This window comes from Capsicum annuum, chromosome 11 (assembly GCF_002878395.1).
Source record: "Capsicum annuum cultivar UCD-10X-F1 chromosome 11, UCD10Xv1.1, whole genome shotgun sequence".
NCBI lineage: Eukaryota > Viridiplantae > Streptophyta > Magnoliopsida > Solanales > Solanaceae > Capsicum > Capsicum annuum.
Window position 1 is genome coordinate 196,681,420 of NC_061121.1, and position 72,089 is coordinate 196,753,508.

General features: G+C 33.6%; 1 protein-coding gene across 4 annotated transcripts; it reads left to right on the top strand.

Annotated features, from left to right (window-relative positions):
• Positions 1-22,460: 22,460 nt before the first annotated feature.
• LOC107853580 (xanthine dehydrogenase 1) lies at positions 22,461-58,680 on the top strand. Of its 4 annotated transcripts, XM_047399184.1 has the most exons (15): positions 22,719-22,784; positions 45,458-45,557; positions 45,686-45,785; positions 46,817-46,925; positions 47,067-48,575; positions 49,396-49,638; positions 49,841-50,155; positions 51,130-51,369; positions 52,617-52,901; positions 53,024-53,245; positions 53,774-53,935; positions 54,580-54,714; positions 57,169-57,405; positions 57,936-58,109; positions 58,251-58,680. In XM_047399184.1, exons 4-15 carry the CDS (start codon positions 46,866-46,868, stop codon positions 58,491-58,493), a joined length of 3,825 nt encoding a protein of 1,274 aa, XP_047255140.1. In that variant the 5' UTR covers positions 22,719-22,784; positions 45,458-45,557; positions 45,686-45,785; positions 46,817-46,865; the 3' UTR covers positions 58,494-58,680. The 4 variants fall into 4 exon arrangements, with proteins under 4 accessions (XP_047255138.1, XP_047255141.1, XP_047255139.1 ...); XM_047399182.1 differs by lacking the exon at positions 45,686-45,785 and having other exon boundaries at positions 22,461-22,784; XM_047399183.1 differs by lacking the exons at positions 45,686-45,785; positions 57,169-57,405 and having other exon boundaries at positions 22,535-22,784.
• Positions 58,681-72,089: the final 13,409 nt, after the last annotated feature.

The following is a 72,089-nucleotide window of genomic DNA, read 5'->3' on the forward strand; positions in this document are numbered from 1 at the left end:
GGTTTAGATATCACCAAACCATTTTGTATCACAATCTTTTTAAACATATCAAGATATTTAAAATGTAATTCTAATGTTTTTGAAAACACCAGAATATTATCAATATAAACAATAATGAAATCCATATATGGATTAAAAATGTCATTCATTATTTTTTGGAATTCAGAAAGAGCATTTTTTAATCCAAAAGGCATCACATTCCATTCAAATTGAACGAAGAAGTGTGCTCTCTAAATATTTGAATTTGCCAATAATCAGATTTTAAATCAAATTTAGAAAATATATTGGCATCAAATAATCTGTACACTAAATCTTTTTTATTTGGAATAGGGTATCTAATCCATTTCAAACATTTATTAAGAAGTTTATAATTAATTACTAACCTCGGCATACCACATTCTTTTCCAGCCGCATTATTCACATAAAATGCAGTAAAAGACCATGGTGATTTAGAATATTTTATTAGACCCTTTTCTAAGAGATTATCAATCTCTTTTTTGCAGAATTTGACTAACTCTACATTCATTTGGTAGGGTCTTGATTTCGTTGGGATCTTGTCCTCGCAGAAATCGTCTTCATATGAAAGAGTTACAATATGTTATTTACGATTCCAAAAAGCATTGGGGTGATCAACACATATATCAACAATCAATTGTTCGGAGATTATTTTTATTTTCTCCTGTACCTTAGCGATTTCATAGTATCACCAATATTCATACTAAACATTTCAAGCTGTAAAAAGCTCACATGTTTTTGTTTCATATCAATTAAAGCATTTATATCACTAGTTATAGGATCCATAACAAAAGGGTAAGATATTTTTTTATTTTTATAAGTAGCAGTAAATCCTTTAGCATTAATATAAGTATAAGGATAGATTGCATTTATAAAAAGGGTACCAATTATAATTGGGGGATATAGTTAAATTTTTACCAAAAAGAAGAAATGCGGAATGCAAATTGCTCATAGAAATCTCCTAATTGGTATTTTTCCTTAAGCTTATCAAGCTTAATTTTTCTAGCCAATTTTAACTCATTGGACAAATGTAATACCCCGATTGTTCCTTAAGCCTAAATCTGTCTTTTGAGTGGATAGAGGTGGATTCCAAAGTGATTGATGTTTATGTTGTGTTGTAATTCTCTAATTTCTACTTTTTTTCATGTAGAGAATTGAATAATCTTTCCATCTATACCAATTTCATCAAAATCCGACATCGAACGGGGAAGTTATGGCCATTTTACTAAGCGATGTCGGAATCGCGCAGGCCTGACGGTAGACCTGAAGGACTGCCAAGTCCTTGGTGGACCGTCAGTTGTCCCATCAAGCCAAGGCAGTAACCCCTTTTTCTGGCCATCTTACAACGGCCAAAATGGTGAGACGCTAAAAATTTGACGAACCATTAAGGGGACCGTCAAGTCGAGGCAGAATGTCCCATTTCTGGCCCCCGAGTAATGGACGATCTGGTGGACTGTCAGTTTCCTGACGGATCATCACTTCGACCATTACGTTGAGGAAGAATGTCCCAGTTTTGGCACTCGAGTGACGGATGATCTGATGGACCGTCAGTTGCTCTGACGGACTGTTAGTTCGACTGTCACAGACCCCGATCTCGACAGTTTTTACCTTATTTTTAAAAGGGCATTTTGGTCATTTCTACCCCTTTTTGGTCTTATATATATATATCCAAGTAGAGAAGATCTTCTAAGAAATATCTAGAGAACTAGGGTTTCTCTTTTCCAAATCCAAATCATCTACAAGAAATTCAAGAATCTTCCATAGATTTCTCCAAGTTGTTCAAGAATTAAGTTCCCCAAGTCAAAGGCATCAAGAATCTTAGCCTAAAAGTGCGAGAAATAAGTTACAATCAAGTCTCTTATTCTCAAATTTATAATCCAAGGTATGTGGGGCTTGAACAAGAATATCCTTCCATTCTTGTGCCCAAAGAATTGATTTTTACTATAGGAATTTCATGATCTTTGCAAGTGGGATTACGCCCAAATTACTTTATTGATGAATTACGAGATTTTAGTTGATTAAGTTTGTTATATGATTTATTTACCATCATATTTCTTAAATTGAGGATTTATGTCATGAGATACATATTGTTATTACGTATTGATGATTTCTAAATGATTTGAGATAAATTTCATGATTCAAGCTTTTTTATGAAATGTTGATTATTGAATATATATATATTGACATTTGGGACTGAAAGTCAAGAATGAGTCTTTTGATGTCTTTCTAAAGTTTTGACATTTGACATAATTTGATGAGCAATACACTTGATGTTAAGAAAGATTGTTTTGATTTTGAGTCGAGTTAGGAATCCACAGTTGTATCTAATTTATAGATGAGATATATTTATGTTTTGGTCTCTATGATAGACCCATGAGTTGATATTGGTTAAGGTGGATTTCCTAACGTGTTCTGAGCTGAGTCTGGGAGGAGTGTTTAGCACCGAGTGGGAAATGTGGTATTTCCCTGAAACTACGTGTCATCGTAGGATTGATAATGATAATTGTGGGCCAGAGGCCGAGTATGAGATTGTAATAACAAAATTGAGGTTGTACTCCCTGGTAAGAGTACGACGCTCCCGCTAATGTGGGGTTATTTCCTTAGGAGGGCAAAACGTTGGACTCCATGCGGCTCACATGGTTTAGTTTATGTCGGTTATAAGAAATTCCCAAGTCCATAATGATCTAAGTTCCTTGAGTTACCGAGTCAGTCTAAGTCATGAGTCAAAGAGTTTGAGTTGAGTCCAATGATTTATGAGATTTATGAAGCATGTGTTATTATTGATGATTTATGGAAATTATGTTTCAGGAAATTCAAGTGAAGAGACTCATTATTGTCAGCGTGCATGATTTTATTTTATATTTATGATATTATTTAAAAATGTTGCATACACCCCCACATACTCAGTACATTCCCAATTACTGATTCTCATACTCTTCTGTGTTCTATATTTTCTCGTGATGTAGATTCAGGTGCTCAGTCTCAGCAGCGACAGTGATCTTCGAGTACCTTCGTATACATTTCTATAGTTGGTGAGTCCTCATGGTTCGAGTACCTATGTCTCTAATTTTGTCTTATTAATAGATAGTTGTTTCCTTTCAGTTCAGTACGAGTCAGTTGGAGAATCTGTCCCAATGGCTCCTCAGTCTTATGTAGTAGAGGCTTTGTCAGACTAGAGTACCAGTATGTACAAAATTTTAGTATTTTGTTTGTACAGAACAGTATTTCTTTGTATTCCAGTATGTTCATGATATGATTATTCTTCCTTATTACAGCGTTATTATTGTCATAGTGAGTTATAGAAGTGAAAACAGGCTTAGAGGGTTAGCTTGAGGCCGCGTGTGGCCTTAAGCACTGTGTGACGTCTCAAGATGGGATCTTGGGGTATTACAACAAAGCTAAACCTTGCTGAGTACAGGCTGTTATTAGCTGACCATAAGTAAAATTTTCATAGGATATTTCACCATGGGAACCTGAGCCCCTAAGCTCTTTTCTAGCCCTTTCAGCAAATAGAGGAGGAAGACCATCTATAAACTTCGCCTTCTAATGTTCATACTTACTTTAGAGTAAATCCATAACCCTGCTAAAAAAGGTGTCTTTATACCATCTAAATTCTCCTAAGGTCCTACATCTAAGACCATTTAAGAGTGTTTGAATATTTTCATATTGATTGGTAAATCTACCTCCAAAATGTTCAGTGATAGTAAGCATAAGAGTATAAACAACATTTTCTCTACCCACAAGTAATGCTCTTCTTAGGTTACCAACACCAGGGATGTAATATGTAGCTTCGAATATAACATTTCTTTTATCATTATCTAAGAAATTGTCCCACAAGCCACGAAGTTGGCCAGTAAAATCAGCAACAATCATTTTATAAATAGATGCATCTATATGTCTTTGACGATTCTCGGCAGATGTTGTAACTTTTTCTATAGTAGAATACATTAACATTCGATGAACAAAGATAGATAATTGTCTTTCAGATAATCCATCCAAGTTTCATTCATAAATTGCATCTCCGCTATACGATGTATTAGTCTGATTCCAATCTCTTTCCTCTATTAGAACATCTTGAAGAGTTGGATTCGGATAATAGTTAGAAGTCATGCGGGGTATATCAGCATATTTTTCCCCGGTTGCTTTCTAACCATACCTCTAAGCCTATTGAGTTCAAAGTTGATTTCATTTCCCATATCTGGAGTAGATTCTATGCTATCAGCAAAAGCATTAGACAAATCAATGGGTTTGATATTTAAACCGAAAAACTTTTTATCAAGTAATTTTTCCAATTCTTTTATGGGAGACAATTTTTCAAATCCCTCAATATCTAGAGGTCTCTGAATACAAGGCCTAGTTATCAAGTCTTCCTTCTTACTTTCCGAAGTAGAAGCAATATCAGATGACTTTGGACTAACACCAAGCTTTTTTACCATCTCAATCAATTCATCAAGTTTTTTTATCAAGAGAAGAAATATGTTCTCCCAAAACTTTCACATAAAAACTCAAATAATTGTTCTGACCAATCAGATTATTTATTTCTGCAACAGTTACTTTACCAATTTCATTATCAATGAATTTTTGGAATACAGAAAAAGTAATACTCGTACTATTAGGCAATACAAAAGGTGATTGGGGAGGGTAAATAGTTTGAAGAATATTACCACTCGCATCTTGACAAAATCTTTCCAATACCTTAACATATAATGGCAAAAATGTGGTTATAAACCACGACACAAAGCACACAATCTGATTATACAATGCACATATCTCATAAAATTATTTAGAAATATTATTTAGTTCGTCTGGACTATAAGTCTCAAAGAACCAAATTCTAAATCGATTTCATTTTTTATTGAAAAATTCTTTTTTAATATAACTCCTTGCCTGGGAACCAGGACTAAAATCAATTTGGTATGGAATCATATTAAACACTGTTAACATCAAACTCTATTTTAAAAGGAGTAGGGTTATCCCTGTCAGAGATATTATCACTATCTTGAACAATATTTGTTTTAGGATAGATTTTAATCTTTTCTACAAAGCGTGTAGATGCATGTATAGATGCAGAATCAATAGTATGTAAAGATGTTGCACGATTCCTAGCTGGACCATAAACTAGTTTAATAGGAGATATATGATACATAGCAGGCAATAATTTGGGCATAGAAAAGTAATGTCGGTTATAAACCGTGGATTTGTTGTCAAATTGAAGACAAATCCTTCTATCTGGATTTTGAGTTACATGCGATAACTCAGAGTTTGTCACATCATCCATGACTTGATTAGGAGAAATAACCAAATTTAAGATCCATGTTTCGGGAAATTCAATTTCACCCATCTTATAGGTCTCTTTGTGGTGACCTTGGATCTTGTGAAGTTTGTTTCGACCAATAAGGTCTGATTTGATGCATCAGCTATTAGTTTGCATCTGGGGTTCAGAGTAGACAATAATTTGTAATAAATTCTCTAAGAAAGACAAATTAACTCAGAACCAGGGGCATAATTATAACCATGAGTTTTTATATTTAAAGACAAAGCATCAAGAATATTCACATCAGTCAAAGATAATTGCAAATTTAGCTGTGTTAAAATATACTGGACCATAGGTTACAGTGGATTCAATTGAACCCATAAGAAACTGTCTAAAATTTAAATTTCTAGCATCCCGAAGTGCAGCTAGAAATGTCTTTGGTAACTCTTTAAGAGTTAAAGGTTTAAATGCAATTTGCACCATTCCTATATGCATAAAATTATAATGACGTTTATACATCTCAATATCACGTTAATTTAACAGTCTAATAGTCTGCTCATCTGAATTTAATGCTAAAGACTATTCAGTAGTTTTTATGATTTACTTATAAAGCACCTTATCAAAGAAACCATATTCATAAATGGTTTTTATATCCACCTTGGGGATAGTCTATTTATTTAATAAATCAAGATTTAGAGGTATATCTACCTATTCAAGTTTAGTACTTTTCGTACTAACTTCACCCATATCCATCGTATTTTAAAAACTTCATATCTATGCCAAAGACTTCAGATCTATTACATAATTACTATGAAAGTTCCTAGGTTCTAATACCATTTAACAAGATTGGACAGATGGGCGGTAATCCGCCAGATCAACCAGACCTATTAACTAATATCGAAAAGCCTAGTTGGAAAATCAACCGAGGTACCAACCGAAATATAAAAGAATTTCAAATATCTTAATGACTGCATGAAAAAATTTTGTTACCCGAACAAGGGGCCTGTAAAAAGATTAATACATACTTAGGATGAGCTCATGTGTCTAGCGATTCTAACTGTGAAGAGAGATGCCCTTTTCTTCATTATCACGGGCTTAAAAGTCACAGCTTGCTAGACGTAGTCACTAAGATAAAGCCAACATAAGGAGTACTAATTTCGACTGTACCAAATATTTCAGAACCAAGTCAAGAAACTATAGAAAAATTCCTTCATATTTTGATAGAGTCTAGATCTTTCATAGTTACTAAGTAAGAGAAGTTAGATCTCTGGCATAAATATGAAAATATTTTTAGCCGGACATAGTCACAACTGGAGAGGGGAAAAAGTATTAAAGTATGTAAAAGTTAAAGAAGTAAATACCTTAAAACTGGCCAGATGCAAGCCCAGAATAGTAAACAATGGCAACTATTACCCCTTTTATTCAAACCTTGAACTATGTTACACAAGAGAGAGGAGGAGAAAACTTTGTTAGAGAGAGAGAGATAAAAAATGAAAATTTTCTTCTAACCTTTTCCCTGAGAAGAAGAAGCTGGTTTATCCATACCAGATTGCTCACAGAAATCTCCTAATTGGGATTTTTCTTTAAGCTTATCAAGCTTAATTTGTCTAGCCAATTTCAACTTATTGCACAAAGCTAAACCTTGCTGAGTACACACTGCTATAAGCTGACCATAAGTAAAATTTTCATATGATATTTCACTATAGGAACTCGATCCCCTAAGCTTTTTTCTAACCCTTTCAGCAAATAGAGGAGGAAGGCCATCTATGAACTTCGCCTTCCAATGTTCATACTTACTTTCGGGTAAATCCATGACCCTGCTTAGAAAGGTATCTTTATACCATCTAAATTCTCCTAAGGTCCTACATCTAAGACCATTTAAGAGTGTTCGAGTATTTTTATATTGATTGGTAAATCTACCTCCAAAATATGCAATGATAGTAAGCATAAGAGTATAAACAATATCTTCTCTACCCGCGGGTAATGCTCTTCCTAGGTTATCAACACTAGGGGTTGAATTCGTAGCTTCGAATATAGCATTTTTTTAATCATTATCTAAGAAATTGTCCCACCAGCCACAAAGTTGGCCTGTAAAACCAACAATAATCATTTTACAAATAGTTGCATCTGTACGTTTTTGACAATTCTCGGCAGATGTTGTAGCTTTTGGTATAGTAAAATACATTAACATTCGATGAACAAGGACAGATAATTGTCATTCAATAAGGCATCAAAGTTCTATTCATAAATTGCATCTCCGCTATACGACGTATTAGTCTGATTCCAATCTCTTTCCTCTATCAGAACATCTTGAGGAGTTGGATGCAGATAATAGTTAGAAGTCATGCGGGGTATATCAGCATATTTTTTACCCAGTTGCTTTACAACCATACCTCTAAACCTATTGAGTTCAGAGTTGATTTCATTTCCCATATCTAGAGTAGATTCTATGCTATCAACAAAAGCATTAGACAAATCAATGGGTTTGATATTTAAACCGAAAAACTTTTTATCAAATAATTCTTCCAATTCTTCTATGGGAGAAAATTTTCAAATCACTCAATATCTAGAGGTCTCTGAATACAAGGCCTAGTTGTCAAGTATTCCTTCTTACTTGCAGAAGTAGAAGCAATATCAGATGACTTTGGACTAACACCAAGCTTTTTTACCATCTCAATCAATTCATCAAGTTTTTTATTAAGAGAAGAAATATGTTCTCCCACAACTTTCACATAAAGACTCAAATAATTATTCTGAGCAATCAGATTATTTATTTCTGCAACAGTTAATTTACCAAATTCATTATCAATGAATTTTTGGAATGCAGAAAAAGTAATACCCATATTATTAGGCAATACAAAAGGTGATTGGGGAGGGTAAATAGTTTGAAGAATATTACCACTCACATCTTGATAAGATCTTTCCAATACCTAACAAATAATGGCAAAAATGTGGTTATAAACCGCGGCACAAAGCACAAAATCTGATTATGCAACGCACACATCTTATAAAATTCTTGAGAAATATTATTTAGTTCGTTTGGACTATAAGTCACAAAGAACCAAATTCTAAATCGATTTTATTTTTTATTAAAAAATTCTTTTTTAATATAACTCCTTTCCTGGGAACCAGGACTAAAATCAATTTGGTGTGGAATCATATTAAACACTATTAACATCAAACTCCATTTCAGAAAGAGCAGGGTTATCCCTATCAGAGTATTATCACTATTTTGAGCAATATTTGTTTTAGGATTGATTTTAATATTTTCTACAAAGCGTGTAGATGAAGGTATAGATGTAGAATCAATAGTATGTAAAGATATTGCACGATTTCTAGCTGGACCATAAACTGGTTCAATAAGAGTTATGATGCATAGCAGGCAATAATTTGGTCATAGAAAAGGAATGTCGGTTATGAATCGTGGATTTGTTGTCAAATTGAAGACAAAACCTTCTATCTGGATTTTGAGTTACATGGGATAACTCAGAGTTTGTCACATCATCCGTGACTTGATTCGGAGAAATAATCGAATTTAAGATCCATGTTTTTTCGGGGAATTCAATTTCATCCCATCTTATAGGTCTCCTTGTGGTGACCTTGGATCTTACGAAGTTTGTTTCGGCCAATAAAGTCTGATTTGATGCATCATCTATCAGTTTGCATCTGAGGTTCAGAGTAGATAATAATTTGTAATAAATTCTCTAAGAAAGACAATTAACTCAGAATTAGGGACATAATTATAACCATGAGTTTTTATATTTAAAGTCAAAGCATCAAGAATATTCATATTAGTCAAAGATAATTGCAAATTTAGCTGCGTTAAAATATATTGGACCATAGGCTACAATGGATTCAATTGAACCCATAAGAAACTGTCTAAAATTAAAATTTCTAGCATACCGAAGTGCAGCTAGAAATGTCTCTGGTAACTCTTTAAGAGTTAAAGTTTAAATGCAATTTGCACCATTGTTCAATTCAGACTTCTATGCCTAGTGAAACATTTTCCCAAGATGTCAAAAAGAATTTATTTATATATACATTTGCTAGACTATTTCTATCATCTATATTAAGATATTATTTATCTTTTCAATCTTGATATATTTAAATAAATTTTTTTAATAAAAGGATTGCATATGTTTTCTAGGATTCATCCGGAATCTAACATGAGTTCAACATATATTATTTTAATATGTATTTAGATAATTTAAGTTTTTAGCTATTGTAATTTATAATATTTTTTTTGTAATTTTCAAATTAATATACGTTACTTTTCTTGTCCAAATTTTTGTGGCATTGATAGTCAATTATATTTTAAAAATTATTTAAGTTTTTAAGTATTGTGATTGATAATACTTTTCTTCTATTCCAATTTTAATGACACTAATATAATTTTAAAATTCGACCAAATATTTTATATCTTTTAAATTTTCAAGTTGTTAATTATTGTGATTTCTAGTATTTTTCATGTAATTTTTTTGAAATATATAACATATTAAATTGTTTTTGAATATTTTAAGTTGTTAAATATTGTAATTTATAATACATTTTCTATAATTTTTTAATAATATATGTTGCTCTCTTTGTCCAGAGTTTTGTGTTGACATAGCCAATTATATTTTTAAAATAATTTAAATTTTTTATCACTATGATTTATAATATTTTTTCTATTTCAACTTATATGGCACAATGCTTAAATGAGCATAATAATTAATTAGGGGTGATATAGCAAAATGTAATTATTATTATTTATTATTTTTGTTGACACCTAATTTTTGCCCTCCATGACTAAATTTAATCTTGAGTTTCTTCAATTTTTAATAAACTAAAATAATTATTTCATCCAAATAAAAAAAAAAACTTAAAATATTTTTCGTACGTGATTTTGTCATTTTAAGTAGCGATTATATACTATCGTGTTCAGTTATACTAGATTATATAATTTGTTACTTAAATATTTATTTTACAAAATATCGGATTTAATTAAGGCTTATCTTGAAAAAAAATTCAAATGATTAAAATCTTAATTTAAATATAATTTATTCTCAAAAATAATTTATTTGGATAAATATGCATTCATTTTATTAAATCAAGAAGCTCGGGATAAAAAAAAGGTATTAATTCGTATTGAATTTTAATTTAATTTAGCTAATCTATTAGATTTGACCATAATTGAAAATTGGTCATAATTGCAATGCAATTCATCAATTAATTTTTAATTTGGTCAAAATAAATAAATATGGCTAAATTTTAAATTCCAATTGGGGTTGTATTTTAAATAACTCTAAAATTCTCAAGAACTCTCATAACTTTTACCCAATTCCTACCAAAAATAAATTCAAATTGTACTATTCCCCCCAACTTTGTCCTTTTCCAATTTTAAAATTCAAAGATTGTACTACATTGTACTATTTCCCCCCACATTATCTTCCACCTTACCTTATCTTTAATTTTTACATTCCAAAAACCCCCCAAAATGTTTTTTCTCCCACATTGGTGGATGACAAGAAATAAATCTCTATCCTTTCCTATAAATAATTTTCTCTCACATTGATGGAAAAGGGAAAAAAATACCTCATTCTCTCCTATAAATACTACCACTACTTTGGTAGAGAGAGGAGGGGAGAAGGAAGAAAAAAAAGGTTAGAAAGGTAAAAAAATCCTTTTGAACAAAAATAGTTATTTTTATTTAGTAAAAATTTTTGTTTCATAAAGTTGATCAGCTAATCAAAATTTTTGAGTTGCCGACGACATTTTTCGGTGGTGGTTGATTCCAACGAAGCTCGTAGTCTTGTTTTGCTACCCCCCAAAAGGTAAACACACCTTCTTTTTTCTTTTTTTATTATTTTAGTTTTTATTATCGTTTTTCTCTTCATCTTTTTTTCTTCTTCGTAGTTCGTAGATATAATTTTATTTGTTGGGATTGTATGTTATAGATGGCCTTGAAGGCCCTAGGACGTTGTAGTAGAAGGCCCTAGGACGTTGTGGTATTGATATTCTAATTATTTTCATGTTCATGATATAAAAATGAGCTAGCAATAGTTGTATGTGCCTTTTTGACTTTATTCTTTAATTATTTTGGATAAAGTTTCAATCCTTACTTAAAAGATGTATTTATGCTTTTTTTAAACTCATTGTTGTTGGATACATTTGTTTTTAGTATGTAAAGTTATTTTCTTTATGTTTAGAAGAATAGTTAATGTTGAATGTTTTGCCTTTTCACCTTATTCTTTGATTATTTGAATAAAGTTTAGATCTTTACTTGAAAAACGATACCCATGTCTTGTTTAAACTTATTGTTGGTAGATATATTTGTTTTTAGCATATAAAGTTATTTCCTTTATGTCGAAAAGAATAGATAATATTGATTGTTTCTTTTTTTTTTACTTTATTTTTTGATTATTTTGGATAAAGTTTAGATATTTACTTGAAAACAATACTCATGTCTTGTTTAAACTTATTGTTGGTAGATATGTTTTTTTAGCATGTAAAGTTGTTTATTTTATGTTGGAAGAATAGTTATTATTATTTGTTGCGCCTTAATAAAAATAGTAATTAGTTAAGTCAAGAATTTGTCATTTGCTTACTAATTATTTTAATGGATTTCAAAACCCTCATATAAGATATCAAGTGCTAGCTTTATTTTTCATCCAAGATGTTTATTCTTCTTTGTTTGCATGTTGTCTTTTCAAAATGATAAGAAAGTTCGAACTTTTGCGGCTAAATAAAATTATTTGGATATTTTTGACTCATGCATAGTATGATTGTGAAACTTTTGCTTTGCATTTTTTATTTGTTGACTCTCATTCTTGTGCAAGTGTGCTTATTCTTGTAATTCAAAAATTGGTTCTTGATAGTTTCTTTTACTTTGAAATATGTCACTTTTATGCCTTGAACATATATTAATTTCTTTATTTTTTCTTTGCATGCAAAAAAATATCTCGAGTCCAAATAAACTCCTCTCCTCCTGCATTTCCTAATGGGTAAATGAGGCTCACCCCTTCGAGTCAAGTTCGAAGTTTAAACCCAAGGTCCACTACATGACGTGCGGGTGCTAGAAGATAGACGAAGAAGGAAAATGGGTCAAAACCCATTGATGAGGTCACTAAAAGACTTGAAAAATCTCAATTTTTATTATTGTCTTCTTTTTATTTATTTATTTAGTCATTTATTTATTCATTCATTTTGGCCTCGAAGTCAAAGTTGTATTTAATACAGGTGGAGCAAGACTCGAGCCAAAGGCTCGAAAAATAGTTTAGGACAAGTGAAATGGGTTGGAAGCCCAACTAGGCTAGGACAGGTCTCGTTGATTTGGGCTTAGTGTCCTAAATCCTTTACTTTCTCCTCCCTTCCCCTTTTATGTGTTTATTTGTTTATTAGTTTTGTTTAGACTTAGTTAAAATCCCTACTAAATCGCCTAAATCTATTTTACACAAGTCTTCTTTTTTTTTTTACAAAAATCAAATCCCTATTTCAACAAATTAATCTTTTCGAAGTTAATCAAAAGACGATTTTCAAACAGTCCGGATAATCGCAAGTTATCGGACGTTTTAGGTGCCTAACACCTTCCTAAAATATTAATAGGAACCGCTTATCTAGAATCTCTAACTTAAAACGATTTTCCTATTTTGAATCGTTTGAAGTAACTTTTATAAAGGTTTCTTAATTCCTTTTCAAAATTAAGTGACGACTCTCTTTCAAAAGTCATATGTGTTGATTCAAGAAGAATTTGGAAACATTTAGAAATGTGTTGAATGTTACAAATGTTAATAATCCATTTGGTGCTTCTTGATTTCTCTACATTTATCTCTTGTGTATTTTTACTCTTTTGCCCTTTGAGTATATGTAGTAATTTTTTATTTTTAAAAAATTATATATATATATATATATAAAATCATGAATTCAATATTATTAATTTTTCAATACATAAGTGACATAATAATTAATTGCGGGTGATACATTAAAATTACGATTGAAGCAACAGAAATCAATCAATTTTAAAAATTTTTTTTTGTTAATTATTGTTATTTACGGTACTTTTTATTTCATTTTCAAATAATATATGTTTCTTTATATCTTCTTCTGTCCCGTCCCAATTTATGTGGCACTAATTTAATTTTGATAGTTAATCAAATGTTTTATTTTGACATATCATTTTATTATTCTTATTTTTCTAAGACATAAATGATTTATAATAAGGATGATATAGTAAAATCATCGTTCGAAAGACGAAAATTTGATTTAAAACATTAAGAGTTAATTTCGCATTTTATGTCTATTTTATTTTCATTAAATATTATTTATTTTCTTAATACCTAGATGACTCATAATAATTAATTAAGTGCGATTGATTATGTTATTACTATAAAAATTAATATAATTTTATCACATCTAATAGTAACCATCAATAATTCACCGAGATAGTATATTAATTAAATACGGGATGCTATATTTGCATATGCAAAATATGATATTGTTAAATATTATTGCATAGTGCATTATATTTATCTTTCAAAATACTAAAATTTTACTATATATTTTTCTTTATTTCTTTTTAACTTGATACATATTGTCTCAACACATATCCTAAGAAAATATTCATTAGAAATTTATTTTATTAAATTAAATTTATTAATTTTGTACTTTAAAAATTTTAAGTTAAGCTTAAATATTGGTATTTCTATATAAGAAAAAAATAATTTTAAAATTTAAATTTACTAAAATAAATAAATAAAAATATTAATTTTCTATATAAAAGTCAGTTAAAATAATAAAATTGGTTTACTTTAAATATTTAGTTGTAATTAATTAAGATAATTTTTTATTTTGTTATGATTTATGGTGCACCGATAAAATTTTGAGAGTTGAATAGAAATTTTATCTATTTTTTTAAAAGTATTTTAACTTGTTAATTATTGTGATTTATAATAATTTTTACGTAATTATCAAATAATATACTTACTCCTTGTGTCCCAAATTATGTGGCTTCGCTACAATTTTGAGAATCAACTAAAAATTTTATATATCTTTGAAATATTTTAAGTTGTTAATTATTATGATTTGCAGAACTATTTTTTTTATCTCAATTTATGTGGCATTGCTAAAATAATGAGAGTCAATAAAATTTTTATATGTCTTTTAAATATTTTAAGTTATTAATTATTGTGATTCGTGGTAACAAATTAGTTTTGAACATGATAGCCAATTAAATAAATATATTTTTTTACTTCCAATATGTAGTTATAGTTAATTAATATTAATTAATAGAATATATTAAATATTTAAATCATTATGATGAAATAATGGAATTATTATATATTGAGGCATGATATGTAATTAAGTGGGAGTGGAGAAATTTTTTGCTAATTGTATGAGAGTGGTTGAAACTAACTCTTCTATATAATAGAAATATAGAAGAGGTGGTTTGGTCATGGGATGGAAATGACATAACAAATTTATCTAAGGGTAATTTGGTCATTCACTTCAAGTTCTAAGCGCAAATTGATAATTTTTTGTGCTTTGATTTTTGAGCCTCATGAAAATTTTTAATAAAAGCCTATTCTTTTCTTTTTTAATTACCAATATTGCCAAGTATAAAATTTACCATAATGCCATCACATGCCTTGCATATATTTTCACACACATGGACCCTATATCTTCCATTTATTTTTCATTTTTATTTATCTTTTTATTGTATAAAATTGTTTCAAATATATTATATTTAAGTAAATTGATTAGTAAGATGATAATTTATTGTAAAAATTAATTCGTGATACAATTAAATAAATTTTATTCTTTATTTAATTTCATATCAAATATATAATCTACTTTCTTTCTTATTTGTTACTATAATTTCACCTAATTTAATTTTTTTTTCTAATATGGAAGAGAAAATTCTGATATGTCTGCTTATGTTGTCTGTTTCAATTGCTTCAATCATGATTTTATTACATTGCCCCTAATTAATTATTATAATCCATTTATATATTAAAAAATAATAATATTTAATTTTTTTTAAAAAAAAATAGACATTTATGACATGTCTATTTCAGTTGCTTTAATTGTAATTTTACTTTCTATTATATCATTTTTCATTAATTATTATAAATTATTTACATATTAAGAAAATAATAATATTTAATAAAAAAAAGTAAAACAAACATTTATGGCATATCCGTTTCAGCTACTTTAATCGTAATTTTACAAAATATCACCCCTAATTATTTATTATAAGTCATCTAAGTATTTAAAGTAGATCTCCGTCGACCTGTCGGCTTCAGCTGTTTGCTCTATGATTTTACTATATCATTCTTAAGTAATTAATATAAATTATTTACATATTAAAAAATTAATAATATCTAATAAAATAATAAAACAAACATTTAAGACACGTTTGCTTCAGCTGCTTTAATTATAATTTTACTAAATATCACCTCTAATTAATTATTATAAGACATCTAAGTATTAAATACATAATCAATAATTAACTAAAAAGATAAAATAGATATAAAATGATAAGTTAACTCTTGATGTTTTAAAATAACTTGACATCTTATATAAGATTTCACTTACTTTTTTTTCACAAGTATCTTTTATAGTAGTTTCATTATATCACTTTTAATTAGTTGTTGTGAGTTATTTAAGACATGTTTATTTTGTTGCTTCAATCGTAATTTTACTATATCACCTCTTATTAATTATTATGATCATCTAAGCACCATGTCACTTAAATTATATTAGAAAAAGTTTTACACAATTATTACAAATTTAAATTATTTTAAAAATATAATTGACTATCAGCGACATAAGACTCTGGACAAGGAGTGTAGCATACTTTTTTAAAAAAATTACATAAAAAAATATTATAAATTATAATAATTAAAAACTTGAAATATCTATAAATAATTTAATCTATTATATATTTTTATAAAATACATAAAAAATACTATAAATTACAATAATTAACAACATTAAAAATTTAAATGATATAAATATTTGATGACTCTCTAAATTATATCAATGTCACTTAAATTGAAATAGAAGAAAAATATTATAAATCACAATAATTAATAATTTAAATTATTTTTAAAATACAATTGACTATCAATGCCACAAAAATTTAAATAAAGAGAGTAACATATATTATTTAAAAATTATACAAAAATATTATAGGTTACAATATTAACAACTTAAAATATCTAAAAACATATTAAACGAATGATTGATTATCTAAATTCAATTTGTGTCAAAAAAATTGAAACAAAAAAACATATATTGAACTCATGCTAGATTCCAGATGAATCTTAGGATGTTTATGCAATCCATCTTTTTTTTCAACATTTTTTTTAAATATATCAAAATTGAAAAATGCAAGTTCCAATACAGTACATCAAACAGTGTATAAGAAATAATCTTACCATAAATAATACAAATATTACTAATACAAGCATTATTAGTGCCAACATTATTAATACATTCTATCAGCATTATTTTTGTACACTCTAACAAACGACTCCACGTTTTAATGTAAGGAACATATACAAAAAGAAAAGTTCAATAAAATATCTACATAAGTATGTTTTATCGTGTTCTCAAAGTCAAATAATTTAAATTAATATGAAAGATGGTAACTTATAATTTTTTATTTTATATAATTTCTGAAACACTTAAAATTTGAATTTAAAATATTAATTTAGTTTAACTTCAAATAACAAGTTGACAAATAAAAGAGAAGGAGAAAATGAAAGCAAATAACGTCTATGGCGGCTTACTAAGGAAATACAATGTGGGTTATTAATTGCAATCCACATGTGATGTAATATGCAATGACTAGACAACTCTTTATCTTTTTCAACAATTATTCTCTATTTTATACAACAAATGTCAAGTCTTATGTATCAATTTTAATCTCAAATTTTCTACTTAATGTAGCAAATCTCGATCATATGATTAAAGATATAAACTTTTAAATGCATCAAATTTTGTTGTTTATATGAGTAAGTTATACATAATTATCTTTTAAGACTTGACTCCTTGAAAAATACTACCACGTAGTTAATATGTTTTGTGTATTCATGTTTAATAATTCATAATTCGAATTAATATCAATTTAATTTACTATATATAATAAAAATAACTTAACGTTGGGCTCGTGCTGACACGGGCCTTGCCCCTCTAGTATATACTAGATATCGAAGGCCCGTGCCAATATATGTTATTTTTTAGTCTCAATTTATATGATACAAATAAAATTTTGATAATTAATTGTCTTTTAAATATTTTTTTAGATATTTTAAGTTGATAGCTATTGTAATTTATAATAGTTTTTTGACATTGTAATTTACTATTTTAAATTATTAGCCATTATAATTTATAATACTCTCCTTGTCCAAAGTTTTATAGCATTGATAGTCTATTATATTTTGAGAATAATTTAAGTTTTTAATTACTGAAATTTATAATACTTTTTCTTCTATTTCAATTTAAGTGACACTGATATAATTTTGAGAGTCAATCAAATATCACGATTGAAGTTTCGAAGTAGACATGTCTTAAATGACTCATAATAACTTATTAGAAGTGATACAATAAAATTACTATAAAAAATAGTTGTCAAAAAAATTTAAGCGGGCTTCATATAAGAAGTCAAGTTGATTTAAAACATCAATAATTAATTTATCTTTTTTGTTTATTTTTTATTAAATATTTTTTTAATATTTAATTGACTCATAATAATTAATTGGGATAAAATAGTAAAATTACGGTTGAAACAACTGAAACAAACATGTCATAAATGTCTATTTTACTTTTTTTTTAATCAAATTTTATTAATTTTTTAATACATAAATGACATATAATAATCAATTAGGAAATAACTTATTAGAAGTGGTATAAAAAAATTAATATAAAAAATAGTTGTGGAAAAAATTTAGACAGACCTTATATAAGATAAGAAAAGTAAAAAAAAAAAGGGGGTACTAGCGACAGAAAAGCCTAAATGGCTAATCAATGGCTATATTAGTGAAAATATTTTGGATAAGCTGACATTTGTGACCTTTCCCCAAAATTTAAATGCTTGATTTGTTGGGCCCGTGTTGACACGGGCCATGCCCCTTATTGTAATGATACATAATAGCTCTTTCTTGTTAAAATACTTATTATAATTTATTTTTTTTGGTTGAGTATCAGTAGATATAAATTTTGTCCATATTTTAAGATGTCTTTTTCCAGTGTATTGATATGAGAAACATTGTAATTTATAGTACTTTTTGTACGATTTTTGAATATCGACATTTTGATTTTAATTCAGATTTTGAACTTCTAAACTAATTTAATCATTAAATTTAATTTAACGAGTGTTTGATTGAGAATGCTCAAGTGATTGATCACTGCAGAAAAATTCATTTGTTATTGTGGTTACTAATGTAAATAAGAAACAATTAATATGATATGTGAATGTCGTCTAGCATCCAGTAAGATGATATTTCCATGATTGTATGAAACATATATTTGGAATCTTATGATATGTCCATGATAGTGATACGTTGTAGTTAGTTTATATTAATCTTTATATACAACTAGATTATTCTTAAAAACACATGTTCTTCGGTCACTATTTGCATGGTAATTTGGATACTTTTTCCCTAAACAGAGCCTCTACTCTGGTTACTCCCCTATCACAGCCTCTTTGCTTCACCGATTTCACCTTTAGGATGGCATAGTTCTTGAAATTTTTTGACTTTTAAAATGAGATGTGGGTGACACAAGTCTTAATTATTGAGTGGATGTGACAATTACTTTATTATGAATTAAGAAAGTTGGAAAAATTTGAAAATAGCCCACAAGTTTTTAAATTTACGCTTTGATCTCAATGTTTACCTAAAATAACGAAAAACGGGGGAAAAAAAAGTCTTTCTCTCTCTTCTTATCCATTGTTGTTTTCTCTCTCTTAGCAATTTTTGTTGTTCATTGTTTTTGCTGCTTTATTCATCATCTTCTGTTTCATTATCATCATTTTCTACTTCATTTTCATCTTCATATTCTTCTTGTCGACCATTTGTTGTTGTTGTTGTTGGTGGTACAACGCTACTGCTGCTATCTGACCAATTTCTTAGGTCAAATTTTATTTACTGCATCACTTTCCACTTTGGCATTACTTCATAGGTGACTTTGGTAAGTGAAATTATGATTTTTATTCGTATTTGTCATTTGGGTACACTGCTGTTTTTCCAACAATAGATAAAACCCCGATCATGAATTAAACATAAGTGTCCACAATTTAAACAGATCAATCATTCAGTGCATCAGATGAGTAGTCTGTTGCATCAGAAGATTTATCTGTTGCATTAGACTGTTTATCTGTTGCATCAAACTTATCATTTGTTGCATCACACTATTTATCTATTGCACCAGACTTATTATCTGTTGCATCAGACTGTTTATCTGTTGCACCAGACTAATTATTTGTTGCAACGGATGATTAATCTATTTGGAACAACACAAATCAGCCCCTGCCATAAACCCAATAGATAAACAATATGTTTCAACTCTTGCTATTGCTACTGGATTCAAAATTATTCCTTATGTCCAATTACCCGTCCCAAATTTTCTAATTTGATTTCTCATTTTACTTGTCATTTTCATTAATCAAGAAAAGATTAAAAAAAAGCCTATGTTTTACCCTTTGCATTAATCACTTTTTCTTCAAATTAAAATGGAAACATTATTTATAAAATTTTGATTGAATAGCAAACAATGGTTATTTCAAACACGTCTACTGCCCCACCAATTGATCAGTGGGTTATGGTAAACTAAACATGTTATTAATTATTTTTCTTAATCAATGTGGCATCTCAATTTGGGACAGGTAATTAAAATAGAAGAAAAATATTATAAATCACAATAATTAATAATTTAAATTATTTTTAAAATACAATTGACTATCAATGTCACAAAAATTTGAATAGAGAGAGTAGCATATATTATTTAAAAATTACACAAAAATATTATAGGTTACAATATTAACAACTTAAAATATCTAAAAACATATTAAAAGGATGATTGATTGTCTAAATTCAATTTATGTCGAAAAAATTGAAACAAAAAAACGTATATTGAACTCATGCTAGATTCCGGATGTTAGGATGTATATGCAATCCATCTTTTTTTTTTCAACTTTTGTTTAAATATATCAAAATTGAAAAATGCAAGTTCCAATACAGTACATCAAACAGTGTATAAGAAATAATCTTAGTATGAATAATACAAATATTACTAATACAAGTATTATTAGTACTAACATTATTAATACATTCTATCAGCATTGTTTTTGTACACTCTAACAAACGACTCCACGTTTTAATGGAAGGAACACATACAAAAAGAAAAGTTTAATAAAATATCTACATAAGTATGTTTTATCGTGTTCTCAAAGTCAAATAATTTAAATTAATATGAAAGATGGTAACTTATAATTTTTTATTTTATATAATTTCTGAAACACTTAAAATTTGAATTTAAAATATTAATTTAGTTTAACTTCAAATAATAAGTTGACAAATAAAAGAGAAAGAGAAAATGAAAGCAAATGATGTCTATGACGGCTTAGTAAGGGAATACAATGTGGGTTATTAATTGCAATCCACATGTGATGTAATATGCAATGACTAGACAACTTTTTATCTTTTTCAACAATTATTCTCTATTTGATACAATAAATGTCAAGTCTTATGTATCAATTTTAATCTTAAATTTTCTAATTAATGTAGCAAATCTCGATCACATGATTAAAGATATAAACTTTTAAATGCATCGAATTTTGTTGTTTATATGAGTAAGTTATACATAATTATCTTTTAAGACTTGACTCCTTGAAAAATACTACCACATAGTTAATATGTTTTGTGTATTCATGTTTTATAATTCATAATTCGAATTAATATTAATTTAATTTACGATATACAATAAAAATAACTTAACGTTGGGCCCGTGCTGACACGGGCCTTGCCCCTCTAGTATATACTAGATATCGAAGGACCGTGCCAATATATGTTATTTTTTAGTCTCAATTTATATGATACAAATAAAATTTTGATAATTAATTATCTTTTAAATATTTTTTTAAGATGTTTTAAGTTGTTAGCTATTGTAATTTATAATAGTTTTTTGACATTATAATTTACTATTTTAAATTGTTAGCCATTATAATTTATAATACTCTCCTTGTCCAAAGTTTTGTAGCATTAATAGTCTATTATATTTTGAGAATAATTTAAGTTTTTAATTACTGAAATTTATAGTACTTTTTTTTCTATTTCAATTTAAGTGACACTGATATAATTTTGAGAGTCAATCAAATATCACGATTGAAGTTCCCGAAGTAGACATGTATTAAATGACTCATAATAACTTATTAGAAGTGATACAATAAAATTACTATAAAAAATAGTTGTCAAAAAAATTTAAGCGGGTCTCATATAAGATGTTAAGTTGATTGAAAATATCAATAATTAATTTATATTTTTTTATTAAATATTTTTTAATATTTAATTGAATTAGAATAATTAATTAGGGATAAAATAGTAAAATTACGGTTGAAACAACTGAATCAAACATGTCATAAATGTCTATTTTACTTTTTTTTTTAATCAAATATTATTAATTTTTTAATACGTAAATGACATATAATAATCAATTAGGAAATAACTTATTAGAAGTGGTATAACAAAATTAATAAAAAATAGTTGTGAAAAAAATTTAAACAGGCTTTATATAAGATGTCAAATTAATTTAAAACTTTAATAGTTCGTTTATCATTTTTTTTGTTTATTTTATCTGTTTTATTAAATATATTTTTTTAATAATTAAATGACTTATAGTAATTGATTAGGGATGAAATAATAACATTACGGTTGAAGCAACTGAAGTAGATATGTCATAAATGTGTATTTTATTTTTTGTTAAATATTATTTATTTTTAACACTTAAAATGACATATAATAAATAATTAGCGGTGATATAGTAAAATTGCGGCTTAATACTTAAATAATCCATAATAATTAATTAGAAATGAAATAATAAAATTATGATTGAAGCAAATATGTTATAAATATCTATTTTATATTTTTGTTAAATATTATTAATGTTTTAATATCTAATAATAATAATTAATTAAGGATAATATGATAAAATTACGGAGAAACAGACATGAGTACCGCCACCGTCTTCCGAGCCTCTTCTCTATAATATTAGAATATCTATATATTAGAATATATCTATAGGCTAGAGTAGAAACCGACTCTGATTTCCACAAAATCCCTCCTCTTTATTACGTCAAAGCCAAACAATTTTTCATTGTTTCATTTTTTACTTTCGGGAAAGATGGGTTCTTTGATGAATGAGAATGAAACGGTAAGGATAGAAGATGAGTCAAAGGAAGCAATAACATACGTTAATGGAGTTCGTCGAGTTTTGCCCGATGGCTTAGCCCATTTGACACTTCTTGAATATCTCAGAGGTTAGTTTTTCAGTTTATTTTTGCGTGTTACGCGGATTTAATTATTCTGGGATTATAATTTCTAAACTAATTTATCCCCCACCTGGGTGATGGAATTAAAAATAATTCCAAGCTGGATGAAATAAGGTGGAATATCCCCCGATTAATCCTGGAATAAGATTCATATGACGTGCCAGTATAAACTAATTTTAGGATAAATTTATACTATCTATTAAATGCAGTATAAACTTTATCCCAGGCTTATCAAATGTTATCCTGCGTGCCAAACGACCCCCAGGCTGGTTTGATACGAGAGAGAAAATGCAGAATTATTTTATATTGTATTTGATTTGCTATATTAATTAGTTTTGGGATTATTTTCCTATCATTTGTCCGACGATCGCGAGATATGTCATCCATATATACGGTTGTGAATTAGGATAACTCATCTCATGGATATTCGAATTCATGGAATAACTTTGTCTATCTCGTCCGCCGTGCTAAACAACCTTTTAGAAGGTTAAATGAACAAGGGAAGAAATGGATACGGAACTAAGCTAGTGTTTGGTCATAGATTTTGGATTAGATTTTAAAAATTTATATATAAATAACTGTTTGACCGTAAATTTGATCAAATTTTGAAAAATCTGATCTTCAGAGCCGGTTTTCGCGAGAAATTTCACTTTCATTCACAATACTTTAATTTTTTGGTAAAGGAAATGCATGTCCAGATACAACATCAAGTTTCAAAAATCACTACTTCAAAAATTTAAATTATTACGTTGTAAGTTTCAAACTTCAAAATCTATGGCCAAGCAGTAGCGAACTAAGTTCGGTATGTGATTAAGCTTCTACTTGTGTGGAGCTTTATTCCTGTTTTGTTTCTCTGGTATATATTCATTTGGGTAATGTTTATTAGTATAAATCTAAATGCTGAAAGGACTCTGCTTTCTCCAGCTATGTTTGATCTGTGGATTTCATAAGTTAGTATATTTTTGGGTTTCTTAACATTACTCCGTGCTTTCTCCAGTTTGGTGGTTTGAACATAGTTGAATGTTGTACGTTGTCCCATTACATGCATCTACATATATCAGTGATTTGTGAATGCAGGTTCAGTAAATATTCACGGTTTTACTGTTTGTAAATTCTTTGATGGTCAACTCTTTGCCGCACAGTCCTCTCTTGTTCAAATGCACGGTCTTCATTCTTTGGTTGATCTCTTTAACTCTCAGAATTTCATAAAAATGGATGCATTCATCTTAGTACATTTCTAATTTGTTGGCTTAGGAAGAGAAGGAAGAAAAGAACTATAGCGTTAAAGGGTGAATGTGGATAATGAAAGAGTAACAGGAGAATGTCATCAGGGGGTTTAACTTCTTTAGTTACCCACTGAACTGAGGATTTAGTAAAAGAGAAATTAACAAAAAGGAGAGTTTTCTACCTTTACACTAATTCAACAACAACATATTCAGTATATTCCCATAAAGTGGGGTTTGGGGAGGGTAAAGTGTAATAATGGATAATTACTAGGCACCTAGTTGTTGTAGAGTTCTTATAGTTGTTGTAACTTTAAGTCTATCCTTGTTGATATAGGTCTTGTATATAGTCTTGTACAGATTCTTTAAATAGCGATCATTCAATTAATAACCGACGATATTTTCCCATCTTCTACTTTCTATCTCTTTATGGTATCAGAGAATATCTAAACTCTCTAAACTCCTACGAGTTGATCCTTTTTTTTTTCTGCTTCCTCACACAAATGGTAAGATTTTTGTGACCAATGCTGATGGAATCAACAATGCCATCACTATTGTTCAATTCAATCCAGTTACCCAACTGCCCGTTAAATTAATGGGCAGTCACAATTTCTCCTTGTGGAAAGCTCAAGCTTCAATGCTTATGCGTGGTCACAATCTTTATGGGCATCTCGATGGCTCCATCCCTACCTCTACTCGCACCATCTCTCAGAACAATCAAGATGTTGATAATCCTGAGTTCGTTTCTTGGTATCACCAAGATCAGCTAATTCAAAATGCTATATTGGCCTCTGTTGATCCTACGCTTGCCCCCACTGTTGCTATTGCAGTCTCCGCCAAAGTTGTCTGGGATGCTTTGCATACTGCATATGCGAACAGATCTCAAACAAGAATTTTCAGCTTGTGAGATCGATTGGCCCGCCTCACTAAAGATTCTCGTCTAGTCACAGATTATCTTCATCAAGTTCGATCACTTTGTGATGAACTTGCAACTGCTGGTGCACCAGTGCCTAACCCGGAACTCATTGTGAAAATCCTCAGTGGACTCAGAACTGAATTTCGAGAATTTGCTGATGCCATTCGTGCCCGTAATTCTACTATTTCATATAAAGAGCTTTACGAAAAGCTTCTAGATCATGAGTTTTTCCTCAAACATGAGGAAGACAAGAAGCCGCTATCAACTCCTATTGCTGCTGTTGTATCACAAAAGACAAGCTCAATGCCTTCTCGTCAGGGCAATAATAATTACTCCAGCAACCGCCGTCCAGGTATGAACCCTCCTGCCAACAATCAATAATACCAAGCACAACGCCCACGGAGAAACAACCAGCAGTAGCCTTTCGACATAAACCTTCATTGCCAACTATGTGATCGCGCAGGTCATTCCGCTAAAGTCTGTAGATTGCATTCACATAACCATCTGCAAGTCCGGGCAAACTTTGATGCTCGTTTTCCTTCTCAATAGACCCCTTGGATCGTGGACAGTAGAGCCACCCATCATATTGCATCTGATGCTCAAAGCCTAGCCACTGTACATGACTACCACGACACCGAAGAGATAACTATAGGCAATGGTAACACCATTCCAATATCCCATACCGGTAGCGCTAACATAAGTGCATGTAATCATCATTTCAACCTTCTCAATACTGCTCCCCTGTCATTTAAAATAATCTTATTTCTGTTTTTAAGTTTTGTCGTGATAATCATTCCTCTATTGAATTTTTTCCTTTCCATTATCTTGTGAAGGATCTGAGTATGGGGGCGTCTCTAGTTCGGGGGCAGAATAAAGATGGACTGTATGAGTGGCCACCAGACTGTACACATCTTTCTCCTAAATGCAATGTGGCTGTTCCAATTCACTTGTGGCATCGGCGTTTAGGCCATCCTAATTGCCGCGTTTTAGATACTATGTTGAATCAGTTTTCCCTTCCCGTTTCGAATCCTAAAGCTAGCTCCATTTGTAATTCTTGTTATTCAAATAAAATGCACAGGTTGACTTTCTCAGAAAATTCATTAAGAAGTAATAAGCCCTTGCAAATCCTTTATAGCGATTTGTGGGGTCCATCTCCAGTTTTGTCAACTGATAAGAAAAGATATTATGTGTTATTTGTTGATTAATTTTCAAAATACATGTGGTTGTTCACTTTAAAATCAAAAAATGAAACTTTGGAAGTTTTCCAAAATCTTCATCCATTGCTTGAACGCAAATTCAACACCAAAATTCAATCTTTTTACACTGATGGTGGTGGCGAATTTCAGAGTCTACAATCGTATCTCAAAACACATGGCATAGAGCACTTAGTGTCACCCTCATATATTCTACATAGAGTTGCTCTAGTCGAAAGATGACACCGACATGTTATTGAAACTGCTAGAACCTTGTTGCACCAAGCGTCTTTACCCTCACACTTTTGGAGGTTTGCCTGTCAACAAGCTGTTTATCTTATAAATAAAATAGGCTAACTACACCGAATCTTCAGCATAAGAGCCCCTTTGAAATTTTATTTCAAACTATGCCCAAGTATGACTCCGTTAAAGTATTTGGTTGCTTGTGTTATCCATGGCTCAAACCATATGCCAAAAACAAACTCGAGCCTTGTTCGACACGATGTGTTTATTTAGGATTTTCGAATAAACATTACTCCACCAGTGTTTTGATCCTTTAACTTTCAAAATATATTTATCTCGTGATGTTTTATTTTTAGAAAATCAGTTTCCATTCGAAAATATTTTTTCTCATTTGAAAAATACAAAATAAAAATGTGTCTTGGGAGATTTGTTCTACTGAACAGCAGCCACAGGATAATACTCAATATTCAAATACTTCTTATGAGCTTCACGCTCACATTGTGCAGCTGCTTGTGGACACGCACTCTCCTATCTCCTCTGCCCCAACAGGTACTACCGTCGCAGGTAATTCAATTTCTCCCTCATCTGCTACTTCTTCTCCAGCATCTCCACTTCCCCCTTCCCTCACCATACAAAATTCAGTTTCCAGCCGCAATTCACCGCAACCAAATGTTTCGGCCTCACCAGTTCATTCTTCTCCCCATTTACATACGCATCCGCAATCCACAATAATCACTTACCAGCGTCGAAATAAGTCTATTGGTCCTTTGACCCAGAACCCTGTGGTACAACCCTCTTCCTCGTCACTTGTCCTACCTCCTGTGGCCTCACAACCTTCTCTTATTACCCTTCGCTCTACATCAACACCCACTCATAACATGATTACTCGATCTAAGACCAATAGCCTTAAGCCTAAGCAATTTCACACTATTGTTCAAACCACTTCTTCCCTAACTAGAACCTTTAAGCAAGCTCAACAAGTCCCACATTGGCGTGAAGCTATGAAAAATGGATTTGATGCCTTAGTTCGGAACCGGACATGGGAGCTGGTACCATGTGATCCTTTGAAAAATTTGGTGGATTGTAAGTGGCTTTTTCGGGTTAAATATCATCCTGATGGTTCTGTTGACAGGTTCAAAGCTCACTTGGTTGTCAAAGGATTTACACAACGACCTAGCATTGACTTCCAATGCACTTTCAGCCCTGTGGTAAAGACAACAACTTTTCGAATAGTTCTAGCGATTGCAACACAACAAAGCTGGCCCATTCGTCAACTTGATATCAATAATGCCTTCCTGCAAGGTCGTCTTGATGAGGAAGTCTATATGCGCCAACCACCTGGATTCGAATCTTCTGCACATTAGACGCATGTTTGCAAGCTGCAAAAAGCTATTTATGGACCCAAACAGGCCCCTAGGGCCTGTGTACACTGAACTAAAAAATTATTTGCTTACTTTGGGGTTTATTAAGTCCCAATCTGATTCTTCATTGTTCATCCTACATAATTTTGAGTTTATTGCTTATGTCCTAGTATATGTTGATGACATAACTGTTATTGGTAATCAAATTCGTGGTGTTCAAAGCATTATTGATAATCTTGCAACCCGATTCTCACTGAAGGATCTTGGTCCACTTCATTATTTCCTTGGTGTTGCTTATCCTGGTGGTCTTTTGTTGTCTCAACAGAAGTACATTACTGATTTTTTGCAGGAAGTTAATATGCAAAATTGCAAAGGTGTTCCAACACCAATTGCTTCTACTGTAACTTTCCCCGAGTACGCGGAAAATTTTATAGTTGATGGCTCTCTTTATAGGCAGATCATCGGTAAACTTCATTACCTTTCTTTTACATGTCTGGACATAGCATTTGCTGTCAGCAAACTCTCACAGTCCATGCACCAGCCTTTCATATCTCATTAGATAGCCATGAAACGTCTCCTTCGGTATCTACACCAAACATCCTCGTTTGGCCTCCGGATTGCTGGAGATCTTTTTGATCGAACCTCTACCACAGGTTATGTTGTTTACCTTGGCAGCTCTCCGATATCATGGTCCTCTAAAAAGCAAAGATCCGTCTCCCGTTCCTCCACAGAAGCAGAATATCGGGGTGTTGCAGCTACTGTTTCTGAGACCAATTGGCTAACAAGTTTACTCCATGAGCTTTGGTTTTGTATCTCAGACATTCCTCAGATATTTTGTGACAATGTTAGCACCACCTACATTTGTGCAAACCCGATGTTCCATAGTCGGATGAAGCATATTGCTATTGATTTTCATTTTGTTCGTGAACAAGTTCAAAACAAGGATATCGCAGTTCAACACCTTCACTCGGCTGATCAAGTGGCAGATATACTGACCAAACCACTTCCAAGAGTCTTTTTTGTCGAGTGTTTTTCCAAGTTGGGTGTAGTTGACACCACCAACTTGCGGGGGCGTAATAACGGATAATTATTAGACACCTAGTTATTGTAGAGTTCTTATAGTTGTTGTAACTTCAAGTCTATCCTTGTTGATATAGGTTTTGTATATAGTCTTGTACAAATTAATTAAATAGCGGTCATTCAATTAATAACAGACGATATTTTCCCATGTTCTACTCTCTATCTCTGTAAAGTGTATGCAGTCCATACCACCACCTCAGAGGCGAGGTAGAGAGGCTGTTTCTGAAAGACTCTCGGCTCAAGACAAAAGTATTCTAGAAAAGAACAAGATAGAATATTCTAAAGAAGGACATAATATAAGAACAAGAAAAAATAAGTAGAAATAAACAATAGATAATAACAAAAAAACCAAAAAATAAGTCTACCACAAAGTAGTACCACACTGTACCTCCCTAAAACAACAAACATCACCAAAACTTATGACAACTAGCACGGATAACAAGGCAAAACACACCTACCTATTAGTAGAGATGCACTCCTACTTACTAGCCTTCTACCTTAATTTGCCTCCTCCACATTTTCCTATTTAGGGTCATGTCCTCAGTAAGCTATAACTGCTCCATGCCACGTTTAATCACCTCCCTCCAAGATTTCTTTGGTCTACCTTTGCCAGGCCTGAATCCATCCATAGCCAACCTTTTCACCTTCACACCGGGGCATCGGGGCACTTTCCTCTCACATGCCTAAATTATTTCAACCTCGCTTCCCGTATCCTGTCTTTTGCCGAAGCCAACCCCACTTTATCACGGATAACCTTATTTCGGATCCTATTTCTCCTAGTAAACCCTTATATCCATCACAACATCATCTCTACCACCTTCAGCTTTTAGATGTGAGAGTCAAGATGCGAGTTCTTGACTGACCAACACTCCGCCTTATACAACATAGCTGGTCTAAGCTTTACACAAGTTCAATGGGGAGAATAACTGATATGAGAACAAAATTGGAAACACCACACACACACCAAAATCAGTCCACAAGTTCAAGAAAATCGAGGACCTTTTTGGTGACCAACTCTCGGATTCAACGAACAACTAACAAACGAGATGAACAAAGGTGTTCAGTTTAACATACCAAAACAGCCAACCCAAACTAAGTTACAATACAAGATGATGAATAAGATAACAATAACAACAATGTTGGCCAACAACACCACAAAGCCGAGAGTAGACAACAAGAACAAACACGACAAGATAGTGAGAAAGATTATTACAAGATTAAGAACCAAGTGTACTTTCAACACTAACCCCTAATGAATGTAACAATCAACACCGCACTCTTACGGTGACCGCCAGGGTAATCGACTTACCTCAAGATCTACCGTTTCAGAGCAAGGGTCAACACTAGATTTTCCAAGCCCTACACTAAGGTGGCTTTTCCAAGCCCTAACTAAGAACTACACTAAGGTGTTTTACTCTTAAGAGAGAGGAGTTTCAATGTTTCATACATTCATCATTCATAAACTAAAGAGATAAGACCTAAAAGAGACTATATATAGCCTTATTACATAATGAGTAGCAAAATGACTCCAATGCCCTTAATGAAGGAGGGGCGGCCATGGAGTGTCAAATGGACAAGGCTAAGTTACCAAAATGCCCTTAAGGCTAAGTGACCAAAAATGCCCTTAATAAAGGGAACCAAAACCGTGAACCATCAAATAAGGTCCAAACACGTGAGTCCTCAAGTCTTCAAGGCTCCAAGCAATCTTTCACACATGGGTTTGTTTGTTGTCATGTTCAAAACGACCCCTCCAAGTATGATCTCGTGCCCTCCATGCGACCAAAGCTTGATTCTTCACATAGTGACTTTGAATGATGTCATCGAAAGCTAAGGCGGCCATTTGACTTGTATCATCCTCCCCTTCTTGAAAAGGACTCGACCTCGAATCCGTACCTTGCAAAACTAGAGAAAGGACAAACAAGCGCAACATCCTCATGGCATGAGGGTTAGGGTTAGCACAATAATAAACATCATCACGCCAAGGTGGTACATACTTGAAGTATAACCAAGCATCCTTTGAAGGGGATATTAAAAACGCAAGGAAAGATGTACAAAGGATTTGGTTATGGGTTTATATTTTGCTTGTCATGTAGACCAAACAACAAGTTGGGTGCACCAACATCACCATTTCTATGTTTGGCATCGGGGTGAAACGGGAAGAGTGGCCATAGACACGGGTATAGACAACACTCCTTTTTCTCGTGGTTTCCACCCAAACTAAACGGTATACTTCTACAATAGCATACACATCATCCAAAGCAAATAGAGAGTAGAGAAAGGTATCACTCAAGTTGACTTTTATTAAGGTGCCCTCATGTGGGTACTCACTACTAGTTTCTCACGCATCACCATGAGTACTCTCAACAATAAAGTCACACAAAGTAGAAGGAGTAGTTTCCAAGACTACACATTCCTTACCCTTAAGAGTACTCTCATCTTCCAAGAAGAGATTTCCATCTTTAGGAGGAATGTTGTCACACCATAGTGGGTTAGCATATAGGCTATAGCCTCCAAGGTAAGCTATACAATATTTTTCACCACTAGGCTCATTAGGAGTGTATATCATTTTCAAACAAGACATTATACCTAAAGAGTGCATGATCCAACCCACGGGCAGATTTGGAACAAGCAAGTTCCTTACTCTCTAAGAGATCAATATCAAGTTTCAAAGCGGTTTCAAGCACAAATTTTCCCAAGAATAGCTCTCGGGTTCACTCCCATTTTGTTGACCAACATTTTCAAGTACTTCACTTACTTGAGTTCCATTAATCACATCACACACATACTCAAGTGGAGGACAATTTTCACAAATAAGTTGATCAACACCAATTACACAAGATGATGTACTTTCGTTCAACATATAGGCTTCAACACTAGGTGGGCATAAATTGATCTTACAAAAAGAGTCAATTTGATCATCAATAGGATCAACTAGTGTATCCATACTCACAACATGTACATCATCAACAAGAGGCAAAAAATCATTAGACTCGCAAGTAAGCTACTACTCACACTCAATGGGCTACTAGCCACACAATCATCATTCATATGCACAAAAGTGTAAGAGTTACCTTGAAGTTCTTGAGTAGACTCTCCTTTGCCATAATGTGAAGGTCCTCCACAAGCTTGGGCAGCATCTTCGCTTCGGCATTGCTCTCCTTCGCTTGCCATGTCGGTACCTACACAAATGTCCTTAGAAATAGAAAGACAAACAATGTTAGCTCGGTTTGGTGGCAATTCCCTCACTTCGCTCCACGCAACCTCTGGTTTTTCCGCTCTCGAATTACCACCTTGCACACCCTTACTCCTCCCAATCTTTTGTCTCTCATCATCATTCGGATTGGAGTAGGTAAACACTTCTCTTTGGGGCCCGGGCAGAATGTTGTACGTCACTGTAATACCCCGCAATTTTCCTAGCTTAAATTCGTTCCTAGAATGTTAAGGGATAGCTTCCCAAATCAAATACTATTTATTTCGTGTGGAATTCCTTAGATTTCGACTTTCCATTGCGTAGGAAATTAAATTAGCTTTCCAACGATATAAGATTCGCATAAATTCGATAATCGGGTAAGAAGTTATGACTATTTTAAGTTCCAGTCGTAAAACACTGCTATTTCGGTCAATAGCGCGTCGCATAGCAGGTTTAAATGACGATTGTCAATTTTCAGTGGCCCTCCGCGATATTGGCGCGTCACGGAGAGGGCCAAATTTCCAATTGTCCCATTCCAGTGGCCCTCCGTGATATTGGCGCATTGCGGAGGGTCAATTTTTCGTTTTTCAATTTCCAGAGGTCCAGCGCGATAATGGTGCGTCGCGCCGTGTGCCAAAATGGCATTCCAAAGGGGCACCGCGATGTCTCCGCATTGCGGAGTCTACCCATTTTCCATTCATCGATTTCCAGTGAGCCACCGCGATAGTGGCGCGTCGCGGTGGCCACCCAGATCAGGAAAATGTACGTTTTCCAGTTTCGTATAAAAGTTTAAAAGGGGTATTTTGGTCAATCCCCAGGGCCCTAATTCGTCCAAAACACCTCATTAATCATATACTAAGGCACTTTATGCTTATTTTATCACCCTTCTCTAAAAAGCAAACCCTAGTTCATCAAACTTCCTCCCCAAGAAATCCAACATTTCTCCATTAATCCTCCAAGACAATTCAAGATTGAGAATTCCCAATTCAAGAACTTTAAGAAGTCATCTCCAAAACATCAATAAAGATTCAAATTTCAAGTTCTAGCATCTAGATCATCAACAAGGTATATGAGGTTTGAACAAGGATAATTCTTTCATCCTTGTGCCCAAAACTTTATTTTAATTACAAATTTACTGCAACTTATATGATTTTTCATGAAATTCAAGTTAGGGTTTATACCCATTATCATTATTTGCAAGATTATGAGATTTCTCATGATTTAGAAGTTGAATTACATGATTATATTTATATTTCCATGCCTATTGTTGAAATTTTCAGATTTTATGATGAATTATAAGTGTTTAAATTATCAAGCATTAATTTTTAGATGTTTTAACATGAGATTGTTGCATGGGTCATTATGCCCTAATTAAGATTTCTATTTCAAGATTATTTGTGCTATAAAAGCACCCTCAGATAAGATTATTCTCAGATTACTGATAAAGATTTGACCTTTTGGTCTTAAGCTAAGATAATGAATCCACTTTGTTCAGATAATTTGAGATTTAAAGAAAGAAAAGCATAATTGGTTTTCTTGTAAACCCTTGTGCTAGTTTTGAAGTGGATTTCTTAGGATTTTGAGCATAAGAATAGGAGTAGTATTTAGCACCGAGATGGGTAGGTTACTACGGTTTCATACCCCAGAACTACGTGCCAACGTAGGTTTCAGATTATTCCCACTTCTACGTGGATGACTCAGATTGTGATCACATTAGATAGAAGTTCTATTCCGATGGCAAGGGTAGAACAACCCTACCTAACAGGGGCCAGTCGTGGGACTCCATGGATGCTCACATGGTGTATGTCGGTTAGAAGAACCTCCTAAAAGATGTCCCCTACTCTTAAAACAGCTTAATGATTTGAAGCCTTAAGATATGTAGAATAAGTTTTCAAACTTCACTTAGCCTATGTGATTGGAGAAATAGAACAAAAATATAGATTTCAGAACTAAGTGTGATGACTCACAATATTTAGATTACATATTTTATTATTCATGATTTTACTTTCGGATTTCGGATTACCCAAGCCCAAGTGAGTCATTTACATTTAGCATGCATGATTTTATAAACTATGATGATATTGTTACTTATTGCATGCACCCCCATATACTCAGTACATCCTCAAAGTACTGATTCGCATATATGTCTATGTGCTACATTGTCTCATAATGTTGGTTTAGGTGTTCAGTCTCAGCAGCGTGAGTGATCTTCGAGCATCTCTTCTCCATTCCTGCAGTTGGTGAGTCCTCATAGTTCGGGATGTTCACATTTTCAGTTTATTAGTATATGTTCCATCATTCATTTCAGACAGTTGAGTCAGCTGGGGCATGTCCCAGTGACTCTCTAGATTCAGATAGTAGAGGCTTGTTAGACTACCAGATTTAGTATTTAGATTTTTATTTTAGTACACAGAGTTTCAGCATTTGCTTTATCAGACTTCTGAGATTAGTATAATTCAGATATATCCAGATGATTCAGACAGTTTTCCGCACATATTATGATTTTTCATTTATATTTTCCCTTATTTCGAGGTTTAGATTAGAAAAGGCAGCTAGGGTTAGCTCAGGACTACTTATAGTTCAGAGCACTGTGTGGTGTCCCGGGAACTAGATTTTGGGACGTTACAAACTTGGTATCAGAACCTAAGGCTTAGAGAGTCCTAGGGAGTCAGACAAGCCGCGTTACATAGAGTCTTGATCATCGATGTGAAGCGCGCCACATCTATGAGCAAGAGGCTATGGAGCGTTTTAGGAAATCATCTCTTTTTTCATGATCTATCGTGCTTTCATTGTCTTTATCTGCTTCTAACTCGTACTTTTACGTGACAGAAAATGCCTCCTCGTCGAGCTAACGCCCGTAGAAACGATAACTAGCCACCTTAGCCCGCAGATCCTTTGAATGAGAATGTGTCACATGTAGAGTTTCGGACTGCCTTTCAGGCGCTAGCCCAAGCTTTGACAACTAATGTTTAGGGCAACCGGCAGGCTGCAGTCCTACCTCAGCAGGATGGGGACATAGCTGCAGCCAGAATTTGAGATTTCTTGAGGATGAATCCGCTAGAATTCTATGGGTCAAAGGCAGGTGAGGACCCACAGTTGTATCTAGATGAGGCGAAAAAGATCACCTGAATTATGTATGTTTCTAAAAAAGAGTGTAGAATTGGCATCCTATAGGTTGAAGGATGTTGCGTATGATTGGGTGGTGATGTAGAAGAAAAGTAGAGGGGAGAATGCAACTCCTATGACTTGGTAGATATTTCAGGATGCGTTCTTAGACAAGTTCTTCCCACGTGAGATGAGGGAAGCTAAGATAGAAGAGTTCATGAACCTGAGGCAAGACTCAATGATTGTGAAGGAGTATTGCCTCAAGTTCAACCAGTTGTCTAAGTATGCCTCTGATCAGATGGCTGGCCCTAGGTCAAGCATGAGTAAGTTTGTGATCGATGTGTCTGGGTTGGTAGTTAAGGAGTGTAGGACTGCTATGCTCATCGGAGACATGGATCTTCCTAGATTGATGATTTACACTCAGTAGGTTGAGGCAGAAAAGGGAAGGAAAGAGAGAGCAAATAAAAGGGTTAGAACAGGCTTGGTCAGAGTAGGTCTGGAGGAGGAAATCGTTCATAGTTTTAGAATCGTTCATCTATGCCTTCACCTTCTTCAGCCAGTGCTCCTGCACCTAGAAATAGGCAGGAACAGTGGGTAAGTCTTCTATGTCCATATCTTAGAATAATGTGAGTGGGAAGCCTAATCATCCCCAATGTGCTAAGTGTGGTAAGAATCATGGAGGTGAATGTTTGTGGGGTCAGAAAGGTTCTTATGGTTTTGGCCAGCTGGGTCATGGAATCAAAGAGTGCCCGCATGCTAGACGGGGGAATAGAGATGTTTGTCCTCAGACTCAGGCTAATAGGGCACCAGCTCCTTTAGGTCTCCCAGTTCCTCCTCAGGGCGCATCATCTAGTACCGGTGGCAGTCAGCGCCAGAATCGATTTTATGCTTTACCATCTCGTCAGGAGCAGGAGGATTCACCCGATGTTGTGACTGGTATGCTTCGTGTATTTCATTTTGATGTTTGTGTTATTAGACCCTGGGTCGAGTTTCTCTTATGTGACCCTGTTAGTTTGTTGTAAATTTTGAGATAAGTTCTAAAAAGATCCCTGAACCCTTCTTGGTGTCTACTCTAGTAGGTGAGTCAGTTGTTGCCAAACAGATTTATAAAATGTGTCCTATCACTGTCTTTCAGAAAGTCATGTTAGCAGACCTGATAGAGTTAGACATGGTTGATTTTGATCTTATTTTGGGTATGGATTGGCTTCATTCCTGTTATGCTTCTATAGATTGTTGCACCCGAGTGGTGAAGTTTCAGTTTCCAGATGAGCTAGTCTTTGAGTGGTTAGGTAATTCAGTGTCTCCCAAGAGTCATTTCATATCTTATCTTAAGGCCAGAAAGTTGATATCCAAAGGTTGCATTTACCATCTAGTTCGAGTTAAAGACACTAAGTCTGAGACTCCAACAATTCAGTCGGTCCGAGTGGTCAATGGGTTTCGTGATGTTTTTCCATAAGATCTCCTAGGGGTACCTCTCGATAGGAAAATAGAATTCGGTATTGACCTTCTCCTAGATACTCAGTCTATTTCTATACCTCCTTATCGTATGGCTCCCGCAGAGCTTAAGGAGCTGAAGGAGCGACTCAAAGATCTTCTAGATAAAAGCTTCATAAGGTCTAGTGATTCTCCATGGGGTGCTCCCGTCCTATTCGTGCGAAAGAAAAATGGTTCTTTGCGCATGTGCATCGACTATCGTTAGTTGAATAAAGTTACAGTCAAGAACAAATATCCTCTTCCTAGAATTGATGACCTGTTTGATCAATTGCAAGGTGCAGGTTATTTCTCAAAGATAGACTTTAGATCCGGCTATCATCAGCTTTAAGTAAGGGAATGTGATATTCCAAAGACAGCTTTCAGAACCTGTTATGGTCATTTTGAGTTTCTAGTCATGTCTTTCGAGCTAACCAATACCCCAACAGCTTCCATGGACCTTATGAATCGAGTGTTCAAACAGTATCTAGACATGTTTGTCATAGTATTCATAGATGACATCCTTGTGTACTCCCGTAGTAAGGATGACCATGTAGATATCTTAAAGTTGTCTTGCAAACTCTTAGAGATCATCGATTGTTCGCCAAATTCAGCAAGTAATTTTGGCTAAGATTAGTAGCCTTTCTCGATCATATTGCCGATGTCATTAAAGTAGATCCCCAAAAGACAGAAGTCGTACGGAATTGGCCTAGACCTATCTCTCCGTCAGACATTAGGAGTTTCTTGGGTCTAGCTAGTTATTACTGCCGTTTTGCTGAAGGTTTCTCTTCTATCGCGTCTCCTATGTCTAGATTGACCCAAAAGAAAGTTAAGTTCCTGTGGTCAGATTCTTGCGAGAAGAGTTTTCAGGAGTTGAAGACTCGACTTACTTCAGCCCTAGTTCTAGCATTACCTGATGCTACAGACGACTTTGTTGTTTATTGCGATGCCTCTAGAGTTGGTTTGAGTTAGTGTGTTGATGTAGAGAGGTAAGGTCATAGCCTATGTCTTTAGACAGTTGAAGCCTCGTGAAAAGAATTACCCAACCCATGATCTTGAATTAGTTGCTGTGGTGTTTGCTTTGAAAATCTGGAGACATTATCTGTATGGTGTACATGTTGATGTGTTCATGGAACACAAAAGCTTGCAGTATGTGTTTACTCAGAGGGAGTTGAATCTCCGCCAGAGAAGGTAGTTGGAGTTGTTGAAGGACTACGATATGAGTGTGTTGTATCATCCGAGCAAGGCCAATTTAGTGGCAGACGCCCTTAGTAGGTTAACTATGGGCAGTGTTGCTCATGTGGAGAATGATAAGAAAGAATAAGCTCGAGAAGTTCATCGTTTGGCTAGATTAGGTGTTAGGTTGGTTGATTCTGCTGAAGGGAATGTTTGGGTTCAGAGTAATTCCGAATCTTCCTTGGTTTCGGAAGTAAAGGAGAAGCAAGATATGGATTCTAGTTTGGTCTAACTAAAAGAGTCAGTTAAAGACCAAAGGGTAGAGGTTTTCTCCCAAGGGGGAGATGGCGTGTTGAGATATCAAAATAGATTGTGTGTGCCTTGTGTGGATGAGTTGAGACAGAGAATTATGGCCGAAGCGCATGGTGCGCGTTATTCTATTCATCCAGGTACTACCAAGATGTACCGCGACTTGCGGGAAATCTATTGTTGGAGTGGTACGAAGAGAGATATAGCAGAGTTCGTAGCGAAGTGTGCAACTTGTCAACAGGTTAAGGTAGAACACCAAAGACCTGGTGGTACGTTGCAAGAGTTTGGTATCCCCACTTGGAAGTGGGAGGAGGTGAACATGGATTTTGTGACTGGTTTACCCCATTCGCGTCGTTATCATGATTCGATTTGGGTTATTGTAGACAGATTGACTAAGTCAGCTCATTTCCTGCCAGTTCATATGTCCTATACAACTGAGGATTATGCTAAGTTGTATATCCGAGAGTTAGTCAGATTGTATGGAGTTCCCTTGTCTATCATCTCGGATAGGGGTACTCAGTTTACTTCCCAGTTTTGGAGAGCTTTTCAGAAGGGTCTTGGTACCCAAGTCCATCTTAGTTCAGCTTTCCACCCTCAGACAGATGGTCAAGCAGAGAGGACCATCCAAACTCTAGAAGATATGTTGAGGGCATGTGCTCTTGATTTCAAGGGTAGTTGGGATAAGCATTTGCCATTGATTGAGTTCGCGTATAGTAACAGTTATCATTCTAGCATTCAGATGGTCCCGTTTAAGGCTCTTTATGGGAGAAGATGTGGATCACCCATAGGTTGGTTTGAAGTGGGTGAGGCCGCTTTGCTTGGGCTTGACGCAGTGTTTGAAGCTATGGAGAAAGTTAAGTTGATTAGAGAAAGATTGAAAACAGCCCAGAGTCGTGAGAAATCCTATGCAGATGTGAGAAGAAGAGACCTCTTGAGTTTGAGGTCGGTGATTCAGTGTATCTAAAAATTTCACTCATGAAAGGGGTTGAAGAGATTTGGCAAAAAGGGGAAGCTTAGTACCCAGTATGTCGGCCCTTTCAGCATTTTGAGTCGTGTTGGGAAAGTAGCTTATGAGCTTGAGTTGCCCGCAGATTTGTCAGCCGTTCATCCTGTGTTTCACGTCTCTATGCTTAAGAAAGTATCGATGACTCTACTGTTGTAGTTCCTTTAGAAAGCTCAGATGTTCAGAACAGCCTTTCTTACGAAGAGATTCCAGTTGAGATCTTAGATCATCAGATCCGTAGACTAAGGAACAAAGAAGTTCCCTTGGTCAAAGTTCTTTGGCGGAATCAGTGTTTTGAGGGCACTACTTGGGAAGCAGAAGCAGATATGCGAGCCAAGTACCCTCACCTTTTCTCCGCAAACTCAGATGTAGCCGAAGGTAACACTTTTCCTTGATTCAATTCTCGTCTACTCATATATTCAGCTATATAGTTGTCCTCATGTAAGTTCATGCACTCATAGATTACTTAGAAGCTCAGAATGATTTTGATTCAGACTCGTAGTTTATTTCAGTTGTGCATGCTACCTTATATTCTTAGATTCCTCATAAATTTTAGCTTAACTAGCCACATTCGAGGACGAATGTTTCCAACGGGGAGATATTGTAATACCCCGCGATTTTCCTAGCTTAAATTCGTCCCTAGAATGTTAAGGGATAGCTTCCCAAATCAAATACTATTTATTCTGTGTGAAATTCCTTAAATTTCTACTTTCCATTGCGTAGGAAATTGAATTAGCTTTCCAACGATATAAGATTCGCATAAATCCGATAATCGGGTAAGAAGTTATATGGCTATTTTAAGTTCCAGCCGTAAAACACCGTCATTTCGGTCAATAGCGCGTCGCGTAGCAGGTTTAAATGACAATTGTCAATTTCCAGTGGCCCTCCGCGATATTGGCGCGTCGCGGAGAAAGCCAAATTTCCAATTGTCCCATTCCAGTGGCCCTCCATGATATTGGCGCATTGCGGAGAGGGTCAATTTCCCGTTTGTCAATTTCCAGAGGTCCAACGCGATAATGGCGCGTCGCGCCGTGTGCCAAAATGGCATTCCAAAGGGGCACCGCGATGTCTCCACATCGCAGAGTGTCCATTTTTCATTCGTCGATTTCCAGTGAGCCATCGCGATAGTGGCGCGGCACGGTGGCCACCCAGATTGGGAAAATATACGTTTTCCAGTTTTGTAAAAGTTTAAAGGAGGTATTTTGGTCAATCCCCAGGGCTCCAATCCGTCCAAAACACCTCATTAATCATATGCTAAGACACTTTATGCTTATTTCATCACTTTTCTCTAAAAAGCAAACCCTAGTTCATCAAACTTCCTCCCCAAGAAATCCAAAATTTCTCCATTAATCCTCCGAGGTAATTCAAGATTGAGAATTCCCAATTCAAGAACTTTCATAAGTCATCTCCAAAACATCAATAAAGATCCAAGATTCAAGTTCTAGCATCTAGATCATCCAACAAGGTATGTGGGGTTTGAACAAGGATAGTTCTTTCATCCTTGTGCCCAAAACTTTATTTTAATTACAAATTTGCTGCAACTTATATGATTTTCCATAAAATTCAAGTTATGGTTTATACCCATTATCATTATTTGCCAGATTATGAGATTTCTCATGATTTAGAAGTTGAATTACATGATTATATTTATATTTCCATGCATATTGTTGAAATTTTTAGATTTTTTGATGAATTATAAGTGTTTACATCATCAAGCATGAATTTTTAGATGTTTTAACATGAGATTGTTGCATGGGTCAAGTACTACGTGCCAACGTAGGATTCAGATTATTCCCACTTCTACGTGGATGACTCAGATTGTGATCACATTAGATAGAAGTTCTATTCCGATGGCAAGGGTAGAACAGCGCTACCTAACGGGGGCTAGTCGTGGGACACTATGGATGCTCACATGGTTTATGTTGGTTAGAAGAACCTCCCGAAAGATGTCTCCTACTCTTAAAGTAGCTTAATGATTTGAAGCCTTAAGATATACCGAATAAGTTTTCAAACTTCACTTAGCTTATGTGATTTGAGAAATAGAACAAAAATATAGATTTCAGAACTAAGTGTGATGACTCACAATATTTAGATTACATGTTTTATTATTCATGATTTTACTTTCGGATTTCAGATTACCCAAGCCCAAGTGAGTCATTTACATTTAGCATGTATGATTTTATAAACTGTGATGATATTGTTACTTATTGCATGCACCCTATATACTCAGTACATTCTCAAAGTACTGATCCACATATATGTCTATTTGCTACATTGAGGTGCTCAGTCTCAGCAGCGTGAGTGATCTTCGAGCATCTCTTCTACATTCCTGCAGTTGGAGAGTCCTCATAGTTTGGGGACTTAGACACTTTCAGTTTATTATTATATGTTCCATCATTCATTTCAGACAGTTGAGTCAGCTGGGGCATGTCCCAGTGGCTATCTAGATTCAGATAGTAGAGGCTTGTCAGTCTACCAGATTTAGTATTCAGATTTCTATTTTAGTACACAGGGTTTTAGCATTTGCTTTGTCAGACTTTTAAGATTAGTATGATTCAGATAGTTTTTCACATATATTATGATTTTTCATTTATATTTTCCCCAATTTTGAGGTTCAGATTTAGAAAAGGTAGCCAGGGTTAGCTTAGGCCTACTTGTAGTTCAAAGCACCGTGTGGCGTCTCGAGAACTAGATTTCGGGGCGTTATAGTCCCGAGGAGATTTCCGCATCGGTCTATTACAATATTAGGCCAATTTTGCACATTTGGAACTTTATGTTGTGCAAACCAATCGGCACCTAAGCATACAGGACCGTATGTCAAGGGAAGAATATCTCACCACACCCCCTCTTGTTATTTAAATTGGGAGAAGACAACTTTGACCTTCTCGGTAACCTTAAACCCGTCCAAGAATTATGGAACAAGTAAAGGCTCTCGAAACAACCCCAAGTAGTCAACCATGGATGAAAGGATGTAGTTTCTATAGTACCTATCATTTAACACAACGAGGCATCCCGGTATCCCACAATTGGTCACCTTTTCGGAGTGTATATTCCTTCTCGGATCAACATTGTAAGGCACATGATTACCCGTCGGTTTTGGAGATGCATATCCTCTTCTTCTCGTGGGACAACCTCTACTATAGCTAGGATAACCATTCACACCATGTCGATCTTGATTAGAAGTACAACAAGGTGAAGAAAATGAATTTTCACACTCTTCACGTGTACTCTCATAAGCTTTGCGAATGAAAGGGTTATACCTAACACCAAATCTAGGTTTGGAGTGGGAAGTGTACTCATCACATGCCCCAACGTCATCATAAGAACCATCACGAGGTCCTACATCTCCAAATTTACCATAAGCACTAGGTACTTTATTCCCCTCATTTTCTTCCCTAAAATCGTGTCCCTCAAATCTCCCCAAGTTTTGATCATGACTATTTTCATAGCCTCCGCAATCTCCCTCAACTTCGTAGCCACAAAATCCCTCACTACAATCATAGTCTCCCATGTTGTAGTCACAATAATCTCCAGCTATCGAAGACATGTTCCCCTTATATCACCTTTGTACCTACACAATGAACAAACAAGATTAGTAGTAAAAGCTCCCCACCAACACTCGTATACACTTACCGCTGTGATTCTCACAATTGGAGCGGCGAATATTGAAAGTTGCTTATAGTCCGGTAGTCAATAGGATGTCAATTTTACTTGGCGTCTGGAATGGATTCTTGTTTGATCAACTCAAGACACAAAAACAAAATTTACTTATGAACTTGAAACAAAGAAGTTACTACGAGTTCAAAACGAGAAAAGGCACAAAAATAATGCTAACACGAGAACGTACTCAAAAACTAATTTACAACTTAGTAGGTATTTACTAGTTGCCAATTAGTGTAAGAGTCAACAAAGTTGAAACCAATGGAACAAAGAAAAGAAACTAGGAATTCCAATTCTTGAGCTTATGATGATGTGGCACTTGACTATTGGTCGTTGGAATGTTGTTGAAGTTGAAAAAATTTTGTTTCAAGAATTTAGTTGTTTACTTTCACATTTGGAAGAAGAAGTTTCGGCTAAGGTCTAGGCAAACAAGGTCTTAGACTCCTTTTTCAAGATTCAAAAAGTCTTTCACGTACTTGCACTAATTTGGCAAGACAACCTTTTTGGATGTCTTGTCCCCCTTTCCCTTTTTGGACAACCTAGAAAAGTGGTCTTACTCTTTTGTAGTAACTAGACTTTTGGGATGTTTTTTGTTCTTTTACCACTTTGGTGATATCTTGAGGATATTTTCAAGACAAACAAAAGTCTCTCTCTTCTTTTCTTGTTTCAAGATTAAACAACCCTTTGAAACTACTTCTTCAACACAACAAGATGAACTCCAAGAACAACAACAACAAACCGTCCAACAATTACCACAACACAACTTGAAACTTAGCTCAAGAACTTGGATTAAGACTCAAGGAATGTTAGAGAGAAAGAAAACCAACACAAGAAACAACTAAGACAAGCAAAACACACCTAGATCTAGGCACAAAGCTTGGCGAAAACAACAACACCACAATTTCATCCAAGACACAAAAATGGACAGATTTGCTTCTTTTTGATTTTTCAGTTTTCTAACACCTTTTTTTTTTATTTTCAAGTTTACGAGTCCAAGATTGATCTCACAAGATCAAGCCATGCTTTGATATCAAATGATACGAGAACAAAATTGGAAACACCAAGCACACACCAAAATCAGTTCACAAGTTCAAGAAAACCGAGGACCACTTTGGTGACCAACTCTCGGATTCAACAAACAACCAACAAACGAGATGAACAAGGGTGTCTAGTTTAACACACCAAAACAGTCAACTCAAACTAAGTTACAATACAAGATGATGAATAAGATAACAATAACAACAATGTTGGCCAACAACACCACAAAGCTGAGAGTAGACAGCAAGAACAAACACAACAAGATTACAAGAAATAAAAGAATAGTTAGTGAGACAAAGATTATTACAAGATAAGAACTAAGTGTACTTTCAACACTAACCCTTAATGAATGTAACAATCAACACCACACTCTTACGGTGACCGCCAAGGTAATCGACTCACCTCAAGATCTACCGTTTCCAAACAAGGGTCAATACTAGCTTTTCCAAGCCCTACACTAAGGTGGCTTTTCCAAGCCCTAACTAAGAACTACACTAAGGTGTTCTACTCTCAAGAGAGAGGAGTTCCAATGTTTCATACATTCATCATTCATAAACTAAAGAAAGAAGACCTAAAAGGGACTGTATATAGCCTTATTACATAATGAGTGACAAAATGACTCCAATGCCCTTAATGAAGGAGGGGCGGCCATGGAGTGTTAAATGGACAAAGCTAAGTTACCAAAATGCCCTTAAGGCTAAGTGACCAAAAATGCCCTTAATAAAGGGAACCAAAACCGTGAACCATCAAATGGAGTCCAAACCCATGAGTCCTCAAGTTTTCAAGGCTCCAAGCAATCTTTCATACACGGGTTTGTTTGTTGGCATGTTCAAAACGACCTCTCCAAGTATGATCCCGTGTCCTCCATGCGACCAAAGATTGATTCTTCACATAGTGACTTTGAATGATGTCATCGAAAGCTAAGGCAGCCATTTGACTTGTATCAATAACTTTGGTACGTGACTAGTCGCTGGGCAAGCAAGTCACAAAACAAACAAATAAATGATCATTTGGTCTCAAAAAGAAAACATTAATGATTATTATCAATTCTTCGCTATTGTTACGGGTGGCCTGTTGTCCTTTGTTCGATATTTTAGAGATATTAATGGGTTAGCTAATGTTGACGTACCGGGATGACTTCCAAATGTTCTATGGCATAGAAGTAAATTATATTTTCTGTAGTTTTAACTTCAGCTGGTGTTTGATCTTGTAAATTGGTTCAGGTTGAATCTTAAGAACTATATTGTTTAATACATACATTTTAAATTTCAACATTAAACAACCAATTATTTCCTTTTCTCACTTTCTTATTTATTAGAATTGGCATCATCTGTCTAATTCAATCCACATTTTCACAAATGTTTGTGGCTTGCTGGCTTAGCAATTAATGTGTTTGTACTTCCCCTTTAGTAATGCAGTTGTATTGATGTAATGTTAAAAGTTTGTTGAGTCCATTTTCGAGTTGCTGCCAGGCTGTAGCTTTTATGTAGTTGCTGGTACTGTTTAATGAATATATTTTTACAGTGTCTTGAGAATTCACTACACCTCTTAGCGTGTATGTTGCCCAATACTTCAGGACTATGTAGTTTTCATATCTGTTCGGATGATTGATCGGTATTTTATCCTCTCTCAGTCTCTCACTGATTCTATTTTGGTGGTTTATCTGATATTGCTCTTTCTTTTTGGCTATACAGAAATTGGCCTGACAGGCACCAAGCTAGGCTGTGGTGAAGGTGGGTGCGGGGCATGCACTGTGATGGTTTCTTATTTTGATCAGAATTTGAAGAAATGTGTGTGAGTCTCTGTCCATCTCTTTCCATCTCTGTCTCCAATCTGTCTTATACCTTATTTTGGGGTGTGTGCGGGTGTATGCATGATTTAGTGGATAGCAATGAATTCTGCACTTGTTTGCATTTGCTTAGGTTACAATATGTGCTAGAGAGGTGTTACCCATGTCTACAGCAATGGAATGTTTTTCTTCTGACAAGTTGTGTGATTATTCTAAAAGCTGAGATCTTGCTCGTAAGTTTCTGAATCCTCAAATTGTTACTCCCTTTATTTTGGGTGTTAGGGAATGAGGTTGTTGATTGTATCAGGCGGTAAAGGTTTCTTATTGGTCATCATATTAGAAACTACAGTCTCTTTTCTTCTGTCGCTTTTGATATTATTTGTAAATTCGTCTGATACTTGACCATACATGAGCAGAGGAAGTCAGTTGGCTGGGCCTTGGGTAATTGCAGTGGATATGTTTTCATTCCTGTAGGCTGATGTTATATCTGTTTAACATCTAAAGAAGTATGATAGCTGTCAAGATGGATTGCAGATCTCTCCAATGGTCCTGGAAAATGGGCTGATAGTAAAAATGAAATATACTAGTAAATTTTAATAAATGTTCTTTATCCTCAATTGTTTTTGTATTCTTCAATGAACGAAACAAGCTTTCTGTAGAACTGGAGAGGTGGAAAGTTCAGACTTTATCACTCTGTAACTGCTCTAGCAGACTAAACTGTTACAGATTGTGAACCCTTTGGCTTCGGCCTGACCTAATACTATGTTAACCTAGAAGTCAGTTGGAGAGGTTACACGCATTTACGTTTCTTATGATTTCTATGCGTGTCCTTGACTGGTACGTAAGCCCCATGCCCAAAAGAAAGCACCACCACAAGAAAAATATGAGGCCTCTACTACCAAAACTTGAAATGAACAATTATCGTGCTTGATACATGGTGGTCTTCATTCCAGTATCCATTGAGCATGAGCTTTTTGTAACACGATATGATATTTTATTCTGCTAGAAGTCCTCTTGGGGAGTGGAATGCGGGTCTTTGGCGAATGTACTGGCTTAGAGAGTAAAGAGAAACTAGTTGAAAATATGGATGGTTAAGTGATAAAAAAACATAATGATAAATAGTATTATTAGCAATAATTTGGTAAACACTGAAATCTGCTTGATTTGATTGGTCTCCGATGCATCCCTCCAATTCAGTTAGTATATTACTATTAAAAATTTCCATAAATTATATTCAGTTTATAAAGTTATATATTCTCTATAGGCACCATGCAATAAATGCATGTTTGGCTCCTCTATATTCTGTGGAAGGGATGCATGTCATCACAGTGGAGGGAATTGGTAACCGTAAAGCTGGATTGCACCCAATTCAGGTACATTAATTGGTTTCACATGTCCCCTAATTTTCGCATTGTTTTTCGACATTATTTGTTAATGCAAATAATTTCCTTTTATGGATGATGATGTATGCAACATTCTTATGACTCCTCTGCTTTTTCCACTACATTTCAAAGGAATCATTGGCTCGCTCGCATGGTTCACAATGTGGATTCTGCACTCCTGGTTTCGTCATGTCCATGTATGCATTACTACGATCGTCTAAAGAACCACCTACAGAAGAGCAAATTGAAGAAAGCCTTGCAGGAAATTTATGTCGATGTACTGGTTATAGGCCAATTCTTGACTCATTTCGAGTATTTGCAAGAACTAATAATGCTTTGTACACCAACACATCTTTACAAGGCATTACTGCTGGTGAATTTATCTGTCCTTCAACGGGTAAGCCTTGTTCTTGTGGGACGAAGGTTGAAAGTAGTGAAGAAACCATCAAACAAAATTTAAGCAATGCTGGTGACTGGAGGCCATTTTCTTACAATGAGACCGATGGAACCACGTACACCAGCAAAGAACTTATTTTCCCTCCTGAACTTCTATCAAGGAAATTGACTTATTTAAGTTTGAGTGGATCAAATGGACGAAAGTGGTACAGGCCCTTAAAGCTTCAACATCTGTTGGATTTAAAAGCAAGATTTCCAGATGCCCGGTTAGTTATTGGAAATACAGAGGTGGGAATTGAAGTTAGGCTTAAAGGTATTCACTATCCTATATTAATATCTGTTGCACATGTTCCAGAACTTAACCATATAAGGATTGAGGATGATGGCTTAGAAATAGGTGCTGGAGTTAAATTGTCACAGCTTGTGGATGTATTAAAGAAGGTAAGAAATGACCGCCCTGAGTATGAAACATCATCATGTCGAGCTCTTATCGAGCAGATTAAGTGGTTTGCTGGAACACAAATACGAAATGTTGCGTCAGTTGGTGGGAATATCTGCACTGCGAGTCCAATATCAGATTTGAACCCTCTTTGGATGGCAACAGGAGCAAAGTTTCGAATAATTGACTGCAAAGGAAATGTCAGATCATGTCTGGCTAAAAATTTCTTCCGGGGATATCGGAAAGTAGATCTGACAAGTAGTGAAATTTTACTATCAGTATCTTTGCCTTGGAATAAGCCATTTGAGTTTGTGAAAGAATTTAAGCAATCTCATAGGAGAGATGATGATATTGCCATCGTAAATGCTGGGATGCGTGTCTGCCTTGAAGAGAAGGACAAGAAATGGGTAGTTTCAGATGCTTTGATTGTATATGGTGGGGTTGCTCCACTTTCATTTGCTGCATCAAAAACTAGTGACTTTTTAATCGGGAAAATCTGGAATAAAGAGCTGCTGCTGGGTGCTTTGAAAATTTTGGGGGAGGAAATTGTGCTTAAAGAGGATGCACCTGGTGGGATGGTTGAATTTCGAAAATCATTAACGTTTAGCTTCTTCTTCAAATTTTTCTTGTGGGTTTGTCATCAAATGGATGGACAACCATCATTTCTTGAGAAAGTTCCAGCTTCACATGTTTCAGCTGTAGATTCATCTGTTCGACCATCCATTAGTTCGATTCAGGATTTTGAGATCAGGAAGCATGGTACTTCTGTGGGTTCCCCTGAGGCTCATATTTCATCAAGGCTTCAGGTAAAAACATTCATAGCTTGATCATTATGCAATATTTATTGATGTCTATTTCTGAGCTGTTCAGATTTGGAAGATGATAATTCCACAGAATTCTAGATTGCATGTGGACAGACAAGAAGCAACAGCTAAATTCTTAAAGAGTTCTTGACCTCCTAGCATGACACTAATTCTTATGCCATAATTGACATACGGGCTTATGTTGCCATTCTCAAAAAAATTGACATAAGGGCTGGAAGGACCTTTGTGCTAACGGAGTTCATGACTGTAGCAATTCTATTACTTCCACAAGTTTGATGCAGAACAAGAACACAAAAGATACATTTGTTGTTGGTTTTTGATGAAGTGAATTTTGGGTTTTTAGTTCCTTGCTGCTGCTCCTCTCTTGTTGTATGTATTAGGATTGAATCTGTACTAGCAGCATAGGGGACATGATGGCGCGGTCTACTTTCTCCAGTTTATCTATTTTCTGGCTTCTGCAGGAGCGTATTTCCAGTGAGAAAAAACATTGGTTCCCTTTAAAATTCTTGGATCTAGTAACCAATTGGATTATTGTGTTGCTTTATTATTAGTTTCTAATCAACAACATTGGCTCCCTTTAGTGTGTCTAATTTTTCTCTGGTACTCTCTCTCTTGAGAAGGAAACTATTTCTATGATTGCGAAGTTTATAGTGTACAGCTCTTTTTATGCATAGGAAATTGGAACATTGAAAGTGTTTGGCTTTTTTGAGCTGGCATTCTGATGAAATGGCTCTGCTTTTACTGGCTCTGTTTGGCAAAAATTGCCATTTATATCTTGACTGGTAAACTTGATCATTTTCAGGTTTCTGGAGAGGCAGAATATACTGATGATGCACCAATGCCACCCAATAGTTTGCATGCTGCTCTGATATTGAGTAGAAAGCCTCATGCTCGTATACTTACGATAGATGATTTGGGAGCCAGGTCTTCTCATGGATTTGTAGGAATTTTTTTGGCGAAAGATGTACCTGGTAAGAATATGATTGGACCAGTTATTGCTGATGAGGAACTTTTCGCCACAGAGTTTGTCACTTGTGTGGGTCAGGTATGATGCTATACTCTGAGATGTTCTCTCCATGCACAAATTTATCTGCACACTAATATTAGGTTAATATTCAGAATAAACTGGCTTCTCTTGCAATGTTAAGTGGGGGTATACTTGTAATAAGATTTTGATTTGGGAATGGCTTTATGATTTCAACTTTTTTCTCATAGCTACCTATTAATGTTTGGGTGAATATTTGTAGGTGATCGGAGTGGTTGTAGCTGACACACATGAAAATGCAAAGCTTGCTGCTAGAAAGGTTCATGTTGAGTATGAGGAGCTACCTGCAGTTTTATCAATAGAGGATTCTATACAGGCTAACAGTTATCATCCTAATACGGAAAGGTGTATGATAAAGGGTGATGTTGAACAGTGTTTCCAGTCAGGTCAATGTGCCAGTATTATAGAAGGAGAAGTTAGGGTAGGTGGTCAAGAACATTTCTATTTGGAGCCTCATGGCACTTTATTATGGACAGTGGATAGTGGGAATGAGGTGCACATGATCTCATCTACCCAGGTACATCAAACATAAATTTAGTCATTCTCTCTTAATTCCTCAAGTGTATCTAGGTTTATTGGTCATTAATTCTGGTGTTGTGTCTTTTTTATTCTTCTTGTGGTTTTCTTGTTTAGATGTAATTGTTAATAATCGGTAAAAGAAGTGGTAATAAGGGGAAGTGCTAGCCATCTGCAATAGAGTTGCCAAAGCCTCGATCCTATCATGGAACTCAATTTCTGTTGATAAGTCGCTCTTACGTCCATAGTGCAACTGATATTGAAGCTTGTTTCAGAAAAAGTATATCCTGCATGTGTTTTCCATATTTGAAACTTTCAGATGACACATATTTGAACATTAGATGCTCTTTTATATGCTTATTTTGTGACTACTGTTTTTTAATTTTTGATGCAAAGTTGGAAAGTTTTGGAAAACCTAGCTTTAACTAGAAATAACACAGGTAACCTACTAAAGTTCTTAGCTTTTCTCTACATACTCTTGCTTCTTATGATATATATGTGATCAAACATAGTCGTCTAAGTTTGGTGTGAGTTTGAAATAATCATGAATTGTTCTTGTTAATTTTGGTTCTAGCTCTTTTATGTGCTTATTTTGTGACTACTGTTTTTTAATTTTTGATGCAAAGTTGGAAAGTTTTGGAAAACCTAGCTTTAACTAGAAATAGCTCAGGTAACCTACTAAAGTTCTTAGCTTTTCTCTACATACTCTTGCTTCTCCTGATATATATGTGATCAAACATAGTCGTCTAAGTTTGGTGTGAGTTTGAAATAATCATGAATTGTTCTTGTTAATTTTGGTTCTAGATAGCTACTGGTTTCTTAGAGATCATTATTATGCCGTTAGATAGGTTTGGTTTGCCATTTGGATTAGGTAAATATCCAGCTTAAGATGCTACATATGTGTAATTTACTTGTTCGGAAAGGGGGAATATCTTTGCTGCTAATTTGATGTCCCAATCACTGTCTATCTTGCAGGCTCCTCAGAAGCACCAGAAGTATGTGTCTCACATTCTTGGTCTTCCGATGTCAAAAGTGGTTTGCAAGACCAAAAGGATAGGTGGTGGATTTGGAGGCAAGGAGACTAGGTCAGCTATGCTTGCTGCTGCAGCGGCTGTTCCATCATACCTGCTGAATCGTCCAGTGAAAATTATTCTTGATAGGGATATAGACATGATGATAATGGGGCAGCGACATAGTTTTCTTGGAAAGTACAAGGTAAATAGATGAGTTTTTGATCACGTTACACATGGCTAGACTCATTCTACGCGACATTTGTATGGCATGGTAAAGCTTGTTTAACTCATTCACTTCTGTGGTATTTATTGCTGAAGCTTTTGTGGGGCGCACAAGATACTGTAGTTCAAGTTTGAATTAGTGTAATTTGTATCTGGTGAACAGATTTTGTTATTTGAGTGTGTCGAATGTTTTTGAATGTGTCAAAATGGTAGTTGTTTTATAAATATTGTGATGGACGGATATGTGCACTTTCTGATTTGCTGAAAGACATTGAATTGTTGGCCTGCATAGACAGATAAACTCTTTAGGCATTATTTGCGTTGGATTTTGCATTGTAGAAACAATAATTGGAGAAGAGTTGATTCGTCGAGGCTACAAACTCGTTAAGTTCTTTCCCAGCCTGTTGTGCTGTTTCTGTTACATGGAACCAATCAGTATAATACTAAGCAGATATAGCAACAACATACCCAATATATTTCCACCAAGTGGGGTCTGGGGAGGGTAAGTGTACGCAGTCCATACCACTACCTCAACGCGAGATAGAGAGGCTGTTTCCGATAGACCCCCGGCTCAAAATAAAGCAATCTAAGATAAGATAAGGAATAATAATAAAAAACAAGAAGATATACTAGAAATTACATATTCAATAATACCCAAAGCAAGATACTTCAAGTATACACCAAAACATACAACATCCTAACTTAGACTAACCTTCTACTCTAATTCGCAACATCCTAACTTAGACTAACCTTCTACTCTAATTCGCCTCCTCCACTACTTCCTATCCAGGGTCACGTCCTCGGTAAGCTGAAGCTGCTCCATGTCATGTCTAATCACTTCCCTCCAATATTTCTTCGGTCTACCTCTACCTCGCTTGAAACCATCCCTAGCCAACCTCTCACACCTCCGCATTGGGGCATCCATGCTCCTCCGCATCACATGACCTAACCATCTCAACCTTGCTTCCCTCATCTTGGCCTCCATCGAAGCGACTCCCACCTTATCTCGAATAACCTCATTTCTAATCCTATCTTTTCTAGTACACCCACACATCCACCGAAGCATTCTCATCAAGCGGAGGATGACAGAAAGGGTAAAATCTGGTTTTATTTAGTTTACTAATGTGTTAGCTAGGCGTTGCTCTGCATCATGTTCTGTTTTGATTTCTATTAGCGTTTTTCTTTTGAATATGGAGAAACAATGCTAACATTCTCTAATGTTGTTAGGTTGGTTTTACAAATGCTGGAAAAGTGCTTGCCTTGGATCTTCATATCTACAATAATGCTGGAAATTCGTTAGACCTTTCGCTCGCTGTACTTGAACGTGCTATGTTCCATTCGAACAATGTCTATGAAATAGCAAATGTGAGGATTAATGGAAAAGCATGCTTCACTAATTTTCCTAGTAATACAGCTTTTAGAGGATTTGGAGGCCCACAGGGTATGCTAATTGCTGAGAATTGGATAGAGAGGATTGCGGTGGAAGTTAACAAAAGCCCAGAAGAAATAAAGGTATGCCTTGTGCTTCTGGCGGTTGTCTGAATAATCTTATCTTCATATGTGATGCATACCAACAGCTTCTCGTAAGTGATGATGTATATGGATTGTTTTCTCATTTTTCATTTTTCCACCAGGAAATGAATTTCATCAGTGAAGGATCAGTCTTGCATTATGGTCAGATAGTTGAAGACTGTACCTTGGGGCGCCTCTGGAATGAATTGAAATCTTCTTGTGACTTTATTAATGCTCAAAACGAAACTGACAATTTCAATCGCCATAATCGATGGAAGAAGCGAGGTATTGCCATGGTGCCAACCACATTTGGGATATCTTTCACTTTTAAGTCTATGAACCAGGTAAGTTGGTGTCTTTGTTGTACATCCTGAAATGCATAGTTAGGTCAATTTTCCTTTGAGTAGTGAGTAGTGTAATTATTGCCTTTATTTTCCTGACTCTGCTTTCAGCAAATATTTGCTAACACAGCCCAGGCGGCTGGATATATTTAATCTGTTATAACAGCCTGTTTACTGACTGCTGTAATAGGTTAAGTTTTCCACTTCCTTTTGAGATCAGGTAAAAAAGCATTCCATTTACTATGTAGAACTAACAGGCTATTGCCCCATTTCAAGACGTGATTAAAAACATGAAACTCCTTGTTGATCACTCATTTCTCTTTCTTTCAAGCAATTTACAAAATGCAAGTGGCAGATGTGAAACGCACCTGAATAAGTTAAAAGTGTAGATGTGAATAGTTCTACAGGAGATGTTGGTTCATGTTCTTCTTAAACTACACCTTTCGATGCTGATTGTTTTGTAATTTTAGTTCTGTGAAAATTATAATCCCAAAAGTTTAAGTTGGTTATTCACCGACTGATTGACTACAGGCAGGTGCTCTTGTTCAAGTTTACACAGATGGAACAGTGTTGGTCACTCATGGGGGTGTGGAAATGGGCCAAGGTTTGCATACAAAAGTTGCTCAGATTGCTGCATCTTGCTTTAACATCCCCCTAAGTGCAGTATTCATTTCAGACACAAGTACTGACAAGGTATTGGGCGCGAAACAAATATCAATATATCATTCTTTGAAGGTTCTAATCTTCTATTAGTGAACAATCCGAAAGGATACATGGGAATCACATGGCATTCTTGTTTTATTTCTAATATTAGCTGGGACGAGTTATTAAATAATATTTGCTGTGATGATGGAAAGGGTTAGCCATGTTAAAGGGAAGACCGGTGCACTAAGCTCTCGCTATGTGCTGGGTTCGAGGCGCCAGAGCACAAGGGTCTATTGTACGCAGCCTTACCCTGCATTTCCGCAAGAGGCTGTTTCCACAGCTCGAACCCATGACCTCCTGGTCACATGACAACAACTTTACCACTTATGCCGAGTCTCCCTTCCTTAATAACCAATGTTAAAACTTGAATTTGAATTTACTTGGTCTGTAAATGTTGAGCTTAAATACTGCCTTCACTTGCTACCTAAAATAATTGAAACTGATCTTCGTCAACCAAGAGGTGTTTTTTTTTTCTTTTTTTTTTGGGGTGGGGGGGTGGGGGTGGGGGTGGGGGTAATTTCTTCTAGCACATCTTATTGTTTGTTCAAATTCCTTGTGTTGCATGTCAATTTTGTTTTGCAGTTTATGAAAACTATTGGTACCTGCCTCATCTAGTTTTCTTGGCAATCTAGGTACCTAATGCTTCACCAACAGCTGCTTCTGCAAGTTCTGACATGTATGGAGCTGCAGTATTGGATGCATGCGAGCAAATAAAAGCACGGATGAAACCTATTGCATCCAAGTCCAACTTCAGCTCTTTCGCAGAGGTCTTTCTTTTTGTGCTGTCTTTTAAGTAATTTTTTTTCCGACTTAATATCTGTTCTATTTCATTCCTAGTCTGACTCTTCCTTATCTATCATTTGAAATATGTTGATGACTTATGCTTGAACAAGGATGGGATTTCGGCTTTAGGAGGAAATGATAAAATGCTCAACTCATAAATTTCTCTAATTTTAATGCGCTAATAAGTATAGTAAGTGATAATTAAATTATAGAGCAAACATGGTGGGCTGATCAAAATCAGTTGTGGCTTGTGATCATCCTCGATCATATTGTCTTTTTCGTTTTCCTTTACTCTTTCTTTTCTCCATTTTGCTTGATCCGTATGATACTCTCTTCTTCCCCCTTTTGAAATACTACCTCTAATCTGATCTCATTGTTCAGATAAAAGAGATGTGCATATTCCCTGATACACCTTCCTTTCCCACCTTCAAATTGTGTGATGATTCTGCTCACGAAATGATCGTTTCCTCCTACAGTAACTCCTTACGTGCAAGTCACACTTTTCAGGGTTAGGCACCAATTGTGAAGAAGATGACATATATCATTTGGAAGAAGATAATTTATGTTTAAAGTTTATCTTGTGCTTTTACCTGACTAAGTTGTGTTTGAGAAGTCCAAGGAACAGAAACCAACGACTAGTAAATATTAAATACACACTTGAATGAAAGAAGGGATGCAAATATCACTTGCCTTCAGCTGTGTGAAGGGGTACTAAGTTCCAGGCATTATTAGTCCACAAAGAAAGAAGCATAGCCTTGCATGGGCTAGTATTTGACCAGGCTTATTGGCTATTTCCATATAATTAACAAGGAATTTAAGGGCAAAGAAAAAGAGTCTAGGGGAGTTACGTGAAGTTTAAAAAATATACAAAGATACGTGAATAATTACAGGTGGTTGCTTACAGCTTTTCCAGTTCCATGGGAGAATGAAGTCACCAATAATAGTTCTTATATCAAAACAACAAACTCTGTAGTGGCCTAAGATGAAGATTTATTATAGATGGTAAGGGAAGGTAGAAATATCCAAGGTCAGAAGACTTCTTTAACTTTATCAGTTAAAAGAAAATCCAAGGTCAGAAGAGAACAAAAAGCTACATGGTTAGAAGTTGATGCAAAGATATGACCTGTCCTCCCGCACACAAAAAACCAAAAATGAGTTGAGACATTGACTGCATCACATATATTGTTTCAAGTTCTTAAATAACCGTACCTTCTGCACTTGGAAGTCAAAATTTAGTTGTCTCACCTCATGTCAGTTGAACACTAGGCATGCAAAAATTATAAAAGGAAAATGGGAGGTACTTAGCAACAGATGAAGAAGGGACCTGTCCATCTAGGAAGGACAGATAGTGTTTTGTACGAGATGCGGCGATTATGGCAGCAGATGCATCATTTGGTAGGATGTGTAAGAATAGTGTTGAGTATGGTGTATTAGTAATGCTTGTATTCTTTATGCTTGCATTAGTTATGTTGAAATTATTTCTTATCAGTCTTTGGTTTGGTATATTAAAAATAACATGCATTGCATATTTCTAAAAGAAATTATTTGTTTACAAAATTACCCTCCACAAATACAGTGGAAAGGATATGAAAAAAGTGATGACAGACAATTGTGTCTTTACCCATGCTAATGTGTGCATTAAAACCCCTTGCGTTGCTAATACTATGGTTTTCCATGTATTAGTTATACATAGGATGAAAAAGTGTACCAGTCAAGGTATTATTAATAAACGGAGTGTTCCATGTCAATGTTTTATTAATATATAGAGCTAATGCATGCATTAGTTTTTTGTATGCATCCTACCAAATGACCTTAGCAACATGGGCCATGTAGCAAGAGAGCGGGACACGAATCATGACATTCCTAGTCACAAGTTTATTGGAAGGCTGGATCAACGTGTGACTTTCTCACAGCTCGATTTTTAATGAAAAAAGTATTTTCACCTCACCTGCCTGCTTTATTCCTTCACTTGGTAACAAGGCTGATATGTAAGTTTGGTAATGCGACTGAGTTTTCTTCTCTAGTTGTATTAAGTTTTAATTGCAGTGTACTACTAGTGACTTGAGTAAGTGCTATTAAAGAGATCCTCATACCTGAAGTTGGGCATAGGAATGTGAGACAGTATCATTCAACATCACTTTGTCCAGAAAGTTGCTGAGTTTACATACGAAGAATTTGCAAAAAGGAACAAAAATTATTAAATGGACACCACTCAACAAAATAATGTCCTAGCCTACTAGCTGTGAGCCTCTCTCACTTGATAAAGGTCCAGGGTTCGATTCATCACTGGACGTGTAATTTTACGAATCTTTAAACCTTCTTTTGTTAAGAAATGGAGTTGTTTGATTAAATATTTGTCTTTTCTATAGATTTGGCATGATATAAGTAGAAAAACATTAACCGCTGACTGGATGTCTTGTTATTTGATTAAATATCAGCTTGTCAGTGCATGCTACCTGGAGAGAATAGACCTTTCTGCTCATGGGTTCTTCATCACACCTGATATTGGCTTTGACTGGAAAACTAGAAAAGGCAATCCATTTAGGTATTTCACGTATGGGGCTGCATTTTCCGAAGTTGAAATTGACACATTGACTGGCGATTTCCATACTAGGAGAGCGGACGTTCTCCTAGACCTTGGGTTCTCCCTCAATCCAGCGATCGATGTTGGACAGGTCATTGTTGCTCTTTCTGTAATATTTATGTATAAATTTTTCAGTTGTTTAATTGGCCTGCTTGATGACATAATTTGATTATATGAATTTAAAAGTAGACTATCGACTAGTAAATGCTGAAGCGATTGATAATTGAAGGTCTGGCAAGGTGTGGCTTTGGCCAGATCTATCTACACGTAGCTAAAGTTTGCATTTCATTGTTTTGAATGGGGAACAAGGAGGAAGAATAGAATTCTGATTTCTAAGCCCATCTCCATTTCCTGGAATTGAAGTTCTCCAATTGTTTTACTGAACTCGATACTTTCCAAGTGTTCTTTTTGTTTATTTTTCTTATTCCAAACGTTCAGATATTTACTAGGATGACCTGCATATATTATGTCTTAGTGCCATTATTTTCCAGTTGCAGACTTGCAGCTAATTGTCTCTATCTGGAATGAGATAGAAACCCTACCACATTTGAAGATGGGCTGGATCTTTTATCTTTCCATCTGAAATGGAGCTTTGCTGACATTCATGCATACTCTATGCAGATAGAAGGAGCATTTGTACAGGGTCTTGGATGGGTAGCATTAGAAGAGCTGAAATGGGGCGATAAAGCGCACAAGTGGATACCACCTGGATGCTTATTCACATGTGGACCTGGAAATTACAAGCTTCCATCATTGAATGACGTCCCTTTCAAATTTAATGTCTCTCTTTTGAAAGTACGTTTCAGTGCTATCTCCTACTGATATTAGGTGTCTTGATATTCATTGCGTCACCTCCTTTTGGAAGGAAGTCCATATGCATCTGTACACCATATCTCGACTTTGTCATTAACAATCTGCTTAACATTTTGCCAACAGAACGCCCCAAACAAGAAGGCTATCCATTCATCGAAAGCAGTAGGAGAACCACCCTTCTTTCTTGCTTCAGCTGCCTTTTTTGCCATCAAGAATGCCATAAAATCTGCAAGGACGGAAGCTGGTTACAGCGACTGGTTCCCACTTGATAATCCAGCTACTCCAGAGCGTATTCGAATGGCTTGCACTGATGAATTTACAAAATTACTTGTGGATTCTGATTTTCGGCCAAAGCTAAGTGTTTGATGGTTGTACTATAGTGAATAGGTGAAGGTTGGAGCTTCATATGATGCCTTCTGTACATTTTCCTGCAACATTATGTAACCCTTGATAATAACATGTTGAATGGGAATGTATTCTTGAAATATATGAGGCATCATTTTTGTATCAGCCACACTTACAATATGAATAGAAGAAAATGACCTCGCCAAGATGCCGTATATTCTTTTTTACTGATTCCGTATTGTTATTTTAGCTTTCTACAAAGGACACATTTTCTGAATGTTGTACTAGTTGATATAAAAACTAGGCTAAATACATATACAGGCGCCTTAACTATTTCACGTTTTCCCGTATAGGCACTTTAATTAAGACATACCTATTGAACCCTTTATCCCTTCACAAATGGTTTCAATTGAGCCCAATTGTTTGACGTGGTACCTTTTTAAAGCCTTCTTTTTTAACGTGTTGAGCGCGTGTATGTAGTCGTTGTCTACGTGTAAATTTTGATCAATTATAACCAATTATATTTTACACCTTACCTTTTCTTTTAATTAATACATAAATATAATTCACACTTCATTTCCCTCTTATAATGTCAAATCCCTCATACCCATCCCCAAATCTCTCTATCAGAAACCCTAAAATCGCGATTTCACTCCTAATACTACTAATTTATGCTTCGTCTGTTGTATAATGAAAAGTTACATAGTGTTTTTGAGTGATTAGTTTAAGTTTAGCACTGATTTCAACATTTCTTTACTGGTTGCAAAGAATTTGGAGTTGGATCTTAAGAATTGTTGCTGTTTTGTGTTTGAATCGCACTTAGGTATGTTTTAAATGTCAATATTGTCACATTTTTGTCATGTATTGTAGTTGTAAATGGTTTATTAGTTCTTTGTTAGTATATTACGTTAGTAATGGTAGTTTGGAAATATCTGAAAAAAGCTAGGATTTTTTTAGGATTTTTACTATTCATAACTTGTCAGCTAGGATTTTTTTAGGGTTTTTACTATTCATAACTTGTCAGGTATTTTTGGAATTTTGTTTCAGGAATCTGATGGCTAATATTATTATTACAATCCATTTTCACCATGGTGACAAGTTTGTTTCTGATGAAGAAAATGGTCCACGCTACATAAGAGAAAGTGAGGTGGAATATGTAAATATGAACAAGGACCACTTTTCTATATTCGAGTTGCTTTATTATACTAAAGAATTTGGGTATATGACTGTCGGTGGGTTCTACTTTAAAAACCCTAAAAAGAAAGTCTTCATTGAAGTAGAAAATGACTTGACTTTGGTAAGTCTTGTTGAAGACCTAAAAGATGGGGACTTTTTAGACTTGTATGTGAACCATGTTGTGGATGAGTTAGAAGTGGTAGAAGATGGGGTCCCATCAGGTTTTCTTTGTGGTACAGTAGGTGATCAAAGTAGTAATGTGGTTGGTGAAAATAGTAATGTGGGTGAGAACATATCAACAGTTCATGATATTAATGTTGAAGGGTTACATAAGGAACCTACCTAAACTGACAACATAGATATATAATCTGGTGCAGATGAACTCTCAGGTCTAGAAGAGGTTGAAACAAATCTTGATAGTAGTGTTAATTCTCAAGAGTTTAATATACCAGAGGTTGATGAAGAGTTAAGAACTCTTAGAAATGAAAGGAGAAACTGTATGAAACAAAAGAAACCTGTCCAAAATGAAGAAATAAAACTTGGATCAGTAAGTATTTATAGGGGATTTGAAGATATTGGAAGGAATAAGGCTGCTAGATACAGTGGAAAATTAGGGGGAGATGAGGAGTATATAGATAGCTCAGAAGTTGATAGTGATGACAGAGCTGATGGACTGGAACTTGAAGCTGTCAGGAGTGTTGATTTACTAGCAAGAAGGAAAAGTAAAAAGGTAAGATTTGATCCTGATTGTGTTGTGGCTATATTTGAGCTTGGTATGATATTTGAAAATGCTAAGCAATTTAGAAAGGCTGTGGCTGAGTATGATGTTGAATACAAAGTTAGATTGAAGCTTAAGCCTAATGAGAAACATAGAGTTAGAGTTAGGTGTGAGGACAAGAAATGTAAATGGTTATTGTTTGCTAGTATTGATAAGCATTCTGGTGACTTTGTTGTCAAGCACTACTATCCTGTACATGTATGTACTACTACTACAAAAAATAAGTTGTGCACATCTAAGTTCATTGCAAGTAAGTTCTAGGATGAAATAACTTTACAACCTTATATAAAACTGTGGGAAATTCAGGAATTGGTGAGAAAAAAGTTGAGTTTGTATGTGGAAAAAACTATCTGTAGCAGGGCAAAGCATAGAATCATTAAAGAATTCTTGGGTGATTGGAAGATGGAATTTTCAAGGTTGTGTGACTATGCAGACATGACAAAACATACTAATCCTGGTAGTTTTTGTTGGGTGAGGATAGATAGAGAGTCTCAACCTGAAAAAAATCTATTTGTTTATTTTTATTTGTGCTTTGATGCATTAAAGAGAGGCTGGATGGCAGGGTGCAGAAAAATTATTGGGTTAGATGGTTGTTTTTTGAAAGGTTCTTGCAAGGGTGAATTGTTAGTTGCAGTTGGGAGAAATGGAAATAATCAAATGTATCCAATAGTCTGGGCAGTGGTTGATCAAGAGACAAACACAGCTGGAGTTTCTTTATTAACCACTTGATTCAAGATTTGAACTTAGGCACTGGACATGGACTGACTGTCATGTCAGATATGCAAAAGGTTAGCCTACTTTTTAAACTTTAATTTTGATGTCTTCTATTTATTTACTATACAGTCCATGTTCATATATTTTGTATTTTGATTTTGTATTTATGCTGATGTAGGATCTTGTACCTACTATACTGGATTTGCTATCAGATTGTGAAATAAGGTGGTGTGTAAGATATATCTGGTCCAATTGGCATCAGATGTGGAGAGGAGAAGAAAGAAGAAACCAATTTTGGAGATGTGCTAAATCTAGTTTTGAGGTGAAGTTTTTGGATGAGATGGGCAAACTCAGTCAACTTGGTAAGGATATTTGTGAGAACTTATTACATTATGAAAAAAAATCATGGTGTAGGGCATATTTTAGGGAGCATTCTAAATATGACATTGTTGAGAATAATATGTGTGAGACTTTTAATTCATGGATTTTAGTTGCTAGACATAAATCTATAATCAGTATGTTAGAGGAGATTAGACACAAGAAAATGGATAAAAATGTTGAAATGAGGAAGTTTGTTGATACCTGGATTTAAGACATCTCTCCTATGGCTTTGCTAGTACTTGAAGAAAATAAATATATGGCTAGAAATTGCACAGTTAGGTTCAATAGACAGATTGGATATGAAATTTTAGATGGTCCTTATAGGCATATAGTCGATATTAGGGCAAGAACTTGCACTTGTAGAAGCTGGCAATTGAGAGGCATACCATGTCAACATGTTGTATTAGCTTATCAGCATAAAGGTATAGAGCCTGAATTTTATGTGGAAGAGTGGTATAAGAAAGATACATTCTTGAAGGCTTATGACTACTTTCTTCAGCCAATACCTAATATGAAAATGTGGCCTAACACAAGTGGTGTAGTGATTGATCCCCCTAAGCCTAGACCAATGCCTGGCAGACCAGGAAAGAATAGGAAAAAAGGGAAGAATGAGTCTAAGAAGAAGTATAGGAAGCTATCTAGGAAAGGACTGAAAATTTCTTGCTCCAAATGTCATCAAATTGGTCATAACAGAACTCTCTGTAAAGCTCAGGTAATTCACTCATATCTTTTAATTCAATAATTAAATTCTGATATTTATAATATATATTTAATATCCTTTATTGTTAGGATAGAATGAGACAACCTGGAAGCTCTAGCCAGGCAGCAAGTTCTAGCAGGCCACCAAGCTTCAACCAGCCACCAAGCACTAGCAGGCCACCGAGCTTCAGCCAGTCACCAAGCTTTAGCAGGCCACCAAGCTTCAGCCAGCCACCAAGCTCTAGCATGGCACAAAGTTTCAGCCACCAACCAAGCTTCAACAGTTCTATGTATTTTGATACCTCAATAGTTATAAAAGTGCAGCCAGCTGGAAGAGGTAGAAGTAGAGGTAGAGGCACTGACAAAGGTAGGGGAGCTGGCAAAGGCAAAGGATCTGGAAGAGGCACTGGCAGAGGTAGAGGAAAGGAAGTGTATCTAATCAACAACTTGGGAAAAAAAGGATCATTGGAGCATCAACATCATCAGTAGGACAAAAGAAGTCTAAGACAGTAGGATTTAGTATCTACACTGATCAAATGAGTGCCAGTAAAACATTAAATATAAGTGTGAATTACAACTTCAATTCATGTAATTTTAATTATCTTTTGACAAATCTAATTTTACTTTATTTTATGCAGCCTGGAACTAGAGGTGAAATAATTGTCACTCCAGGTGTTTACAAAGATGCAACTCAAACAAATATTGATATTGGTTATAAACCTCGAGGAATGAAGTGGAAGGAAAAGAATGCTGTCACAACTTCTCAGTTGCAGAGTATGAGTCAGTCAAAAAAAAGCCAACTTGAAAGTTCTAGTGCACGAGGAGGAATATGAAGTTGTTGAATTAATTGTGTTTTTAGTACAATGTATATTTTGGTGATTAGTTGTATGGCTATTTTGATATTTTGTTGGGGTTTTTGAAGATTCTGAACTATTTTTTGTGGTCTGTTTAGATTAGTTTTTGATGAACACTTAATGTATGGTTGGAGCTCATTTTGAGCAGTTGAATGGTAGATTATTGTGTTTAAAATGTCGATCAGTTGCACTTGTGCTCTTGTGCTTTATATAATTATTGAATGGTGGTTCCTTTTGTGTGAAATATTTGACAGCTTTGAATCATTTAAATGAATCATTTGAACTCTAAAAAACATAATACAATAATCTAACTAAACCAATTACAACAGTAAAGCAAAATCAAAACATAGTAAGAGAGTAACATTTTACAACTTATCTTCATTCCTTCTTAATTGTTTCATACACAACAATCCCGCTACAACAGGAAAGCCAAAGCAAAACAGTCCCAATACAACTAATATATTTCAGAATTAGCCAAATCAAAACAGTCCCATATATAAGAAACCTAAGCCAATATTTGCCAAAATCTAAGAACATTTCTTGAAGAAATTTCATATAGCCAAAATCACTATCGTCCCAACGCATATCACTTTAAATTTTCTTGATCAATTCCTCTATTCTTCAAATGATTTGACTTTTTTCAATAAACCCCACATCACCCTCTTTGCTTGAGGAGGCATTTCATCATCATACCAATCAAAGTAATTGCATCCACCTCCCGCCTACAGGTTTAAAGAAAAAATTAAACTAAAAATTGCATCCACTAATTGAAGTAATTGTATTTCGTCCAATGAAGCAGCAAAATATGAATACCTTTGAAGTTTTGCAGCAAAAGAATCTCCGACCAGTGCTGAGTTGTGTTCATGAGATCTTAATTTCAGCTTTCACCCCACATAAATATACTCCTTTTGGAATTGAAGAAGATGAAGACAATGAAAAAGATGAATTGAACATTACTACTACAAACGAGTAAGAAGAAGAAATTAATAAGAGTAGGAGAGTTTAAGCGGAGCAAGAGAAAAGGTCAAAAAGGAATTTAAAAGGAGAAGGAGAATTTAGGAGACAAAAATGATGGATATTAAGAATTAAGTATAAAAAGAGGAAGAAAGTGGGAGTTGGGTTTTAAAAAAAAAAAGAAATTGGATATAAAAAGGGGATAAAAGATTCGTTCGGCGCCACATAAGCTGGTTCCATGACATTTCACGTGCCTCCTAGACGTGAGTACACGCAAACTGCCACGTCGGAGAATTGGGCTCAATTGAAACCATTTCTGAAGGAGTAAAGGGTTCAATAGGTACCTTTCTTAATTGAGGTGCCTATACGGGAAAAGTGAATACTTCAGGGGCCTGTATATGTATTCCATATAAACACTAATATGTATAACCGGTTTTTCAAAGTTGGGTTTTATAAATTCTCGGAAAAATTACAAGCATACCTAAAACTATAATTACAATAAATAGCAACACTTTCTCAAAATTACAGTTTATAGTAAAATTATCATTTTTTTGCCCATAAATTTCAAACACATGTGTTTCACTACTTCTCTCCTCTTTTCACTCCATTACTTTATGTCTCCCCTATTTTCACTCCATTATTTTACCTATCTCTAATGCTACCTTTTTTTTTAATTTTGTTTTTTTTTTTTTTGAATTCCATTTCAATTTCTTACATGTTTATCACACTTTTTTCACATTATTGATAAATATCATGCTTCATTAAATAAGGTAACTATCAAATTATAATTATTGCATGCTATCTTTTCCACATATTTTATAAAGTTTGTATTTTTTTTATTTTTTTGTTCAACATTGTTCTTGGGATTTTTCTTTGGGGTTTTGTTATTTTTTTTTTTGTAATATTGTGGAGGATTAACGCAAGATGAAGATCTTAAATTTGTTTCTACGCCTATTCAATCGAAGAAAACAGTGAGCATAGAAGAGGTGAGATCGAAACATTATAATAATTCGGAAAAAATTGCGAAAATTATGAAACAAAAAGAATTGAGAAAAACTTCATCTCCAAATCCCCCAAAATGTAAAGATCTGAGAAAAAGAGAAAGACAAAGGAAATGGGAGAATCAAGTAAAATTTCAAGCCCTATTGGTCAAAATTATTCTAAATACGATTTCAAAAAGATAAAATCGAAGAGTTTTTTGTATTTATAATTTTATTAGCTTATGGGTCATGTGTAGTATATATGTATTTTTTTTATACACATATGGTTATTGTTGATATGTTTTTTTAGAGGGTAATATATATCTATATTTATATCTATAATATATTAAAAGTGTGAAGACCCTTAGAAAAGTGATTTGAACTTTTGTCCTTCATTTTTTTTTTTTGGTTAAAGGGGTGCAATCAAATATAAAGCATTACAAAGTATTACATACGACAGGCTCAGCCAGGGTTAATTACAAAAGAGTAGTAGTTTCGCTCAACTGAGGATTGAGCATTTGGATTGACAAATCTTTCAAAAAAAGTTCCTCGCATGTCTTCCCCCAAGACCTGTTGAGCACACACGGGTGGAACTGGCAAAAGGTGGGCCTCTTTGAAGTAGTTTGAGGATGCCCCATGTTTGGCTAAGCTGTCTGCGACCTGGTTCTGTTCCCTAAAGCAGTGGTGTACTGCTGGGCAGCCCGCTTCCCTTAGCTTTGACCTGCAAAGATTAATAATGCCGTCATATTGTTCATGTCCATCTGTAAGCATGCGTAGTGTCTCAAGGGAATCAGTATTGATTTCAATGGGGAGGAGATTGTGTTGAATAGCAAAAGTGATACCTACCTTGAAGGCAATTAGCTCCATTTGGTTATTAGTAGCAAAAAGAAAACTTTGTGTGAAGCCTAAGAACTTTTTGTCCTTCATTAAAACACCCCATAATAGACAAAATCGTCATTTACTATTTTTTAAAAATAATTATCATTATGTTATTATTTAAATTCTTAGGATAGAAAAAAGGAAAAATTCCACACCTAAAAGGAATTAAATATAATGTGTGGAATTTTTTATTAAGAGTCATATACAATTTTTTAGGAGAAAAGTGATGTAAAAGGAAAAAGAATTAAGAACCAAAATTATGTTTGTTGAAAAGGAAACACGCATGGAAACTTTTAAGAAAAAAAATTTTACTAATCAATATATATATATATTTTTTAAATCTATGCAAAATGAAAAATATTTTATTCAAGTATGAAATTGTATTATTTAACACTTCTAAATCAATTAGAATTTTACCTTAAATAAAACTTCTAAATCGTATAAAATTTTACCTTATATAAAAAAATGTCTATAATTCTATTTAAATCGTATTTTGATCAAAGTTTACTTGAAAATTTTTTGATTTTGATAATTGATAATTAATTAAAGCTTTCTTCTTGCGTTCATGACTAGAATTTTCTAGTCTTCTTTGTTATATGAATTTATGAATTTTCTTTTAATTTTTTATTATACGTATTTAGTTTGATTGTGAATAAATCATGAGATCTAACATATCATCATTATGTTTGTTAATAAACTTTATTTATTGTATTTTTTTGAGAAGTATGACAATCCATGCATTCTACCAGAATCTGTTTCTCCTACCATCCACCACTTTTTTAGTATTGGTTTCAAAATACGATCATAATCTGAATATTGTTTCCATATCTTTATCGTCTTGAGAAAAATGACCGTCGACAGCCTCTTTATTTCTTTTCTTTATTTATCTCAATTGTGGGGGATTTTAGCATATTGGGTCATTAAGTTTTTCATGTAAATGGGTCTAGAAAAATGAGAAAGGGTTTATTACTATATTTTTTATCTGTATGGAAACCTTAATTTGGTGTTATTGTGATCTCCGCAATGCATTCATGCAGGTCATTGAGATATCAAAAGGAAGCAAAGTCAAATATGAGTTAGACAACAAAATCAGTCTTATTAAGGTATATGGCACGATGATCTAAATTAAGTTAACTCTAAGCGATCCTCTGAGGAGAAACATGATCATAGGGGTAATTTTAATCTCTTTTATCAATTTAAATAATTATAATTCCTTAATAAATGATGTTTTGCAACTTGTAAGCATGTTTTTTCATTCAAAGTATTATTTTAAAATTGGGACATAACTCCTTTGTACTATCTGTTTTTTTAATTGTATATAAGTCAAAGTTGGAGTCTTCTAACAAAATTATTTATTTTAAAATTAATGACACTTTCTAATGATTTTATTGTTTGCATATATTTATTTATGATACTATATTTTGGAGAATTTATTTCCTTTAGGTTTTGTGTTTGTAACATTATTTTTTTAATGTGTAAGTCATTTAAATATTATAATTTTCTTCATAATCTTATTTTGTGAATGTTTGTAATGTAAGCTTTGCATAAAGTCATATTATTCAATTTCAACTTTAATTATTTTCTAGGTTCACAAATATATTTTTTATTATAGAAATTTATGAGTTAAAACTATAATTTTTGTTAATGGATCTATAATTTTCAGATTTATTTTTTATGAACAAAAATATTTATATTTATTTGTGTTTGATTAATAGAATGATTTGAATTTTGTGGGCGTGGACATGTATTACATTATAAGGTATGTTAATACCTCAGAAAATGATTATGAGGTCAATTTTTGAATTTTTTTTTCTTTTTGCAGGTTAGAAAAAAATTTCTATTAATTTGAATTTAAATTGTTGAGTTGTTACTCAATTAATCATATTCATCATTTACATGAATTTGCAATCTATGTTAAAGCACACATCAAAAAACTAATTTAAATAATAAAAAAAATCTAAATAGACATGAAAGACACTCTAATGACATAATGCATTAAATTAAGTATATGTTTGAAAATACCTTAGATCAAAGGATGAGAGATTGGATTAAAATAAATCTAACAAATAAAACGTGTTTTAACTTCAACTATTTTCATGAACTAAAAAAAGGTAATTTCATTTTACAAGTATTTTTGAGAAAATACATTTAAAAGCACTTTGAAAGACTTTGTCAAATATTTATAGTTAGTCAAATACTAATAGTTGTTCTGTTTCTAAATTTATTAGTCAAACACAAATTGATTCTTGTAGAAAAATAGACATCAAAGTAATTTTATAAAATTGAACTCATTGAAGCAAATTATACACGTGGAATGTGTATGCTAAGACTAGTATATATATATATATATATATGTATGTATGTATTTTTTAATGTTTACTATATGTATTATGTATTTTTTGGTTTAACTATATGTATATATGCATAGTTGTAGTTGTTACTGTTTAAGATATGCATTTGTATTTTCTTGTTTTATATGAGTCAGCTTTGTATTTCGCTAATACATAAGAAGATATATAGTATAGTTATGTTTGTTACTGTTTAATATAAATATGATACGTATTTCGTAAATACATATTAGATTCATATTTGTATTTTTTGTATGGTAATATACATATGAATCAGGCATGTATTATGTAGATACATATGCAGAGTTATATATATTTTTTTGTAATGTAATATATATAATTGTCATAAGATCTAGATATGTATCATGTATTTTTTGATTACCTATATAATATATATGTATATAATTATCCTTTTTGTTATAAATTTTTTATGTCCACTATGTTTATATATACATATGAGTGAGATAAGTATTTTTGTAAATACATATGTAGATATATATATGTCTATGTTTTGTACTGTAAATACATGTCCAGATTTGTATGGCTATGTATTTTATATATTTTTTAAATATGAAAAAAAAAAATACGTAATAAAAAAAAAAAAAAAAAAAAAAAAAAAAAAAAAAAAAAAAAAAAAAAAAAAAAAAAAAAGAAGAAAGAGAGATAGAAGTATAAAAATAAAAGAAACTAAAAAATATATAAAAAAAGAAGAAAATGAAAATAGAAAAAGAAAAAGAAAAATATGAGAAAGGAAAAAAAAAACAAAAAGAAAAAAACAAAGAAAAAAAAGAAAAAAGAAAAAAAAAAAGAAGAGAAATAGAAGAAAGAAAATAAAATGGAAAGAAAAAAATGAAAAAGAAATATAATAAAAAAATAAAAAAGAAGATGAAAGAAACTAACAAGGAAAAAAAGTTAGAGATATAAGAGAGTGAAAAAGAAAAAAAAACAGTAATGATGCTTTATTTCAAAATTTTGAAGATCGTAAAGATAATAATCTCCAGACTTGAGTTTGTTTTGGAAAAAAATTATAATAGTTAAAGAAAAATATGAGAAAGGAAAAAATAGAAAACTAAAAAGAAAAAAATTGAAGAAAAACGAAAAAGGAAAAAAAGAGGTGAAAAAATAAAGTGGAAAGAAAAAAATAGTAATAATAAAAAAATTAAAATAATAATAAGAAATAAGATGAAAAAAAACTAACAACAAAAGTTAGAGATATAAGAGAATGAAAAAGAAAAAAAAATAGTTATGATGCTTTATTTTGAAATTTTGAAATTCAATAATAATCTTTGAGTTTGATTTGAAAAAGGAATCTACTAGTTTAAGTAAGAATAATTTATGAAAAAGGAAAGTAAGAGTAATTTATGAAAAAAGAATCTACGGCTTTAAATAAGAAGAGTAATATAAAAAAAATAATTTACTATTTTAAATATATGGGTAATTATTTCTTCTTTAATTCAACTGATTTGAGTAAAAAAAGGAAAGTAAATCCCGTTTGTATATGTATTTATATAACAAACTTTACCTAAAATACAAACAACAACAACAAACCCAGTGTATTCCCATCAAGTGGGGTCTGGGGAGGGCAGAGTGTACGCAATCCATACCGCTACCTCCAGAGAAGTAGAGAGGCTGAAACTTTACCTAAAATATAAAATACAATTTGTTAGTATTCATAATTATAAAATAGTTGCTATGAAACTTCTAATTATGAGCTTAAGTTTGCTAATTATGAAATTTTCCCTAAATTCTACGTAGGCAATCATCTTAAAACAATTTTTCTGGGATTTTGTTTTTAATTTTGGTTGAAAGGACGTCCTTGTTTTCGGCAGAGATAACTCCTTTTCTTCTCATTTTCCTTTATTCCTTATTTTTATTTAGATATTATGAAAAAACAAGGTGGAGTGTTAAAAGTTCATCTTTTTGTTAGAATGAAAAGATTTAGGGGTCGTTTGATAAAGCGTATTGGAAAGTTAATGCATATATTAATTTAATGAATACTACTAATACATTGCATTCGTTGTACACTCTATTATGTATTGAAGTGTGTATTACTAATACCTCAAAATCCATGGTATTAGCAGTGTAATGGATCCAATGCAAGCATTAACATGATTAAAGATACTATTATTTCTCAAAAAAAATTTCGCATCCTTTCCAACATATATATGGAGGATATTTTTGAATTTTTTTTTCTAGAAATTATGTAATTCATGTAATTTTAATACATTAAATCAAATATTGCATAAAAAATGGGGATCTTTCAAAAATAGCCACATTTTGCTGGAAAACTCACCTTTTATAGCCATATTTTACATAATTACCATTTATAGCCGTTGTATTCAATTTATGCCCACTGTATTCGATTTTATCAATAGTCTGTATTCATATAAAATATAAATACAGTACCATTTAGCTGCTGTATTCGATTCATAGCCGTTGTATTCATTTTTACTCAGTGGTTTGTATTCATAAAAATATAAATACACTATATATTTAGTCTTGCTAAAAACACTACCATTTTTTTCTTTTTTTTTAATATTTTTTCTTTTTCGTGTTTTCCTCAGTTTTTCTTCTTCTTTTTTCTAATTTTTCCTATTTTTATTTTTTTTGATTTCTATATATTTTTCTCTCTCTTCTATCTCTCTTTCTTGTTTTTCTTTTTCTTTATTTTTTGTACTTAGTTTCTTTATCATTTTTTGTTCTATTTTATATTTTTTTTGTACTTTTTTAAAATATAACTACTCAAGCACAAGTCATTGATGATAACGTAAATACCATAATTGTTTATCTATTTGTAGTCACGTTGTACTTTATATTTTTATATTCATTGATACAATTATATTTGTATTTGTATTTTAAAGTTCACACTTGTATTTTTATTTTGTAGTTCTCGTTTATATTTGTATTTTATAGTTCACACTTGTATTTGTATTTGTTAGTTCGCACCACCATTTATATTTTATATAATTCACACTTGTATTTTAAAGAACTATTTCGTATTTGTATTTTATAGTTGACTGTATATTATATTGGATTATATTTGTATTATGATTTTATTGTGTTTGTATATTTAGATTATATTTGTATTTGTATTCTATTTTCGTCGATGTCTTTTTATTTTTAAAGAATTATTTTGTATTTGTATTTGTAAGTTGATTGCATATTGTATTTAGCCGTGATTATGTACAATTTATCATTTGTATTTGTATACAAACAAATAAATGCATTAATTGTATTTTCTTGATTCTAAAATATATAAATATGCAATGTATCATTTGATACAAATGTATCGTTTTGTATTTGTATGTCAAACTTATTATTCATATTTATAAATAAATAAATATCACTTGATACAAATACATTACAAACAAATGAAACCAATCATTTTAAAAATACAAATACATATAGTATTTGTATATATTGTATTTTTATAAAAAATAAATTTTATTTATTTGTATCAATAAATACAACTCGTATAAATAAATACAAACAAGTATTCGTAAAAAGAAAATTAATCGTTCTTTTTCAATAATTAAAAAATACAAATGATAGTTCACACTTGTATCTATATGTTATAGTTCGCATTTATATTTGTATTTTATAGTTTCCACTTGTATTTGTATGTTATAATTAGCCTTTGTATTTATATTTTATAGTTCACACTTGTATTTGTATTTGCTAGTTCGCACAAATGAAAAGAAGGAGAAAAATAAAAAGAAAAAAAAGGAGAAAAAATACAAAAAAAATGAGAGTAATAGAAAATAGAGAAAAAAATAAAAAGAGAAGGAAAAAAATAAAAAGGAAAAGAAGAAAAAGAAAAAAAAGACAAATGAAAAAAAGACAACGAAAAAGAA

Coding starts and splice junctions, on each gene's coding strand:
- LOC107853580 (XM_047399182.1), top strand. CDS start 22,649: ATGGGTTCTTTGATGAATGAGAATGAAACGGTAAGGATAGAAGATGAG. Junction 22,785..45,457: donor ACTTCTTGAATATCTCAGAG/GTTAGTTTTTCA, acceptor TTGGCTATACAG/AAATTGGCCTGACAGGCACC. Junction 48,576..49,395: donor ATATTTCATCAAGGCTTCAG/GTAAAAACATTC, acceptor GATCATTTTCAG/GTTTCTGGAGAGGCAGAATA.